The sequence below is a fragment of the Ambystoma mexicanum genome, chromosome 9, assembly GCF_040938575.1.
Source record: "Ambystoma mexicanum isolate Mex_15411 chromosome 9, UKY_AmexF1_1, whole genome shotgun sequence".
Lineage (NCBI taxonomy): Eukaryota > Metazoa > Chordata > Amphibia > Caudata > Ambystomatidae > Ambystoma > Ambystoma mexicanum.
In genome coordinates, this window is record NC_090931.1 from 707,359,675 (window position 1) to 707,431,763 (window position 72,089).

Here is a 72,089-nt window from a genome sequence, read left to right on the forward strand (position 1 = left end):
TTACAATGCACTGCACTGGTGTCCTCACCCAGCCACAGTGCCACACATGAGATGAGCACACCCCAAGGGAGCCCGGAGCAGGTGTCAGTGGAAACACACACTGCCCATGTACCTGTGCGTGTACGTCGTGTCCGCACACCCATGCCGAATGTGGACACACCTTCCTATGGTTCCCCTGAAGGCAGCCCCTTCAACCGTAGCAGCCCCAACATAGATGCAACCATGTCCCTCAACAGCTCCCCTGCCGCCTGCGCAGACCTGTCAGTCCAATCAACAGCACACCTGACAGACCCATCGCCACGGTACCTGCTGTAATGGGGCGGCTGGATGTAATGGAGGCTAAACAGCTAAGAATTGAGGACATGCCTGTTGAGCACAACCGCCACATCAAGGCAATAAGCCGTGCCATACGCAATGCTGCCAAGACCATGGCACGTGATAATGCGCACATCCATAGAGTGGTGGAGGGCTGTACAGCGGTCCTGACAGGATTTGGACAAAGAGTACGCAAGCTGTATGAGTGCCAATCTGCACATGCTGAGCAGATGCGGGAGGTTAACAATCTGCTCCGCCAGCAGCTGCAGTCCTCAGGAGCTATTCCATCTACCTCTACAACACCTACAGAGAGATCCCTGGAGGCTTCACCCAGGCACCGTTCCCTGCCCACTAATCTCACACCGCTCAACAGAGGGGCCAAGACGTGAGAAGCGCCCACAACCGTCCTAGATGGCCATAGCACAGTTGGGCAGCGCCCTGGGCACATGGACCCACTTGCACTGTTTTATGGAGTTCACAGGGGGAGGGGGGATTGTGTGCTGGGAGTTTACAGGGGGCAGGGGGGATTGGGTGCTGGGGAGTTCACAGGGGGAGAGGGATTGTGTGCTGGGGAGTTCACAGGGGGAGAGGGGAATGGGTGAGGGGGAGTTCATAGAAGCGAGTGTGGATTGGGTGCTGGAGAGTTTACAGGGGGCAGGGGGGATTGGGTGCTGGGGAGTTCACAGGGGGAAGGGGGATTATTCAACTAATAATGAATCTTGTTCATCATGCATGCAAAGAATGGACATTCATGATTGTGTTAAAGTGCTCTTTATTTTACGTGTGATATGTGTTACATGTACCCATCCACCTGATCAAAAATAATTGTCAATCAGGGCCTGTATGGCCAACCTCACCCCATCCCTGTGTGCATGTGCCCCGGCTTTGAGCACATTTTCATCATCACTTCCATCCCCAGGTGGCTGGCTGTCAGCAGCGGGGGGGCAGTGGCACATGCCTGTGACAGCAAATGTTGTGCAGCATGGCACAGGTAAGTACGATTTTGGCAACTTTGTTTGGTGCATACATCAATACCCCTCCCGTACGGTCTAGGCACCGGAACCGTGCCTTCAGCAATCCAAATGCCATTTCCACACAAATGCTTGTACGCCCATGGGCAATGTTGTATGCCAGCTCAACTGCAGTGTGTGGATTACGGACAGGGGTCATGAGCCATGTGTATTGGAAGTATCCTGAATCACCTGCAGGGGAGAGAATGCAGACATTAGGCCAAGGTTGGTTCAGTGGGTGTACAAGGCACAGACATCACTGACATCAGCAGCAGAATGAAGTATGTGTTGAAAAGGTCCATGCTACCTCAGTGCAATGTTGTCATACGTCCTTCACCTTCCAGGACATGCATGGGCTGAGGTTTACATACAGCAGTGTATCAATTAACATGTTAACGCTTATGTGTGTAACACTCATCTAGTACATGTACGCTACTTTTCATATACCTACTTTCATTGTGGTGTGTGCTGTGCCAAGGCACAGCATTCAATCAATGGAGTACTTACTGCATGCACCACCACTGTGTATAAATGCCACAGTACTCTGTCCATTATTTCTGGATGACGGTACCCTTATATTTGCATGTTCAGGAGACATTTTGTTAGGCCATGTGTTGTGGCATTCGCTATGGCTGGTGTAGCGTTTGCTACTTGGCACGATCATGTACATTTGGCCAGGCATGTGATTGGCCAATCAGGGATCACTGTCTCAGGGATGGTCATTGTCGTGATTCCAACTACTCGTGTATGGTGGTTTTGTTGCTGTGCCAACATTAGGACTCTTTGGACATGACTGTCTGATGGCCAGGGTGAGATATCTCTTCTGTGTCAGGATGAGGAGCTGCAATGCGACACACACAAGATGCTTTGTGGTAGTTGGGCTTCCATATGTGACTGTGCTTTCACAAGTGTGTTCAGCTGTGTGGAACGTGTGCAAGGGTTCTCGTGTGAGGCACATGCATGGAAATTGTGCTGTGCTACTGCTGCCATGCAGGGATTCCTGTGTGTATGCCCCCCCCAACAGGTGTAATTTGGCATGCATTTCAGTTTACATTTGTACTCACCCAACATACAGGTGTTTTGGCCTCTGTACCTCTCCATGTAGGCTGGCAGGGTACTGTTGCGCAGGACCATGGAGTTTTGGGTGGATCCTAGGTAGCGGGCGCAGCATCGGGTGAAGGTTTGGTCGGGGCTACACATCATCTGCATGTTCATGCAATGGCAATTCTTACGGTTTCTGTAGGCTGCCTCATGTTTCCGGGGTGCTACTAGTGCTACATGTGTGCAGTCTAGGGTTGCTATGACGTTGGGAACTTGGGCAATGGCATGGAACTGTGCCTTGAGCTGGTTGACCTGTGCCTGTGTGGCTGGCAATGCAATGTGCTCATTGACATGGAGCAGCAGTGCATCAGCACCTGTCCCAGCACGGCACTGAAGGTGGACTGGGCTGAACCATGTATCATGGAAATGGTGTGTTGGAAGCTGCCAGTCCTGAGGTACTGTAGAATGGACACAAGCTTCACAGGTGGGGACACAGCAGTGCTGATGGCTATACAGATGTCTATGTCTGCTTGGATTGTGTCCAGCAACTGGGTGATGGTTGCCCTGTCCAGCCTGTACTCACTCACCAGCTGCCCATCAGTCAGGGCCCAGTGTGTTGATCTGACCCTGGGGATGGCTGGTTGCTTTGCTGGTGGTGGTCTCCTCATCCTCCTCATACTTCTCCTCATCCCCACCACCCCCTTTGCTCCCAGTGCCCTGGGCTGGTTGGCAGGCCTCTGTAGCTCCAGGCGCAGCAAGTACATGTCCACATCAAGGCTCCTGGCTCCAAATGGCAAAATGGTGGTGGGAAGGGTGTGTTGAGCATGGGTGGGTCTTTTATAGGTCTCTGGTGTGCATTGTTTTCACATGGGCCCTTATTGCTGTCTCCTCCCTGCTCCTGATGGTGAAATGGTGTTGGGAAGGGTGTGGTATGAATTGGTGGGTCTTCTGTAGGCCTTTGATGTGCATTGTGCTCACATGGGCCCTTATTGCTGTCTCCTCCCTGCTCCTGATGGTGAAATGGTGTTGGGAAGGGTGTGTTGTGAATTGGTGGGTCTTCTGTAGGCCTCTGATGTGCATTGTGATCACTTGGGCCCTAATTGCTGTCTCCTCCTTGCTCTTGATGCTGACATTGTGCTGGGAAGGGTGTGTTGTGCATGGGTGGGTCTTCTGTAGGTCTCTGGTGTGCATTGTTTTCACCTGGGGTGCTTATTGCTGTCTCATGTGTTCTTTTACCTCCAGCATTTGGCCAGGGGTATTTTTGGTGATTTCTCACCAGTTTTCTGGCAATAAGATCGCCAATGCTGGACTTGTGATGGCTCTGTGATTGCCCATTTGGGTGCCGGTGCTACTACAGCTGGCGCTACTACAGCCGGCTGTTCTACCGCTGGCTGTAATAGCGCTGGCGGGATTTACAGTCGTGATCCGGCAGAGCAGTATTGGCGGTGCTAATTCCATTTCCACCAGATTTAATGGTTACCGCCCAACTCGTGATGACCCCTAAAAGTCTGTTCACTTAGTATGTGCTGCACATTTAACTAACGCTATGGCTACTGGGAGTTGTAGTGCCTTAATAAGCCTGTCCAATAAGGATGCGTGTTGCACTGGAGTACCATCTGCTCGGAAGTAACCCCTCCTTTTCCAACGTGCTATCCCTGCATCTATGGTTGAAGTCACAAAGGCGGAGTCACTGTACATGTCACTTTCTGTCCTTTGTTATTCTCGAGTGCGACAATGAACGCTACCAATTCTGCTGCTTGTGCTGAAAAGTGAGACAGTAGTCTTGCACTTGCTACAATTTCAAACTTGTCATTTGCTCTATGTATCACTACAGCTGCATCAGAATGCCTTTCTCCACTTGTCTGAACAATTTTCGAAGACCCACTAATAATAAAATGCCCCCTCCTGGCAAGGCATTCTCTTTTACTCAAGGTATATCATCAGAATTGAACATAGTTTGCACAATCATGCACATTCTCACCTTCTGCTACTGGCTCAGCTAAAAATGTGTCAGGATTCACTATTTTACATCTGACAAATTTGATTGTTGCATTCAAAATCATTACTTCGTAAGCAGAAGCTCTCTGTGATGTCAATGTACCCATGGGTTTCTCTAAAATGGCAAACAAAGCATGTTCCACAAAAAGCGTCATAGAGCAGTCCATTACTCTACTTGTAGACTTCTCAACTGTGAATGTGTCAGCTGCCAATGAGTGTTTGCAAGGAAAGTGCCCTCTCATAACTGGATCTAAAATCCCACTCTAATATGCTAGAGGTTTGTACCCAAATGTAGTCCTCTGTGTAAGCACTGCTGTCATGACTGTCCTCTTTGTGTGCAAAAATAAGAAAACTCCTCAGCATAATTGGTGATTTCGAAAACAGGAGCTGCACTAAATGCCTTTTTCAACTCCTCAAATCCTTCCTCCATTTCCTCAGTCGATTCTATTGTAACACCATTCAGTTGTGCTTTCTTTAAAGCCTGCAAAAGGGGTCTTGTGTACGAACTGGAATCAAACACTGAGACACTAACATAATTGCATAGCCACAAAAATTGTTGCATCTGTTTCACTGTGTAGTTTTGCGGTTTTCATAATCGCCTGAGCCCTTTCAGGTGTCACCTTTTTCCCCTCATGTGAAATCAACTGCCCTATGTATAACACCTCTTCTTAACAATACTATAGCTTTCCTTTGTCTACCTTGTATCCCTTTTCTGCTAGAATAGTCATCAACTGAATCGAGTCCTGTCTGCACTCATCTTCTGTAGTGCTATAAATTAAAATGTCATCTACATACAGTTTCACAACACTTTTCGAATCAATATTGCCTAAGTCCATCTGTAGGACCCTTTTAAAGATTGATGGAGACTCAAAATACCCTAGTGTGTTTCAGACGAGTCTGCCGTAAAGTGAATTAAGTCAAGCCTTGGGAGTCATTGTGAAAAAGGATTGAGAAAAACACATTTTTCAAATCAATCACCGTGAAATATCATGCTTCCAATGAGATACTGCATAGTACTGTCTCTGGGTTAGGAACTAAAGGAAACTCTACCTCTACAATCTGGTTAATCGGTTGCATGTCCTGTATGAATCTCCACAACCCTCCCTTTGATTTTTTCACAGGATACACCATAGTATTGCACAATGATTCGGATGGCACCAGAATACCTTGTTTCATTAGTGCAGAAATAGTCAAGAATATACCCTCATCAGCCTATTGAGACATGGGGTACTGTTTTGCTTTAGGTAAAATCGCCCCGGCTTCAGCTTTATTTTGACTTCCCCTATACCCTTCAATAGTCCTACATCATAAGGGCCTGTAGTTCATAGGAAACCTGGAACCTTCTCCAAGTCTTCATCAAAAAATTCTGGATGCTGCTGCATTATCACCATTTGCATTGGTATTTTCCTCTTCTCTATTCTTATCGCATATGTGATGCTCATAAAGAACACTACTTCATCATCTGTTAGATCGTCTCTAAACATGTCATCATCAGTAATGTCAGTGAACATGCACCCTTCTTCAATATCTATCAATGTCCTCCATGGTCTACCCTCATCATCTGTTCCTTCAAGCATTGCCATTTCCCTTCATACTATGACTGCCTCTAACTCTAGAGGGATGGTCTGTCCTCCCTCTTCATCCATGGGTATCTGTGGTCTAAACAAGAATTCATCAGGTATCCTCATAGTCTTTCCCACTAAGCCAGGTAGCCATGTCAATAGAATGCTCATCCCATTAAGAAAAACCACTGGCCCTACTGGTATACTTTGCAGAGCCACTTGCCCTGTGAATGCTTGTATAAATTCACCCACATTCATGTAGTGTATTCCAGGAGTGGAACACACTATGCCTTTGTGAGACCGTAAAACAATTCCTACCATGGTCTAGCCCCGAATGGGTGACCATGTATCAGTCTTAGACAACCCTAGCCAATCTCCTAGGGGGGGTGGATCACTATGCCCCCCCTGCTTTTGTATCTCAGGGCCTATGTGCACTGTGTTACTCCTAGATTTCTCCTATGCAACATACTCCTGTCTTACTCCTATGGACACAATAACATAAGACACAAAGAAAATACATGAATCGATTCAATTATAACAATAGAATACATTTATTCATACATAACAATGCATGATGCAAACACTACTAAAACTATGCAAATCTCGAATTTGCACCTTTATACTTTTGGTGCAAATCTACCATGCAGTGCAAGCCTGTGATTAGCTAGATCTATAATGTCTAATGCAATATACATATGGCAAGTGCTAGCATTCAGCATTCCTCTCCATTCCACACCATTCCTCACTCTCTCTCTCTAAGACAATCACTGTCTGATCTCCCCTTCTCCAAACCCAAAGTTCTTGGTGTGAGGGTCTGCCCTAATCAATCAATCATCTTAGGCCATAAACCATACTTCCCATTTGAATGTGTCCCATCTCTCCCCTCTCCAGCTAAGCTAAGTCTGGTCACTCAAACTGCCTCAAGCCTCTGCCAAGCTCATTGATCTCTCCTCTCGTCAGAATGCTTCCCCAAGCTTCCGAACTCCCAAAGCCATCGGAGTCTGCTGCACCAAAAACACCTCTCCCTCAATCTCAGAGTCATCCAAACGTCTCTCGATCTATCTCTCAGAGAGCAGCTCCATCCAAAACTCTATCTCCAACAACTAGAAACTTCTAAAGCCTCCCATCTAGTTATACTGTGCAATGACATATACAAATCCCTATGGTTACATTAGTTCTCTAGGATAAAATGCCTCTCTCTGTCAGCAAATTCTACATTTGATGTCAAGGCGAAGTCCGTCCCAACGCGGAAGTAGCAAGAACTCCTACCTCCCCTTGACGGTCTTGGCGCCTGGATAGCTGAAACGCAGGTCACCGCGACCCCCACAGGGAAAGAGGGTTAGGGTCCACGGATTGGATGGGTTTCGGGATGGTAGGGTAACCGGATTGAGGGTTAGGGAGAGGTTATGGATAGGGAGAGGGTTTTGGGGATGAGTTGTTCCCAGACTCTGAATTCTGAGTCTGGACTACCTTCACCTTGGTAGTTGCCTTTTTAACTCCTTGGGCATTCATTCAGTCATGTATTCTAACCACATGCATGCATTACCCTCAGACTGGAACCCAGCACTTTGTTCACCTCATTCACAAGTTTGCTCCGGTCTTGGATTTCTATAAACACAATGTTCTATCTGGCTTCATATGCAGATAACGTTTCCCCCTTTTACATATCACCACAAGGTAAAACATAAATTCAAATACAATGCTTTGGTCACATAATGCACTTAGCTCTAGTGTTCCAAGTGTTCCAGTGCGCTTCTTCCGCCCGCCGGCTCCGCAGACTGTGCGTTGCGAAACAATCAGGTCGTTGTAGGTAGCGATTCACTCCTGACAAAAAGGAAGAGAATTAGCTTTGCCCTTTCACGCCTTTTGGCTTTTCACAAGTGCTCGCAACTGCGAATACGGCATAGAATGGCCCGCAACAGGCGAGCATACTGTTACGTTTGCACCCGCAACTGGCGAATGCATGTCACATGCAAGTTTAGTGGGTTAATAGTTAGTTCGCAAACTTTCGCGTATCTCCCCCGAAGTTTTAAGTCACTGGCAAGCGGAGTCTCTTTCCAGTGTTAAACTTCCCTCTGGTTAACTTTTAAAAGGGAGGCAGGGTACTTATCTTTGACACCGCGGGGCCTGAAGGTGTGTACAGTCGCGAGGGCGGCCCCGCGAGAAGCTTTGCTGGAGCTCCGTCAGGTGCGCCCTCTCGGCAGCAGAGTCGAGCAGGGACAAGCTTTCCGGGATCGCGCATGCGCGGTAGCTTCTTTGCGCATGAGCGTTGCGTCGGGCGTTGTCCAGGGCGTTTCCTGGGCTGCTGGAGCTGTAGCTTCAGGCCCGGGGCTGCTGGGAAGCGTAGTCCTTCTTGGGTTCTGTGTCCTGCACACCTTTTACCCCTACAGCAAGTACATCTGCACTGGGGACAAAGGTGGCAGCGACTCAGAAACGTTCCTCCCACAATCCCTGCAACCACCCTGCCTTTGTTCTTACCTTGAGGGCGTAATGCGGGCCGTGGGTTTATGACATTTGAGCAGTGCCAAAAAGTCTATGTTTGCATGTACTTTCACTCCGTGTTCTGGTCAATCACTGCGTGTTCTGTGTCAATGTGACATTGGTCATCATATCTACTAGCATGGCCTTCTTCTGTCTGCCTGCAATACACCATCTTACCATCTATTTCTCCATTCACAAACCATGAAATCCCTCTCTCCTTCTCGTGCATGCAAAGCTCTGCCTGCATGTGGCGCTGCCTGGCCCCCACCTTTTGCATCTCTGTGAATACCAGCCCAAGGCTGATTAGGCCTCCTTCTCCTTCCCTCTTGGACAAAGGTCGTGTTATCTGTCTGCCTGCCAAGCAACTCTTTAAATTCCTTTCCTTTACAGTGTACCATAACAACTTTGCACAGAACCAAATGGCGCTTCTGTGTGTCTCCATTCAGTGGAATGGCTTTATAATGCCATAGGCCTCATTCTTTCTAGCGTTTACTCTTTCACTTGCAAATCCAAGCGCTATCTATAATGCAGACTTATTGCATATTCTAAGTGCAATGCACACGTGTTTCTCTACTACATGCATACATAATACATAAATATCTCTACATGTGTAACGTGTCTCTACATGGCTCTTTCAAATATAACAGGCCTCATTCTATAAGCAAATGCAAATGCATACAAAGTAGCAGTCTAATAATGTGGCTAGTCTAATGATGCTACTTCAGAATGTATAATGGATAACTAAACAGGATACAATGATGGAATGATTACATAGCAAAGAGTAAGGATGCCATAATGATAACAAATCAGGCCTCTCCATTCTATCAGGTTCTACACCTTTGTCAGTGAAAGAAATCATCATGTAAAGTTTTGCCATCAAATCTCTTCCCAAAATGTTAACCGGTGTCTGCCGTGAATACAATAAAGGAACAGGCATGTCACACTCTCCTATAAAGACTGGTAATTCATCAGTAAAATGAACTTAACTAATAGCTCCAGAGAACTCTTGAGCATTCATGGCAATCCTCGACATTGGATATTTTCCCTCTCGTATACATGAACGAGTAGACCCAGTGTCTACTAAAAAAGAAAGAATTTGCCTCCTATTGTCACATCAACCCTTGCTTCCTCTTGGGGATCTGGTGTCACTGATAGTACTGAACACATCAAGTCGCCCTGTAAGCTGTCCTATTGTGGGTATATGCATACCCCTGTACCAGTGAATGGATTCCCTCCCACTACAGTGGAACCTCCTATTCTAGGTGTCAGTAATTGTCCTATGTTTGCATATTGCAATGTCTGCATGGGGTGTGCTGCGACGGCCCTTGCAGGTGGTTTATTTGCGCTTGCTGTGTTACTGTGCCTGTTGCATTTGTGGCACAGTCTGATCTTTGGAAAAACCTTCCCTAGTTTGTGTGCTATATGGTGTAGGATAAGCTGTCCCCCTCTTGAGAATTGGCCGTTCTGTACATTCCCTTCACTCCCACATATGTGTGCAATGTGCCCTGTCATCCCGTAAATCCAAAAATACAAGGGGAGACCGCCTGACTAATCCCCCTTGTTTGAATACTTTTTGCGTTTTCTGATTCTCATTCTGTGCCTTCTGGAACCCACGTTGATTGTTTTGGAATCCACCCCTTCCTCTATAGCCCATGCCTCTAACACGTGGCATGAACCCCTTCGTCCTTCGGGCGCTGTTTATTTGCCTGTGATGTACCCTCTGCTTGCTGCATTCCCAGCCCTTCTCCGCTTGTCAACACTGCTGCTTCTATGGCATACTTTGACAATTTCTTCTGAACTAATTTAGTGTAGTCAATTTAGCTTGCCTCATCTTTCTTTTTTTTCTCCTGCAATATCCGACAGTGATGCACTATCGTCAACTGAATTTCAGCCCATGGCTTCGCTTCCATCCCCACTTGCTTCTTCATTTGCTCTGTACTTGCTTGGGCAACCCCTGACATAAAATGCGGTAAAATAATGCCACCGTTTTTCCCAATGCTCCCTCCTTTCAAGAGTCCAGCACTCTTGAATGTCCTGAATGTAAGCAATAGGGTCTTCATCTTGTTTCATCTTACGTGTCATAATTGCACCTATGTCTTACGTGTCAGGATACTGTACCCTGCGAGCCCTCCAAACATCTGCTCTACAATTACTAAACAGCGCTCCATCGTGTGCTGTGTTCTGTGCTGTCACACTTGAATAGCATACTCTCCTCCATATGTCATCAGCTCTTTCCCCAAGAATGGCTGCCAAGAGACGCTTAATGTCTCCTATGGCCAGCGTGTTTCCGCCTGTCATTTTTTCAAATTCATAAATCCATTTTCCCACACCCGATGTCAAACCCGGGAGAGTGAATCTTAAAATATCCTTATCCAATTGTGGCCATGGAATATATTGCGGTCTTGCTCCCCCTTTTTCCAATAAGGGAAACCGCAAGAACCCTAACCCAAAATCGGCTCCCATCATCTACCTATCCATGGCAGGGATAATGGTCCCTGTTGTCTTCTTGCTGGTAGCGATCTTAACCTACTCACTTATGGCAGTGATTATCCTTCATCACTATACAATCATTGTATTTGTGTTGTTGTATTGTAAAGCGCTTTGGCGTAAAGCGCTATATAAACCTAATAAATACAAATAAATACAAATACAAATCCTCTAGGATGCTCTGCGTATGCTATGTGATCTGGCATCCTATCCTAAGGCTGCTCTAGATCAGACCATCTAACTTCCTTGTCCCCATGCAGGCTTCCCTCGGGGGCACATGCACCTCCACCTCGTACCCACAGAAGGATTCTGTCTCCTCGTCTGACATGTATAGTCTCCAACTAGTGTGACTCTCGTCCCCTTCACCCTTATCTAAGTTTAGTCTGCTTAAGGATAAGGCCCTGTGTTCGAGGCTGAATGGAATTTCTTCTTCATCTCGTAATTGAAATACTAGGGATTGATCTCCCTTCTCTTGGCTTCCCAATTTGCTAATTTCTTTCAACTCTTGGTAGTCCTTATCTATCCTGCCTCCGATACTTCTTATATCAAAGTTATCTTCATCTAGTGCTACTCTAGTTGCTCCTGACGTTGCTCCCTTTAACAGAAGGAACTCTTTAGTTTTGTCCCATCAAATTGCTGGACTTCGTTCCATTAACTCCTTTTGAATAAGGTTAATGTCAAGCTCCCATTGTCTCCTCTTACTTTCTAACTCTGCCCTTAATTCTCTTTGCTTTCTCACCTCCCTTTTAGTTCTCTCCTCCTCTTGCCTTTGTTCTTTGCTCCTTGCTTCTGCTCTCCTTTCTTCATCTTCTCTTCATCTCTGTATTCTTTTGTCCCTTAATTTCTGCACTTCCTCCTCTTCTCTCTTCCTTTCTCATCTGTCCCTATCTTCTATTTCTCTCTGCCTGTTGTCATACTTCCTTTGCTCTTCTGCCCGTTCTTGTTTTTTCACTTGCTCCTTCTGATACATTTGTTCTCGTCGCTCCTTGCTCTTTCTCTTATGCTCGTCTTCCTTCCATCTTTTTTCTCATTCCCTGTCTTTTCTATCTTGTTTGTCCTGATCCTCTCTTTGCCTCACTTCCTCAATGTTTTTCCCATCTAGCTTGAGTAATATCTATCCTCCCATTCATTCATTCTGCACAAGCGTTACCTTGTCAGCTTTATCCTTCTTCCCTTTCCATCTCTTGATCTGTCGTTCTATTTATGTCGATACATTCAATCACTCACTTTTCTCTTCCTTGTTTTGTATGATCTTATAGATCTCCTCTTTTCTCTTACTCTCCTCTGGACTATCATCACTGCTATAAGCAGCCGGTTTGTATATCAGATTACTATACGCCGTCGGCGCTTTCAGTTCCTTTAAAAGATACAACCTAACTTCTTCCGTACTAGTGTCTTTTACTTCAGACGAGATAAGGGGAGCCGAGGGCTCAACACCTTCCTCCTTACACTTGTTAAGCATCCATTCTTCAGGTGGCAGATCTTCCTTCTCTTCCTGGTACATCTTCCAAAGCCCTAAAATAGCGAACCTTTTCTCCAATTTCTTCCCTGTGTATACAGCGTGCAAGTATGTCGTCATGTGTTGCAATAGTGGTTTTGACAATGATCCACTTTGCGTCCATGGCATGAACATTTTATCTGCTGTGCCTTTCACCCATTCCGCACATACTGTTTGAGCTTGGGCATGTGCTTTAGCAATGTCTTACATAAATGCATCAGAGGAGTGTCTCCCATTGTGATGAGTCTCAATTGACTGTCAATACTTTATAAAAAATACCTGTACCAAAAACAACAAATATGAGAGTGCTCCAACAATCTCTGCTCAAAACCTCTATTTCTCCAATATTCTCTGTCTACATCTGGATTGGTACCAACCACTTCCCTAGATAGATAGTATAACTTCTTAACTTTATCTCAATTCTTTCACAACTGCTTGTATCGTTCTTTAACACCTTAATTCAACACAAATACATAAACAGACAGACTAGTCGACTTTACACATAAAAAACCACAGTCTTCACCCTTATTCTTTTCACCTCTAAATTAATACACTGATCACAGAATTTAGCTCATTTCATTTTCTTATATGATCCTGATCATACATAGCTTCATGATGAATTATTTGGTTGTGGGCAAACTTGGAGAGGTGAACTATCTGGTGGACTTAGGCAGACCTAAGGAGGCTCCCAGAGTCTTTCACACCAACCGTTTGAAGGCATATGTCTCGAGACCAGAAGTGGGAGCTTTGATTCTAGCTTCAGCTCAAGAGGAGGAGGAGAGTGAACCTCTACCTGACCTACTCACAGGGCAACCTTTGGATGAGAACATAGAAGGGGTCAATCTCTCTTCTAATCTGACATCTGAACAACAGGATGAGTGCAAGTATCTGTTAAATCAGTTTGCCTCCCTGTTTTCACTTTCACCAGGCTTGACCCCTTGGGGCCAGCATGAAATTCTAACCGGTGACTGTTTACCTGTGAAAAGCAGAGGTTACAGAATGTCAGAACATGTGAGATCCCACATAAAAGGAGAGGTTAACAAGATGCTTGATCTCGGGGTTATAGAGCCATCTACAAGTCCATGGTCTAGTCCAGTTGTTCTAGTACCAAAGGCAGGATCCAAGGAGTTGAGATTCTGTGTGGACTATAGAGCTCTAAATGCAGTCATTAAGACTGATGCCCATCCTTTGGCAAGGACAGATGAACTGGTGGATAGACTTGGTTCAGCCAAGTATCTCAGTACACTTGACTTGACATCAGGCTATTGGCAAATAGCCCTGACAGACCATGCCAAGGAGAAAACAGCATTCTCAACCCGAGCAGGCCTCTACCAGTTTAAGGTTATGCCTTTTGGATTAAAGAATGCACCTGCTACATTCCAGAGCATGGTCAATCAAGTTCTGAATGGGATGGAGGACTTCTGCATGGCATACTTGGATGACATTGCATTGTTCAGCCCTACATGGAAAGAACATATTGGTCACTTAGGATTTGTTTTGCATGCATTTGAGCAGGCCCATCTGACCATAAAGGCAATCAAATGTCAAATTGGTCAGAGTAGTCTACCTTGGTCATGAGGTAGGAGGAGGTGAAATAAGGTCATTGCCTAGCAAAATACAAGCTGTACAAAACTGGGCCACCCCTACTACTCAAACCAAAGTGAGAGCTTTTCTAGGTCTCACTGGGTACTACAGGAATTTATAGAGAACTATGGGACCATAGCTTCTCCTTTGAATGTGATCTCCTCTCCAAAATTCCCTAAAAAGGTTAGATGGAATGAGGAGTGCACTCAAGCCTTTGAAAACCTGAAGAAAGCCCTTTGTCAAGTTACAGTCCTAAGAGCTCCTGATTATCAGCAACCCTTCATTGTGCAGACAGATGCCTCCAATACAGGTATAGGTGCAGTCCTTAGTCAACTGGATGAGAAAGGTAGGGAGCACCCCATTTGCTTTATCAGTAGGAAACTGAAGGAACCTGAAACAAGGTGGGCAACCATAGAGCGTGAATGTTTTGCCATTGTGTGGTCTCTGAAAAAGTTTAGACCGTACTTGTATGGATCTACTTTTGTGATTCAGACAGACCACCAACCCTTGAGATGGTTAATGCAAATGAAAGGGGAAAACCCAAAACTTCTGAGATGGCAAATTTGCCTGCAAGGGTTTGATTTCACCAATGAGCACAGAGCAGGATGTCACCACCAAAATGCTGATGGTCTCTCTAGGATGTTTTCAACCGAATAGAGGTAGAGATTCATACAGGAGTGGATTAAAGCCTCCTGTCCCTTAGTCTGGGGGGGGGGCAGGGTTAGGGAGAATTCTCCAGAATGGCTAATTTCCCTTACCTACTGTGTCGCTCAGCAGCTTTGCTGGATTTCTAGGATTTATTTTTTCACCTGGTAAGAGTGTGAGACTTTTTTTCCCACTATTACATGTGTTTTGCTGTGTGTGTTTAACATTCTTGTGTTCATAGACTGTGGAGCCTCACTTACTCCACAGGCATCATCTTTTTACTGTGTGTTACATAGCACCTTCAGTGCAGTGACACAGGATTGTCTTTTTGACTTCCCAACTCAGACTCCATTTTCTGGGACTGACTACTGTCTCCCAGAACATGTAAAGTTGCCATTGACTTTATTAGTCTTTTTAAAAGCCACAAACCCAGTACAAACCATCTTACATGGAGTACTGGAGAGGGTTAATACTTATCCATGTTTGTCTGTTTCTCTTGGAGCATTGTTTTGCTCCCTTTTCGTCAAGACTTAGCTGGTGGCAGTGGTAACTATCCTATTTTTCCTACTGCGGTTATCGTAAATAACCTTGGTATTGTTTTCGGCTATCTTGGTAGCCTCAAACTTAATCCCGCTAGACCATATACGTTTTTATACGGTTCCGGCAGGGTTTATTCGCCATTTCTTTTTGAAAATGTCTTTCTCGTGTTTTACTCCATGCGCCAAACCACATTTGGTTCCTTTTTTCACTGTCTTTTTGCGGGCTTCTCCACAGAAGCCCTCCTTAGGCGCCTGAAAGTCTGGGTAGGCAGGATGTGAGGGTGGGGTTTTAGGACCGCTGCTATGGGTTCCCTTGGTAACCCAAGTCGCACTCCTGTTTGATTGGCTAGGTCACTGTCCTGCCAGGACTGCCACCCTGATGTGTGATTGACAGCCAGGCTGTGTGAATGGGGGAAAACTGCATAAAAAGCAGGTCTCTGGGATTGGAAAGGCAGAGTCGCCACTGGAATGAAAGAACTGACGAGGAGCTGACAGAAGAGGACCCCTACCACGACTGAACCACCCGGTGAAGCCCTGCTGCAGGTCTGAATCTTCAAACTCCAACGACAGAGGAGATCCTTCAGGAATCTTCTTCCCCAGAGCTGGTGGGACCAACCAGTTCGCCCAAACTGCAAGCCAGAACTCCCTCCACTGGTCGAATTTGCAGTACAGAGCTACAGTGAACAGGATAGCCAGGATGGTCAGACTCTGCTTGGGCTTTAAGGAGTGCACCTTTTATTCGTATCTTTGCTCTGCTGCTGGTTTCTTCCCTGGGAAGTGCAGGACCCTTCAGTCTTTCTACTTCATTTCAGTCAGACAGTCACTTCAGGAACTGTGAGCCTGCAGGAACTGCCAGGAATGTCCGCCTCAGCTACAGCTTCTTCTCCATTTAAAGGCACTGTGCAAATCTGGTTGTTCGTTTCGTTCAGCCGCGGTGAAAGTGTTTGAAATCTTTCTCCAATCCGAGGGCTTGTCCTTCTCTACTCTTTGAACTAACATTTCTGCTGACCAACTTCGTCTGGAACTCTTGGCAAAGAGTTAACCGCAAACTACCTGAACTGTGTGATCTTGGGCAAAATACTTTTGTCCTTTTGACTTTGGCCCTAAACCTTTTTGATTTGATTCCATCACTGTAGTTCCTCTTTCTAGATTGCCTTGCTTACTTACCTGTTGGTGCTGCTCAATTTCTGCCTAACTTTGTCTTTCCCTTCCTTTTAAATTACTAGAGTGCCATTTTGCTCCCACTTCATTTTGTGAGCTTAACTTGTCTGGAAACTATTGGGAGTGGTGTGGTGTATTAAGAGTGTGATTTTTTAACTGCTTTACTTTAGTGAGATTTTATACAACTGATGTGTAAATAAATGTATATTCTTTTACTCAGAAACCTTGAGTCAGTGTTTGTTTGAATCATAGTAATTGCTGTCCTTTGTGTAACTATTAATACTGCTCACTTACTCGTGAGATAAGTCTGGCTGCTCAGCCATCGCTACCACTTTTACTGTGTAGTACAGGCTTGTACCAAAGGTGAATTTGTACTGTCACTTGTAGTCTTAATTGTGTTTGGTGTTCCCAAAGGGTACTGTATATAATTCTGCTTAACACCCCCGCAGCACCCCCCCACTTGCATTATATACCATTACCCCCCACATATATATGTGGTATAAAGGGGGCAGTATTGGTGTAGTTCCATTTAGTTTAGTATAGACAATAGGGGTGTTTCAACTTCCATTTCTATTTATGATATATGATATGATATATCTTATTTGTATAGCGCTCATAAACACACGTTTCAAATTATTTGTATGCCGTTTTTTATGCTGATGAACTGTAGCTGATGTTGATAGGTTAGTTGAATAATACAATTCTCACTTTTCTGAATCATCTAGCTGCATCTTTTTTATTTAAACGCAGCTGTTGTTTGAACTTAAGGTTGCCCGGGAAACCCTTGACATAGAAGACTAGCCATTATTGCGACTGATACAAACCCAAAAGTGCTTACTATGGGCATACAATCCAAAACGAGAGAACACTTGTAATCAGGGCAAGATTTAACTGCTTCTCCCTCCCTTTAAGATCAACTCGGTTCCGTTGTTCAAATAAAAGGGAGGACAAAACCTCCTCTTTTGCCGAGAGGCAGTGAAGGATCCTGTACAGTTCGGTGCTGCTCTGCTCAGTATAAACAAGCATACAAGCATAATACAAGCATATCCATCTGCCTTCTCCCCCACAATCTTCTCCTCTCCTCTCCATCCTTGATTCCTATCTCCTCTCCCTCCTTCCTTCACCCTCTACTCACTCCTCTGGTTGCACTCTTGACCTCATCTTTTACTCCTCCCACCCCTCCTCCCCTGTCTCCTCGCTCCCTGCTTATCTTTCAGACCATGCCTTACTCTATTTCTCCCTTTCTCCTCTCTCTATACCTACTACTACTAATCCCTCTCCCCCAATCTACTCACGTCGTGACCTCCGGGACTTTGATGCTACCCTCTTCTTCGACAGCTGCTCTTTTTCTCTCCCATTTTACCAAGACTTTGCATTACTCTCTGCTGATGATGCTCTCTCTTCCCTTTCATCCTCTATCTCCACTACCCTTGTCCAACTTTACCCCCTTTCTCTCTTTCACCCTACTCGGAAACCTTCTCAACCTTGGCTTACCCCCCATCTCCGCTCTATGCGACGCCTTCTCAGGCGATTAGAGAGACTCTGGCTCAAAACTCCCTTGCTTTCTAATCGAACCTCTTACTTTTCTTACCACGCTCTTTACAACTCTTGTCTTGCAACCACCAGGTCCTCTTACTACTCTAACCTTCTCCAGTCTCAAGCATCTCATCCTCGTCGAATTTTTCAAACTCTTACCGTCTTCTCTCTCCTACTCCCGATCCCTCACCCAACTCCACGCTTTCTCCCTCTGACTTTGCTAACTTCTTTTCCTCCAAAATCATCTCACTCCGCCAAAAAATTAACTCCCCTTCTAGCTCCCTCTCTTCTCCTCCCCCCTCTCCTCCCTCTTCCACTATGTCTGTCTTCTCATCTGTTTCTCCTTCGGATTGTCTCCTCCCTTCTTACCAAAGCCCACCCCACATCCGCTCCCTCTGACCCTCCCCCTGAAATGGCTATCTTCCTACCTCTCTTCTCGTTCCTTTACCATCTCTTGGGGGGGTCAGACCTCTTCTTCCTTCCCTCTAATATACGGTGTTCCTCAAGGCTCTGTACTTGGTCCTTTCCTCTTCTCTCTTTACACCTCACTCATTGCCTCTGTTATCTCCTCCTTTGATATCTCCCATCACTTTTACGCTGATGATACTCAACTCTTTCTCTCTTTCTCCTCCTTCACACCTGACCTCCATCTCAATCTCTCCTCCTGTCTCACAGCTATCAAGAATTTGATGTCCTCCCGCTTCCTCTCTCTTAATACTGATAAAACCGAAGTCCTTTTCTTCCCTTCTAACTCACTTCCTCCTCCCTATCCTCCCCCATTCATCCAATTTCCTCCCTCCAACCTTCCTATCTCCTCCCATGCTCGTAATCTAGGCATTATATTGGACTCCTCTCTCTCCTTTTCACAACACATTTCACTTAGCTCTCGCTCCTATCGTTACCACCTATACAACATTCGCAAAATCCGTCCCTCCCTCACATTCCACGCAACCAAACTCCTTATCTCCTCTCTCATCTTTTCCTGACTATTCTACTGCTCCCCCTTATTCTTTGGACTTCCTGCATCCCAGCTTGCCCCCCTTAAATCCATTTACCACTCTGCTGTTCGTACTCTTTGTCTCCTTACCTCCCGTGATTCCATCTCCTCCTCACTCTCTCACCTTTGCTGGCTACCTTTCCACTTACTTGCTTTCTCTGCCTTGTTTTCAAATCCCTACATGGTCTTGCTCCTCCCTATCTCTCCTCCCTTCTCACCTTTTACTCACCCTCTCGCTCACTTCGTTCTGCTGACCATTTCCTCCTCACTGTACCTCCTTCCCCCTGTGCTTCCTCCCGGTTCCACTCCTTCCAACTCCTTGCCCCTCATCACTGGAACTCACTCCCCCTCTCAATACGCTCTTCCACGACCCTTCCCTCATTTCGCATTTCCCTTAAATCCCTTCTCCTCCACTCTCCTCCTTGAAGACCTTCCCTGTTCTCTCTTCCTCCCCCCTCTTTCCCTCTTCTAACTCCTCTCTCCCCACTCCCATTTCATTCTCCCACCCTTCTATTCATCACTCGTTCTATCCTTCTCTGTTTCCCCTCACCAATCCTACTCCCTCTCCACTTCCCCACCCCCTCAGTTAATTGCTTTTTGCACTGTTTTGTTGTCGAATTATTCATTTTGTAATTTTGCTCCCAGAGTTTATTGTTGTTCACTGTATGTGTTGTTCCATTGTACAGTGCCTTGGTGTAAGGCGCTCTATAAATAAACAAATCAATCAATCAATCAATACGAGTTAGAATTGCAATGCATGCTCTGAGAGAAGGGCAATTTACACTATGCCGTCCAGCATTGATGTATTTGCTGATGGCAGACACCCCAAGAGCTTTGGTTATGTAGACCGACACATGGCCATTAGCATCTTTCTGGGAGGCGTGCTTTCTATATTGCATCTGCCTTAAGGGCGCTATAATTGAGGCTGGATTGATGTATTTTATTGTCTTTTATTCTTATGAATGTGGTGTTTTTGGGATATAACATATTGGTTGTGTCTTTTTAAACAATGGGCCTCATTACAAGGTTACCAGTATCGTTGTGTCCGGACCGGCAAACTCCGAGTTGTGCCGCGGGTGCCTTTCATTCCATCTGGTCTGCCCTGGTGGGATGAAAGGCACCCGCGAGCACTGCATGCCTGTAGCACTGGTACCGTTATGAACGGTGTCGGTGCTACAGACATCCCCATCCCCATTGAGCCCTATGGGGCTGAAATGGGAATGGGGATCTACCGGCACTGGCACCCGCGAAGGGAAATTATTGGGTCCGGCAGGGCCGCAATACCCCAGTAATTGCCCATTCGCAGGTGCCGGATTTCCATGCCGGTATGGAGGTAGCCTTGCTGATTTTACCGGAAAGGCCACCTCCAACCTCGTAATGAGGCCCAATTCATGTGTTTTTAAATCTCTCCCAGATTGTACTGGTAATGGCCACTTAATGAATTGTCCTGATTGTTGAGTTTTGTATTTAATGGGTTCTTACATCCTTGTAAGCCTTTTTTAGCATCCATATGCTAGTTTAAGCTAGTTATAGAGTGGCTTATTTATATATGAATGATAAGTGGGTGTGGCAATGATGATGATTTTACTGTGCAGAATGCGCTATTTTTGTGTTTTTATAGAAACATTCCCTTTTCATGGAAATATGTATGTGTTCATGATTTTTCTCTGTCTATGAACTTTTATGGATTGTTTCATCCAAATAAAGTAATATGAGAGATAATGCAATTCTCATTAATTACACTGACTTCTGATATCCAAACAAGAAAGCTACCAGTATATATGTTTCAATTTGTATTGTACATTTTGGTGTTCGTCTAATCGGCATAATACATGGTAATATTCGAAAGTGAATTCAAGACTAAATAATGAGAGCAATTTCTCAGGTAAAGTACATCATAAAAAAACTATCATGCAATAACGTCAGCAATCAGTCTGTGTTCGTAAAGAGGGAAAGTATTGAAAAAACACATTCCTCCCAAGCACACTGATTTTAATATAAGTGTTGTAATACATATCCATTAATTATACCTAATTTTTTTTGTATCTATGTGAGTCCATTTCTTTAATTTTTCACTTTTATTGTGCATTGTATGTGTTGACTTAAAGATTTTATGTCGAATAAAAGTATTTTGAGTGACTGACTGTAATACATATCAACCGGTTACACAACTAACATAGTAATAATGAATATAACATTTTACATTCCCCATTCCCGACAGACACATTAGACAAGAGAGTGCATCTTTTTCCTTTATGCTATGTGTCTAAACATTCATGACCTGCCAGAATTTCAACGTGTTAACAATCGGGAAACAACCCCCCTCCATTCAGCAGCTATGCGCTATAACCCCCTGTAAGTGAAACGTAAAGTAAAATCCGACAAAAGGAGGAACGTTCTCAATGTGACTAACAGTTAAAAAAGAAAAGAGTGCTATACATTGTCTACGTAGTGCTGCAGCAGGCCCCCTTTTGTTGAAGGGCAATGAAAGAGCAGCGTGTGTGTATAAAAGGATGGTAGCCTGAGTGCAATCAGACATCACGGCCTCTGTCGGACACCAGCCAACATGGGAAAGGTAAGGTTACATTTGTGGGAGGTCTTTGGCCAGGATTTTGGGAATGAGTCATTACTTCTGTCCAGTGGGTGCCATGCTGCTCTCCTGCTGCATTTCTCTTGCAACTCTGACCCATATGGCCTGGTTGCCCTTGTTGGAGGACTGGAAAACTAAAGGGGGAAAGGAGAGGGATGATGAATAGGGATAACATATTCCTCTCCCACTGATGGTAGAGAGAAGCGGGGCACTGGAGCAGCATCTCTGCTCTCCCCTGAGAAGATGAACTGAGATGTGAATACATTGTATTTTATACCACTAACTTCTATATGTTTGGGGTATTTTCCATCTGTTTAGAATAATGGACATGAGGGGTTAAATTTCCATACATTTGCCTAAAATGCAATTTCTACATGAGTAATTGCATTAGCACCAGTGAAAACGCAGAGTGAAGGAATTTTCACCAGCACTGATGTGATGACGCATACACATACGTCTCTGGGGCAGGGATTGAAATTAAGATTGGATTCACATGAGCTAGAAGCAGATCCCAAGAATCCAGGATAACCAGTGACCAAGAGCTAGCCCTAGTGAACAAGAAGCTCGTAGACAGCGTTCCACAAATCTAACTTCCACATGAGATTCAAACCTATCATTTTGTCCATTGTTTATGATCCCATGTGCTTTATATGTCTTAGATGTGTCCTAATGTTTATTTATTAATTGCCCCAAAAGCACAGAGGTAAAATCGCATGGTCTGGGGAGCCAAATGTAGCTCCTGGTAACTGTTGCTGGTAACTGTTGGTGTCTGTCATGTCACGCGGGAGACTGGGGTCTGCCGCTCCCATTTCCTCCTGGCGAGTCTACCCGCGCGTTCGCGTCTGGGGACTCGCCGGGAGGGGAGCGACGGGTTACGGGGCCGGCGGCCTTCGGCGCATGCGCGGAGGCCTTCTCTCTCGGTTCCGCGCATGCGCCGTGGGGGCTTGCCTCCCAAGCCTCGCTCTGGGTTCGCCGGCGCCCGGAAACGGAACGGTTTGCGTTCCAGGCCTCTCGGGCGCCGGCGGCCCATAAAAGAGGCCGCGAGTCAAAGCGGGCCGCGTCTCAACGCGGTTCGCTTTGCTCACCTCGTTGTTCCTGCCCAGCCTTACCTGTGGCCTGTCCTGGGCCTGCCTGCCTCCAGCCTTACCTGTGGCCTGTCCTAGGCCTGCCTGCCTTCAGCCTTACCTGTGGCCTGTCCTGGGCCTGCCTGCCTTCAGCCTTACCTGTGGCCTGTCCTGGGCCTGCCTGCCTTCAGCCTTACCTGTGGCCTGTCCTGGGCCTGCCTGCCTTCAGCCTTACCTGTGGCCTGTCCTGGGCCTGCCTGCCTCCAGCCTTACCTGTGGCCTGTCCTGGGCCTGCCTAACTCCAGCCTTACCTGTGGCCTGTCCTGGGCCTGCCTACCTCCAGCCTTACCTGTGGCCTGTCCTGGGCCTGCCTACCTCCAGCCTTACCTGTGGCACGTCCTGGGCCTGCCTGCCTCCAGTCCTTACCTGTGGCCTGTCCTGGGCCTGCCTGCCTCCAGTCCTACCTGTGGCCTGCCCTGGGCCAGCCTGACTCCAGTCCTTACCCGGGTCCTGTCCTGGACCTGCCTGCCTCCAATCATCACCTGGGTCCGGCCCTGGGCCAGCCAGCCTCCAGCTACTACCTGGGTTCTGCCCTGGGTCAGTCTTCCCTCAGCCCATTCCGGAGTTCTGTCCACACTCTTTCCTGTCTTGCCTGACTCCGAATCTCATCCTGTGTACCATTGGAACCATCAGCACCAGCCAAGCTCCTTTTGCCTACTGCGAATACCTTTCTGCTACACTGGTCTGTCTATCAACTGTCGCTGCACTGAGGTTCTTGGAAGATTCATGGTCTTGACAACAAGCTCTACCTGGACTATGGTTCCATCCATCTGAGCCTACATCCTCTTGTCACGCTTACCTGGGAGAGTGCCTTCGTGACATTGGGGGTTGGTCCATCCTTCACCCAGTTCCTCTTTTGGGTGGTGGAGAGGCTGATTCCTCGTGCCGCTATCTCATCGGTTCCTGAACTCCAGACTGGCGACCTCTGCGAGACCAACCACCAAGACTACAGGTACGCGGTCCTCTCGGGCCAATCAGCTTGACAGATTGAGACGCCTTCCTCCTGATTCAGAGATGGATGAATCGCAGGACATGAGGAACGAGTTGCTAGCGCTCAGGGCCGAGATGACCGCCCTGCGTCAGGAGAATCAAACATTACGACAAATGATAACGCAAGGAGCACCTAGTACCTCTCAAGTAGAAGGATCATTGGCTCATACAACACCCATCAAATTCGACGGAGACCCTAGACGGGTGGCAGAGTTTTGTAACCACTGCAGGATACACTTTCTCTTCCGGTCTACCTACTTCAACAACGATAGGGCCAAGATTGGTTACATCTTGGGGAACCTAACTGGGAACGCATTAGCTTGGGCAACTCCGTTTGTGGTTACGAACAGTCCTATTTTGAATGACTTTGCTGCCTTTGAAAAGGCCTTTCTTGAGGTATTTCAGACGCCGAACCTGGCCTCCGTTGCACAGAATCAATTGATGGACTACAAACAGGGAAGCAATGACGTCATCACCTACATCAGCCGTTTCCGACTTTTGGCTACCGACTCCCAGTGGCCCGAAATTACACAGAAGACACTGTTTCGTCGAGGCCTGAGAGAGGAGTACAAGGATGAGTTACTTCACATCCCTGAACCAGAGAGCCTTCAACTCTTGATTGATCAAGTACTCCGTATTGACCAAAGGCTAGCCGAACGAAAGGCTGAGAGACGTCGGCTTGACAGAAGCGGTCCCCGGACAACCAACACACCCGCTGGTTCGTTCGGGTCGACCGAGTCCGGACCTGAGCCCATGCAAGTAGGAGCCATGAGGGGACCTTTGACGGAAGAAGAGAAGAAACGAAGGAGGTCTTTGCGTTTGTGTCTTTACTGTGGAGCAGCTGGACATTATTTGGGTACGTGTCCTTTGCGTCCGCAGAAGAAGAAGTCGGGAAACTAGGAGACCTGTCGTATACAGGAAGGGCAACGACAGGTCCCATTCCTTCCTCAGACCCTTCTGTTATTTGTTCTATTCGTCTGCCCATGCAACCAGCGGTGCTACAGACCCTGAAGGTCCGAATTAAACTACCAGACAAGAACCTGGAAGTATCCGGTCTACTGGACTGTGGGGCTTCCGGCAATTACATCGACGAAACGTTCGTCACCAGACATAAGATACCACTCGTTTCCAGACACACGCCCCTGTCGGTGGAGCTTATTGATGGTACTCCCTTGTCTTCTGGACCCGTTAGTCAGTTCACAGTTGGACTGGCCCTTCTGATTGCTGATCATTACGAGGAACTAGCCTTTGATGTTATTAAATCACCAAACTACAAGATGGTCTTGGGATTACCTTGGTTGCAACACCACAATCCATTGATAGACTGGAGAACCCAGACCTTGACCTTTTCATCTGAAAGGTGTGCCCAAGAATGCAAGCTACCGGTTCCCACCAGGACCGTCTCGACTTCTCTAGTAACGGACAGCAATGGGGTTCATCTATGTTCCACGTCTCTGGTCCCACAGGAATATTCCGAATTCAAACAGGTGTTTTCTGAACCCGGCAACATACCCCTTCCTCCACACCGTTCTTTTGATTGCTCCATTGACCTGCTACCGGACCACGTTATTCCCCATGGGAAATTATATGCTTTGACACGTGACGAGAAGCTAGTTCTTCAGGAGTATTTGTCGGAGAGTCTAGAAAAGGGGTACATTGTGCCGTCAAAATCACCTGCAGGATTCCCCCTGTTTTTTGTAAAGAAAAAAGAAGGTACATTGAGACCCTGTGTCGACTACCGGCAGTTGAATGACATAACAGCCAAGGACCGGTATCCTTTACCCTTAATTCGCAGTATCCTTGAAACCCTGCATACTGCGCGAATCTTCTCCAAATTGGACCTCCGCGGAGCTTATCATTTGGTGCGCATCAGGAGTGGGGACGAGTGGAAAACAGCTTTCAAGACATCTTTTGGGCATTTTGAATACAGGGTTATGCCTTTCGGCCTATGTAATGCCCCCGCTGTTTTTCAACGATTCATGGACTACATCTTTGGTGATCTGTTAGGATTATCCGTTTGGGTTTATCTGGACGACATATTGATATTCTCTAAATCCTTAGACAAGCATGTGGAACACGTTCGTGAGGTCCTTCATCGGCTGTCCGTCAATAACCTGTTCGCCAAAGCGGAGAAATGTAGCTTTCACCAACCCAGCATTGAGTTCTTGGGATTTGTTATCAATCAAGAAGGCATTGGGATGGATCCCAAGAAGGTGCGAGCCATACAAGAATGGAGACATCCACACGATATCAAGGCTCTCCAACGCTTTCTGGGATTCGCAAACTTTTACAGGCGCTTTATCCCACAGTTCTCACAGATCTCGGCGCCCCTCACTAGGCTAACCAGCAGCAAGATCACGTTCGAATGGGATCTCGTGGCTTCCCGGGCTTTCGACGTATTGAAGTCGGCCTTTATGGCTGCCCCGATCCTGCGCCATCCCCAGGAAGAGTTGCCTTACATAGTGGAGACCGATGCTTCCAGCTTTGCTGTAGGAGCAGTCCTTCTTCAGAAAGATCCAACCACGTTAGTAGAACATCCAGTGGCCTATTATTCTCGCAAGTTGAGTCCCAGCGAACGAAACTACGCGGTGATTGAAAGGGAACTGTTGGCCATCAAGACCGCATTCGAGGAATGGAGACATTTTCTCCTCGGAGCACGCTTTTCTGTGGAGGTGCGGACAGACCATCGCAATCTGCAATATCTTCGCTCTCTGCAGTGTCGGACTCCTCGTCAAGCCCGGTGGGCCTTCTTCTTCTCTCCGTTTGAGTTCCATGTTACTTATATCCCGGGAACCTCCAATACAAAGGCGGATGCGCTTTCCAGGTCCCTGGAAAACGTAGATGGAACGCCTTGTCCTGAACTGCCACTGATTTCTCCTCGCCATTTTCTGCTGGCCTTGTCCTCTCACCTTAAGTCCATCGCGGAAGCCACTCGGTCGGATCCAGAAAGAACGTCCCTTCTTAGTCGGCAATTGGTTTCAGAACGAGATGGACTGTTGTTTTTTCAGAGAAGACTCTACATACCTAGAGGAGCCATTAGAAGGGGCATTCTACATGGATCCCATGATTCACCCATAGGAGGACATCGCGGGGTCAGAGCCACTCGAGAGTTGATATCCCGACAGTTCTGGTGGCCTGGTTGGGCGACCGAGGTCCAGAAGTACATCGACAGCTGTCCAATTTGTGCCCAGTGCAAGGTTCCCAGAAGACGACCATTGGGTTTGTTAATGCCCACCGAAGTGGCTCCCTATCCATGGCATACCATCGCCACCGATTTCATTGTGGATTTACCTCCATCTGAAGGGTACACCTGTATAATGGTGGTTGTGGACAGCTTCACCAAACTGGCCCATTTCATCCCGTTCCAGAAAATCCCTACAGCTACTCAAATGGCTTCAGCGTTTCTGCACGACATCTACCGGTTGCACGGCCTACCGGAGAAAATCATATCGGATAGAGGTACCCAGTTCCTTTCATCATTTTGGAGACAGGTGTGTGGTCATCTGGGAATACATCGAGCTCTAAGCTCAGGCTACCACCCACAGACAAATGGGCTAACCGAAAGGACCAATCAGACTTTGGAGGGGTACCTCCGCTGTTTTGCCAATGCCACACAGTCTAATTGGAAAGGTGGGTTAGATCTGGCCGAAGTATCCTACAACAACACTGTTCATGCTTCCATTGGAGTCAGCCCATTTTTCTGTTCCACTGGTCTACATCCTCGGTTAATGCCTTTTCAACCAGTTCCATCTAGTACTGTTCCCTCTGCTGATGGTCTGGTCTTACACATCCGGGAACAGCAAGAACTTGCACGCAAGATCTTAAGTGAAGCCAAGGATCGGATGAAGAGACAGGCAGACAGGAAGAGGAGTGCAGAACCTAATTTCCAGGAGGGCGACAAGGTGTGGTTGTCCTCAAAGAACCTGCCTATCCGCAATCTGCCCATCAAACTGGCCCCTCGATATTTGGGTCCCTTTGTTATCATCAAACGGTTGTCCTCTGTAGCCTTCCGTCTTCGCCTACCCTCTTCCTGGCGTGTACATCCCATTTTTCACGTGTCCCTGTTAAAGCCCTATGTGGTCGATGATTACGGCCGCACCTCTCCTCGTCCGGCCTCTGTTTTGGTACAGGGCGTCCCTGAGTTTGAGGTACATGAGATCTGTGATGCCCGGTACCGTAGAGGGGTGCTCCACTATTTGGTTGACTGGAAGGGGTACCCAGCCTGTGATCGTACCTGGGAACCGCGCCAGCACGTGCATGCTCCCCGGCTGATACGTGAGTTCTACGTACGGTTTCCCTGGAAACCTGGGGCCCCGGGTCTTCCTGGGAGGGGGCATAGTGTCATGTCACGCGGGAGACTGGGGTCTGCCGCTCCCATTTCCTCCTGGCGAGTCTACCCGCGCGTTCGCGTCTGGGGACTCGCCGGGAGGGGAGCGACGGGTTACGGGGCCGGCGGCCTTCGGCGCATGCGCGGAGGCCTTCTCTCTCGGTTCCGCGCATGCGCCGTGGGGGCTTGCCTCCCAAGCCTCGCTCTGGGTTCCCCGGCGCCCGGAAACGGAACGGTTTGCGTTCCAGGCCTCTCGGGCGCCGGCGGCCCATAAAAGAGGCCGCGAGTCAAAGCGGGCCGCGTCTCAACGCGGTTCGCTTTGCTCACCTCGTTGTTCCTGCCCAGCCTTACCTGTGGCCTGTCCTGGGCCTGCCTGCCTCCAGCCTTACCTGTGGCCTGTCCTAGGCCTGCCTGCCTTCAGCCTTACCTGTGGCCTGTCCTGGGCCTGCCTGCCTTCAGCCTTACCTGTGGCCTGTCCTGGGCCTGCCTGCCTTCAGCCTTACCTGTGGCCTGTCCTGGGCCTGCCTGCCTTCAGCCTTACCTGTGGCCTGTCCTGGGCCTGCCTGCCTCCAGCCTTACCTGTGGCCTGTCCTGGGCCTGCCTAACTCCAGCCTTACCTGTGGCCTGTCCTGGGCCTGCCTACCTCCAGCCTTACCTGTGGCCTGTCCTGGGCCTGCCTACCTCCAGCCTTACCTGTGGCCTGTCCTGGGCCTGCCTGCCTCCAGTCCTTACCTGTGGCCTGTCCTGGGCCTGCCTGCCTCCAGTCCTACCTGTGGCCTGCCCTGGGCCAGCCTGACTCCAGTCCTTACCCGGGTCCTGTCCTGGACCTGCCTGCCTCCAATCATCACCTGGGTCCGGCCCTGGGCCAGCCAGCCTCCAGCTACTACCTGGGTTCTGCCCTGGGTCAGTCTTCCCTCAGCCCATTCCGGAGTTCTGTCCTCACTCTTTCCTGTCTTGCCTGACTCCGAATCTCATCCTGTGTACCATTGGAACCATCAGCACCAGCCAAGCTCCTTTTGCCTACTGCGAATACCTTTCTGCTACACTGGTCTGTCTATCAACTGTCGCTGCACTGAGGTTCTTGGAAGATTCATGGTCTTGACAACAAGCTCTACCTGGACTATGGTTCCATCCATCTGAGCCTACATCCTCTTGTCACGCTTACCTGGGAGAGTGCCTTCGTGACATTGGGGGTTGGTCCATCCTTCACCCAGTTCCTCTTTTGGGTGGTGGAGAGGCTGATTCCTCGTGCCGCTATCTCATCGGTTCCTGAACTCCAGACTGGCGACCTCTGCGAGACCAACCACCAAGACTACAGGTACGCGGTCCTCTCGGGCCAATCAGCTTGACAGTGTCAAACTAACCTGGCTCGTCAAGGCTACCAGCAGGAACTAAACAGCCCCCAGCTCCCCTGAATGTTGAACCCTGCTTGTGCGTGCATAATGTCCATTTGTGGATGCACCAATATATGGTAATCCATACACATGATGTGAGAACCTGGGCATTTGATGGCAATACCTGACATTGTATCTGCGTGCCTGGACATAAGCAGGCAAAAGTGGCAACCCTAAAATGGTCAGCTTTGCCAATACTTTTTTATGTATTTCTTTGGTGGAAGAGCCACGCAGTAGGTAGATAAGGATCACACACCAACATAAACCATCACTCCTGCACTATGATTATAGACAGGGAGTGGGAAGGGTGTTATGTGGGTGTGGAAGATAAGCAGCAACCACGTTTTGATATATTCTGCTGCCATATCAATGTGATGTCAACATCGCGGTTCAGGGCACTCAGATGGTGCCATGTAGCTATTTTTTAACCGTGACACACTTGGAGCTTCAGCGTGGGAAGCATTGCTGTTACAGACAGAAATCCTTCTGCATTTCAATATATATTTTACAAATGCGTCGCTGAAGATCCAATACAAGACTGATGGGAACAGTTGGTTGACAAATGCATGGACGCTTCTAAATAGTAGAATCTCTGAAAGTCCCATCTGATAAGGAGGATCATTTGACTTCTTCCATTTTGTAAGGATTATAACTAAACCTGCGAGGGATGGACTAATAGTCGACATTTGACCTGCATGACAGGGCCAGAGCTACTAACAGAAAGGAAACAACATGCACTTATCAACACATAATAAAAGCTTTTAGGCAAGACAGGATTGCAGATATATTTTCCATGTGTGTGGGGTGGGCACTCCCTGAGCATGTCATGCACACCACTGAGGTGTCAATAATGCACTGACTGTGTAAACCTCCCTCACCACAGATCATCTTCTACGAGGACAGGAACTTCGGCGGCCGCTCCTATGAGTGCAGCTCTGACTGCACCGACCTGCACTCCTACTTCAGCCGATGCAACTCACTCAGAGTGGAAAGTGGAAACTGGATGCTCTATGAGCACCCCAACTACAGGGGGCACCAGTACTACCTGAGGAGGGGAGAGTACCCCGATTACCAGCGGTGGATGGGCTACAATGACTCCATCCGCTCCTGCCGCATGATCCCAGAGGTAAGTCCTGCATTTTCACATCATTGAGATCGGGGTTTACTTTTAAAAACATTTTCCATCCATGCATATATTTAGTTTTGCCGGGCATTTAATATGATGTCAACAAGGTGCATTACTGCAGGAACAGAGCCATTATTCTCAGTGTGACCTCTCTAGATATTTAACATCGTAAAAGTGGTTTTCAAAGACGTGGGATTTTCTAAAAGAAATATGTGATGGCATCTTATATAAGAGAAACGAATCTAAAAACCATATCACACTGATATGATTTATCAGACATGAGTACACGTGTTTAAAGTCCCCATAGTTACGCGGACCGGATCTGTTATGTTTACACAGGTCCCCGCCGTATCATTTCCAATATTTGCATGTCGGAGTGCAAAAATGTAGTGTAAAATGGTGTTGTTTTAGCCTTTACGCCACCATTTTGCACTCTGCCCCGTAACCTGAGTGAACACTGCCTTACATTTATGCCTGGAAGGCAGCATTCACACTTGATTGCTATGGGAACCGCCTGCATTTTGCTGGTGTAAAAAGCAGGCAAATTCTATAGGAATCAATAGCATATACTCCAGGATGATAATGGGATGCTGGCATAAACGCTGAAGTCTTTGTATCAGAGAGGAAAGGGCAGGGAGAATTGTAAACTAGAGCCTGTGCCACCTCTCAAACATGTACATTCATGAAATTCAGGTATAACATAAATTCTATGCATATAAGTCTTATGCATGACTTTACAGATTAAATGTACGTTACTACCGTGTAAGCCATTACCCTGTTTTGAGTAGTGCAGTTTGGGAAATAACTTGATGTCAGATGGTTTCCTGTCTCATCTCATCGGGGAGGTCCATTAATATCCCATCCTCAGGGCCTGTGTAGGAATATATGCCATCCCACTCCAAGTGCCATTTTGGTGACTCTATCTCTTATAGTGGAGCCAGAAGTCTTGTTGATAGTGAATGAATAATACCCTCTGGTTTCTCCTTGCTGTTGGCATCTTAGTCTGGCATCTATAATTGCTTTAATTTAACATTGGCCCTGCAAATCCTGCAACCTATTGTTTTTAACACTGTTGCTACAAGGACATGTCCATGGATCAAATGACAAGAGAGTGCCATAACATCCTACCCAACCACCCACCTCTATACTATCTATGTTTAGAATATGATACATGGTTTCCAAATGTGTGTGGAGAAGTGATGAATCTGTCTGTACCATATTGATCTCTGCATTTTATGCCTCTTTAATCCTCTTGTTGACCTTATATAGACTGAGATAAAGCACTTCTGTCAACTTTCCTAAAAAAGTGCACTTAATTATTTAGGACTCTGCTGTTTATTGAAATGGTGAAACTAACTTTGAGAACCCTTCTGCATTCCTTTACTCAAACATTTTTTTGTGAGCTTCATGATTACATGTGTTTAGGAAACATTAGAAAAGTCTGAAGTGCCTCTTGTACTCAGTAAAATGTGACAATACAAATAGTATAGCTACTGTACATTTCTAGAAAACATATCTGATATATAATTTTGAAAGTGTGTCTGTCTGTCTACTATAGAAATGAAGGGGGAACTATCTAAAGGGCAACAAAGGGGTTTAACAGGGTTAGCATTTATTTCAGAATTTGATGGGGTGGTTTCCTTTGCACCCATGGTGTATAAAATCAAGAAAAAGGCATATTTTGCTTGATCTCTCTGCGGCTTTCAACCGTGTTGATCACAATATACTCTGCCAACACCTTAGCCAGCACTTCCATTTCTCCCTGGAAGCCACCCTGTGGATCAAATCCTTTCTTAGTGATCGGACCACACATGTGTTCATAGGGGAAGCTGCAGCTGATGCCATCCTTGCTCCGCTCAGCGTGCCACAAGGATCTTGTCTCTCGCCCTCCCCTACAACACCTACACAAAACCACTTTTTGATCTCCTCGATGCAAGAGGGATTATGTATACCAACTTCTCTGATGATACACACATTCTTATCCCTCCCATGGGTGATCATCACGCTGATATAGTCAAAATGAATGCAGTTTATAGTACAATTCAGAATTGGATGGCTACACATAACTTGTGCCTCAATGGTGAAAAAACTAAGCTTCTCCTCATTGGCTATGCACATCGTCTTAGGCACTTGAATACCACCTTCTCCTCCTTTTGTATTGATGGGATGCCCGCTGGGAGTACACTTGAAAGCAAATCTATCATTGTCTAGACACATTAATGCCATAGCATCGGCCAAGTCCTACACAGCCAGACTTATCTCCCTGAGTATACAGGTCCTTTCACTGAGCAACTGTCTCACACTCGCAAGAGCACTGATCCTCTCAAAACGTGATTATTGTAACATGCTACTTATGGGTACCTCGACAGCTAAACTTTCCACACTCCAACTGTTCCAAAATGAAGCACTACGGTCTGCCCTTGGTCTTAAACTCTCTGACAACATCTCAGCCACCAGACGCGACTCAAGTTTGCTCCCTATCAAAGCATAAGGTTGAATTGAAAACCCTTTCCATGGCTCCCAATGCATATACAATGAGGACCCCTTGTACCTCAACAATTGCATCATCGAAACTGCCCACGTGCATGCACTCAGATCTAGCACAAGCATCTTTCTGCGCACACCCTGGTACAAGTCCAAAAGAGCAGGTTGAGTCAGCTTCTGCATCACTGCTCCCGCACTCTGGAAATGACTGCCCAAATCATCAGAAACTAACAATCATTGTCCACCTTCAAAAAACTATTTAAGACCTGGTTGTTTGACAAATATGAGTCAAAGGCCCAGGCTACTACTATGTATACTGCTCTCCTCAGCCATGTACTGTACTAACGACATTATACCCTTGGGTCTGGGCATTTCAAAAATGTAAAAAATAAAAAATAAAAAATGTATAAAATCACAGTATGCACTAAACATTAGTACAAGTAATCCGGGACACCTAATACAAGGACACCTGGGAAATTCGTTTCATCAACACTCAAGAAGTACACATTCCCAGAGAGGCCGCCAGGGCAACAGAGACCATTGAACAACAATATCAAAGTATTAAAACACAAGCACGCAGACAGGTAGCACTGAGACAGCAAGACACACCAGACCTGTAATTCAATCATCATGCCACTGAAGGCAGAATCTACTTTTAGGAAGTTTCCTGATGCTCAACGTAGAGAGGCAGCCAGGGCAGCAGAGCAGAGACAGTTGAACAACCCCATCAAAGACTTCAAACACAGGCATGCAGACAGACAGCACTGAGGCAGCATGACACATCAGAACAGAGGCAAGCAAGACAACATGCTGATGCAGTCGTCTAATGCTCAGCGTAAGGATGCAGCCAGGGTAGCTTTGGAAAACCATATGAAGCGTTTGGTTACGGGTGTATCTGGTAGTCCTTCTATAAAAAATGTAAATGGAGTACAATAATGGCTCACTTTTAAAACATAAATAGAAAAAATATATTGCCTATATAATAATATTGCATTTATATGTTAATGCAGCAATCGCACATATGATATACTCTTCCATATTTCTCTTTCCTTCCATTATCCCAGTATCGCGGCACATTCAGGATCAGGCTGTATGAGAGAAGTGACTTTGGGGGCCAGATGATGGACTTCACAGATGACTGCCCCAATGTTTACGACAGGTTCCACTTCAATGTCATCCACTCCTGCCATGTGTTTGAGGGCCACTGGATCTTCCATGAGGAGCCCAACTACAGAGGACGTCAGTACTACCTGAGACCCGGCGAGTACAAGAAATACAGCGACTGGGGAGCCATGAGCCCCAGGATTGGATCTTTCAGAAGAATGGGATTTTTCTAAAACACTTTAAATGCATGTATTTTGAATGGCATTAGAATGTATCAATACAACTTAGATAAAATATATTGGTTTCCAATTGTCCTTGTCTTTTTTGAGATAGCTCACAATTCATGTGACACATTTTTATGACAAACTAGACATTGTTCCATTTCAGCATGGAGTGTTTGAAGAGTTCAAAACTTTGGTGGTTTGCACTATTTGGATTGTCAATAGACATTTTGGTTCTTATAGTGGAGCAAAGACTGTTGGGTTCACTTGTTAACTTGTTCTCTTGACATCTCTACTTTTCCTCAGTAGTTTTAAGGATGCCAGTTAGCATGATCCTGCTCCTCCACTAGCACAGATATTCTAGCAAAATTACATTTTCATTGGACTCTTCTAAGCTCCAATCTTGGAATATATGGATGAGCAGTAGATATTATACCTTGCAACAGACACGTTTTTACAAACTCAATCAGCATACTATTTGCAATGAGTTAATGCATCAGAGAGTACAGATTTTACACCCTTTGACATATTCTTATCATATACCCTTTCCCACATCACAGATGTAGGCTGTTACATTGTTTATTCACCTTAAACTATTTTAACAAATTATATCGAAAATGTTTTAAGTAAGAAAGAACTAGTCTAGGTGGCTGCCATTGCTGTCTTAATCAGGGCAGAACCAGGAGACTGCAGATTACCAATTAAAGCAGCAAATCTGACCCCATAATGACCCACTTCAGCTCACAGCAGAGTATACATCACTTTCTCAATCATGTTCACTTGATGTTCTTTATTTCTTTATTTATCTATTTATAGGGCATTTATAATGTGCCTATTCACAATGTGTATCGAGGAGCAACAAGACAAGAGAGTGGGATCATACACCTGCAGTAAAGAGAAGTGCAGGGGGGAGGAGAAGGGGAAGTGCCGGTCAGGACAGAACGAACTGTGAGAAAAGCAGTGCCAGGGAGGCCAGGTGGACAGAGCCAGAGGAAGCAGAGAGTGCAGGGAAAGGACAGTCCATGCACTAAGTGTGAGGTAAGGGGCTTGATGGGCTAAAAGGGTGCAGGCCCAGCCAGGCTAGTGTGGGGTGAGGGACCAAGAAGGGCAGGTTAGTTGGGACCAAGTGCAGGGGTAGACTCTAATAGGGGTGGCCTGATGCCCTGTAATACTCTGAAGAAAGCAGGAAACCAGTCAAGAACAGACGGGGACATTAGCAGGGGAGGTGAGATCCAAGGAAGAAGAGAAAAGGTTTTGAGAAGCTTCTGGAACTTAATGAGATCCAGCTCAAGTCTGAGAGGGGCACGGAGGCAATCCAAGAGGCAGGCATCTGCTGTGAAGAGAGCTCTACCCCTCACTCCCTGCTTGGAAAAGCCTCTGATTTGCAGAGAGTTAGAGCTAGATGACCCAAGGGCTCTACCAGGGAGGTATTTAGGGAGAGCGTGTTGGCTGTCACCGGGTCCCAGGCCCGAGAACACTTTGTGGATAATACAGAGGGTCTTGAACTTGATCCTTGCGGCAACCGGGAGCCAGTGGAGCGATTTTAGGGCTCTAGAGATGCAGACCTTGGGCTTTAGGCCAAGGATAAGTCTCACAGTCCTGTTCTGGATTAGTTGAAGGGGGCGAAGGGAGGAGTTAGGAAGACTGGGAAAGAGGCTGTTGCAGTAGTCCAGCCTATAGAGGACCAGAGCTCTGGAGACATTGAGTTTCTGGGGGAAGGTCAGGAAAGGGAGAATGCCTTTGACGAGGTGCAGCTGAAAGTGGGTCTTCTTGGCAACGTCTGTGATGTGAGGATAGGAGGAAGAGGAGTCAAAAATGACACCAAGGTTTTTTGCCTCACAGGAGGCTGAGAGGAGGGGGCCCATGAAGGGTGGCCAGAGTGTGGGAGAGAAAGAGGGAGCAGGGGTCCCACTGAGAAGGATATCTGCCTTGCTGGCATTAAGGCAGAGATTCTTTGCAGTGCACCATGCTTGCATAGCAGACAGGCTGTCATGAATGAGAGACAAAGATGAGGACGTTAGGAGAGAAGGTGGAGTTCAAGTGGGCTAGGGGGGCCAGGTACATAATAAAAAGGCAAGGCAAGAGGATGGGAGCCCTGAGGGACACCGCAAGTGGAGAGTGAGAAGTGGAGAGAAAAGGACCCAGTTGAACCTGGGAAGGTCGATTTGAGAGGAAGGAGGTCAACCAGTCCAGAGCCAGGTCTGTGATGCCAAGGGTATCACAGAGCCGATTTATCAGGGTAGCATGGTTGGTCATATTAAAGGCAGAGGAAAGGTCAAGAAGGATGAGAGCGTAAGAGAGTTGGAATTGAGATTAGAGAGTAAGTCATCACAGTTGTTCAGGAGAGCAGTTTCTGTGCCTCTGGCAGCTCTGAAACCAGACTGGTAGTCGTGGATAAAACCAACAGATTTAGTGTGGTGGACAATCTGGGAGATGGCTAGCTTCTCCAAGAGTTTGCCCAGAAAGGTGGTAATGGAGATAGAGCAGTAGTTTGCTGGACAGGAAGGGTCAGCAGAAGACCTTTTGAGGAGAGGGTGCGAAAGGGGGTGCTTGAGGAGTGAGGGGGAGGATCCAGTGGCAAAGGAGTGATTGCAGAAATTGTCCCAGGCTGGGGCAAGGGAGACAATGTTGTCCTATATAGTTCAGGGGAGCACCTGTATGGATGACACTTGCATAGATTGGACTTGTCTTGAAACCTCCTCAGGTGGTATGGGAGAAAAAGAAGAGAGTAGGAGGGGAGTGGAGAGGGGGGCAAAGGAAGGCCGCAGAGTAGGTGAGGGAGAGGAGTGTTGAGTAGAGGAGAGTGAGGACAAGATGTCCTGAGTTTTCAAAAATGAAGTGAGAGGCCAGAGAAGTGCAGAGGGCCAGTGACGGCAGAGGGGAATTGGAGACTGCAGTAGGGTTGGCGAGCCATGTTGTTAGTGGCCACAGAGATGTGGGCTTGGATATAGGCCCTCTTCTTTGAGCAGGTGGACAGTCTCTAATGCATTTGGAGCAGGCGGCAGGCCAGTTTGTCACAGGATGTGCTTGAAGCCTGCCACTTCCACTGAACTGCTCTGCACTTGCGTTTCAGTGCGGCCAGGTCAGAGTCATACTGGGAGTTGCACTTGGAGGCAGGTTTCATGTGGATCTTCATGACAGGGCAAGGATGTACACAGTGTTGGAGATGGTGAGTTAAAGGTGAGTTAAAGGTTGGTGAGAGGTCAGATTGAGAATCAGTGACAGGAGTAGGAGGCGGAGTGAAGATGGCACCAAAAGCAGCAACTGACACTCGCTTGATACATCAAATGACAGAGAAGTAGGGTTTCAGTGTGGCTGGGGGTTTAGCCGGGGCAACCAGGAGATCCAGGTGAGACGACAGGAGAGCATGATCAGACCAGGAGAGAGGAGTAATGAGAGGGTTGGAGATGGATGGGGATCTGAAGAGAGGAGAGCATCCAAGGTGTGTCCAACTGAATGCTTTGGACCGGAGGGAAAAATGGAGAGGAAATGAGTGTCAGAGAGGTTGCGGAAGAAACTGGTGGCCACAACAGGGCTGTCGAGGTGAAGATTGACATCTCCGAGGAGGAGAAGCTTGGAGGAGTAGGCCAGGAGAGAAGAGGTGAGGTCAGCCCATTCTGAGAGGACATTGGATACCTGTCCAGGGGCCCTGAGATGGTGGCCAAAGTCAGAGAGAGGCCAGGAGATACATGAAGCCTTCAGACAACGCATTAAAAAAAGGAGTAGGCCTGAATACGTATGATAGTAGCAGGGACTCACTAAGGAAAGATTATGGCCACTCCGCCCACGGGTCGGTTACCCCTGGACATAGAGAGGATTGTGTTACCCACAGAGAGGAGAGTGTCAAAACTCATGACAGAGCTGACAGTCAGCCACTTCTCGGTGAGAGCAAGGACATCAAGGTCCAGGTCTTCAAGGAGGTTGCAGATGTCTGAGGAGTGTTTGACGGCAGAGCGAGAGTTGGGGGTAGCTAAGTGGAGCAGCTTGCCCCTTTTGAAGGTCTTCCGAAGAGGGGTAGAGGAGTGTGGTACAGCCATCAGAGGTGGCAGAGGGGCCAAAAGGGGTGGCAGAAAGAGAAGTGGCTTGAGAGGGGAGGAAGTTGATGAGAGATGGAATATGCCTATAAAGGAGGAGGAGGTTGGGCTGAGAGCCCTGGACTTTGACAGTGCCATTTAGGTAGACATTAATGCTGACCCTAAAGGACAGGAAGGATGCCAAGAGTACCTCCCAATGGGTGCCACCATTAATGGAAGAGGAATAGGAAGCAGAGAACAGAGAGACCATAAGGGGAATCTAAACGACAAAGAGTATGTCAGTGAAAGTCTGCCTGGAAGAAGCAATGACATAGGCTGGCCTGAATTGGAAACCAGGAGATCCTTCTTGAATGATTTCCTTCCAGACTTCGACGGAGGGATAGGATAGGCAATAGAAGAGCAATTAGAGAAGATTGGGGAGATAGAAGGCACCCTTGAAGCAGAGTGTGGAAGAGAGGGAAGGGTAGAAAGACAGAGAGAGAGAGAAAGAGAGAGAGAGAGAGAGAGAGAGAGAGAGAGAGAGAGCAAGAGAGAGAGAGAGAGAGAGGGGGGACTGCAGAGCACGACACCTACTACAACGACCCTGCAATGCAACAATCTAGAGTTAAGTGTCCAGGAAGGGAAAGAGGTCAAGGTTACAGCATTCAGCAGAAAGTACGACACCTAGAAGTGAGTTATCTGGACAGAGGCAAAACCTAGATAGGGGATAGAAGGGAAAAGCCTTATAACTAAACACTGCAGCAAATGCAAGAACACACAGATTCGACTTTCCGAGAAAAGAGTAAAAATCCTCATTTTTTTAAACACAGCAGCCATTCAAACACACGCTCATTCGACTTTCGTAGAAGAGAGGGAAAACCCCACAATTTTAAACACAGCAGCAATGCAAGAACACTGAATCGACTTTCCAAGAAAAGAGGGAGAAGCCTAACTTTTAAACACAGCACCAATGCAAAAACACAGATTCTATTTTCCTAGAAAAGAGGGAAAAGCCTAATTTTTTAAACACAGCAGCAATGCAAGCACATATAGATTCAACTTTCCTAGATAAGATAGCCCCATCGCTTTTGCATGATAAGAAAGGATTTCTTACTAACATTGAGAACTAAGAATATCCTGAATCTAATTTTGGAATGGTGAAGCTCGGGGAACTTTTTGCGCAGTCACTCTTGGACTTCCGTGACTTAATGCAGCATAAAAATGTTACAGTATCGCACCGGTGGGAGCAGAGAACAGAGACATAGAGTTGCCCCACTCAGTTTGCAAAAAGTGAAAAAGGGTTTCTGCGCCCATCTATTACTGCGCCACAGTGAAGTTCAGGTATCAACCAAAACCAGTTTTTCTTAATTCATCTTATATTTATTGATAGCCCATAAAGATGACACGTGTTTCGGCACCCTAAGTGTGCCTTTTTCAAATCTGGGCATTAAGGCTTGATATACTATCGTCGGAATGCGTGCACTGATCTCAATCTGGTTTCCTGCTTCACGCGTCGGGTTCTCTACTAATCTTAGTAGAACCCGACGCGTGTAGCAGGAAACCAGATTGTTAAGTGCTCGCAACGCTTATGAGTCTGTTGGGACTCTCTCTGACAACACGAGATCAGTGCACGCATTCCGACGATAGTTTATCAAGCCTTAATGCCTTGAAGCTGCAGCCTCCCTTATATCCAGATGGTGAGAGGAACTCTGGAACCTCTGTGGACCTGCTGAATACAAACAGTGACTAATAAAGAATGTCAGATGATGTGCTAGCTCCAAAGAGGTGGTTGTATCATGTGCAGAAGCAATGACATCAGCAATCTTCAAGTCAACGGAAGGCTTAGAGATCTATAACCTGCAACTCTCCAGATATTTTTGGAATATGACTCTCATGATCACTCTCCATTGGCTATGCTTGCTGGGGCTGAGGGGAGTTGTGGTCTAAAACATCTGAAGAGCCAAAGCTTGCAGTCCCCTGCAATAGCAAAACATAAACATGTTTGTGAGGTGGCACAAGTGTCAATCCAAACGTCCTTACATTATCTTTTCTTCAATGGAAAAATAACTCATCATTGTAAATGTGCAAATTAGTTCACACAACAGATTTGCTCTCATAGTTTATGACTTGATTCACCAAGCATATGTTTCGTTTAAGCCTGACCCAAGGCACAATAAATAGTTTAAGGGATGGGTGTGGAAGTTGCTCTGAATGATCAACATGTGCAACCCCTATTCACTGAGATGCTTAAGTGTATCTGTCAAGCTTATAATTACCTTACACACTGAGAGTAGATCATTCCCCAAATTCCCTCCCGAAAATCATCCAAACTCCCAAAAAGAGAGAAATAAAATGTTAGAGTGGCACTATAGTTCGGTATTTATGATAGACCACAGAACCCACTAACACAGTCTGCGTTCAGCATGTTTGCACAATTGCTCGTGCACACAAGTCTTGTCAACTAGCAAATGCAAATCTGACTTTGTATGCATTCTGCATGCAAAGCGACTCAGTGCTAAATTGTTTACCTGCGGATGAATACATTGATCTGTTAGTAGGTGTTACTGCTTAGAGAGTGCACGACACAAGCAGTGCACTGATGTTAAGTCTATAGTCTGCTCCAGATAAATGTGTGAATCATGGGCGTCGGTGGGTCAAGTGAAAAACCCAGTGAGCCAAAAAACATTGCTCACCTGAGTTCTGCTTGTTGTCCAACAGAGAAAGGCCTGCAACATCAACTCCACATTATTCCTGTGGAATTTACGGATGCAAGCATATCGACTTTCTCCAAACTTCATATATCACCTTTTAGACTTGCCTCATGACTATGACACATCACACGGTGCTTATAGGAGCATGATGCTTTATCAACTATTTTTTGAAGTGGTGCACCAACCACCAGACCGGCCTTCTTCTGGCAGTACTTTGACTGCTAATTCTTCTCTTCTCTGGTGCAAAAACGTAAATGATTTGTGTTCCTTCAACTCACTGTTTCAGGACATGCGTCAGGATACTCATTTTACACAATCTAAATGTAGAAAAGCTACAATTGCCAATCGTCAATGACTGCCCTATTGATGCAGTCCAATGGGAAATTTCAGAGATCAGCACTACTGGTAAAATGCAAACTCTGGACAAGAGGTATTGCCTGGATTCTCGACCATCCAAAATTCCACTGACTGATTGATGAGTGGGGGATATCAAAAATGTAATCCTGTTCATGAGGTGAACACAATGGGAGCAATTCGGTTTCTTCAGTGCTGCCTGTAAGTTGGTGTGGTAAAGAATGGAACCTTCAAAACAGACACTCTAGCACTGGCTTGAGAGGATTTAATGTAAAACAGAAAGTTGGTGCCCGGAAGGTTTTGAATGAATCACCCCTGGCATTATTGTATTACTGGTGTTCACATTCTTAATAGAAGCCAAATGGGCAATATCCCTGTGCCCTGCCCACAGGTCCACATAGACATTGCCACATGAATGGTGTGCTTAGTGGTCTCTATCATTTCTTTTCCAATTGTTGCTGGAAGTTTTCTCTGAAGAGCAGGTGCTGCCATTGTGGAAAAATATGAGCACTGGGCACCTGATATTTTGGACACACAGCTATGACAAACTTCCAGAATAGGGCAGAGGTGCAATTACCCACATTTTGGTCAAATTCCAATTGTAAAAATGAACCTTGGGGTGTTTATGTGGTTGTGGTACATTGTAGACTTGGTGAAAGAGGTCTTGATGTTGGATTATTTGCGACTAGGTTGTGAAAGTCTGCTTCCATACTTGCCAGCACAGGTGCCTGGCTCACTAAATGATGTACACACATGAAGAGGGGCTATATTTGAGTGTCACCTGGATGAGGGGACAGGGTTTTTGTGACTTGATGACCTGCTCAGATAGTGAGTATGTGTTCCGAGAGATCGTTCGCCATCATCATCTTCGTGAAACAGAAGCAAAATTGATTCAATGGCCGGCCCACTTTTGTTATTTTTCTGAAGAGCATGCAATTTGACTCAATAATTAGTGCCATAATGTGTGCTTTGAGGATGTGTTTTTTTCAGGCTGGCTTTGTAAGTGTTAGAGCTTACTATTTTGGTGGTGGTTGTGGCAAATTCTGTAGTGTACATAGAAGTCTGGCCCATTAGGTTTGTTAAGCCACGCTGTGTTACTACCACTTGATTCCAGTCCTACTTGGACTACTTGTCCTACTGTGGCTTGGTGTATTTTTCTTGGGCATAAATGAAACTGACGGCCACCAAAACAGCACCATTATTGTCATCATTAGGGTTGTCATTGATCTCCTATCTTTGTTTACCAGGGGCAGCAGGGGTCCATAGCAGGTAACTTGACCCACCATCATCACCTGAAACTGGAGATGATTAGGAAAGCCTGTCCTTTTACGTATTTGCACCACCCTTTCTTCTAAAAAAAAGTTGGCTTTCAAGAAATCACAGCTGTTCATTCTTGTTTTTTTCCCTAGTGCTTACTCCTCCTGTTACTGTACCTCCCAATTCAATATTGTTCTCCATGACTACAGAAACATTATTGGTTTCCCTTACTTTTCAAATTGGATGAAGTTGTGGGCTCAAAGCCAGAATTATTTCCATGTTCACTACTTGGTTTGGGTGCTAATGGATGCATGAGTTGCACCAGGCAGTGAATACTGTGATAGACTTCTTCCAAAGAACTGGGTTGGTTTGATCCATTATTGAGCTTGTGTTCTAGAAATTGGGCAATTTCTTGCTTGTTCCAGCTTGCTTTTTTGGAGGCATGTTATGGTTTGGCCTCTTAGTAAACGTAACCTCTTGATTGATTAGATTGGTCTACCTGCAAGGAGGATACGAAATATTCGTGTGCATGCACTGTGCATGCAATACATTAACTTTTATTTATTTATTTATTTATTTATATGTATGCTTATAAAGTGCCGCCGAAAGCCTGCAGGCATCAGGGTGCTAACATAAATCATACATATGACAATAGAGAACACCAACAATAAGGAAAAACACGAACGTAAGCGATACCATAACTTAACAATCATAACAATAATTAAATTAAGAGCGCATACAATGCACCGCATAAGAACAAAAAAACAGGAGAGACAACAGTGAGAGTCTTCAACATTAGCTTGTCAGTTCAGTACAATTCCCAGATTGGTGGAAGAGGACGTATGCTGTGAGAATGAACTTCTATTAAGGTACTGAGGTAGACTACTAGAACTGCATCCCACAATAATTCAATCTGTATTGTCATTGTGGCACCATTTGTCAATCTGGGTTCTACGCAGAACCTTAAGATCTTGAGTTCGCACACAATTAGGGCCTAATTTATCACTAACCCAAAACAGGATTTTATTCTTCAAGGCCTCCCTTGATTCAAAATGGCTTGGCTTCTCAGCATTAATGATGATAACATTTCTGGGAACCGAAGCAAATCTCCTTTGTCTGGGGTCCCCAATGTGGGCCTTTTCAACCTTTCTTTGTCGAATATCCTTGCGAGGTGAAAGAGCCGCCAAGGAGGATAACTTAAAAGGCAGCCTATGGGTCTCTCTCAGAGTCTTTTCCTCCCTACCAGGCACCGGGACGGGAGTAACGACCGTCACCAGGGAGGACAGGCCTACTTGAGGGAACTTGTTTATTTTAGCAGTCATCTGGGTTGTTAGGAAACATGCAACTGTCTAGGAACATAAACTATTTATATTGTACATTTGTTTCTAAATTTATTACATTCACCTGTGAATTTGATTGAGCTGCTGGACCTGGCTGAATACAAGGTTGTGTAAAAGCTTGAATGGGAACTTTATTGATGTGACAATTTAACCAAAGAGTGCACAACCTTACATCTTACAGAAATGGGCTGTAACCAGACGTTTTCTTTTTTCACACTTTAAATGCAGCAATATTAGCAGAAACCTTTGAAATTTTGAAGCAATTTAACTTCTTTTCTGACTAAATACCATAAAGGTTCATTCAAGATTAAATGATTGCAAGGTATACGAATACAAAACCTTGCAGCAAAATATGCTGTTGGTTTATGGCTCTTAAATAGGTAGCATATCGTGTAGTAGATGGGATGCAGAGTAACTCTTACCCCAAATAATCAGAATGACTCAGGAAGTTGGCAAAAAGTCTAATCCGACTGTTTTAATATCAAAAGTCTAAAAGAGGGAGTTTCAACAGACATCAACGGACGTCACACACTATTCTCTCACTCGAAGCATTTCATAAAAAATAACATTTATATAGTAAGAATTCATCATACGTGGCATCATATTACGTGGCAAACAAGAACAGCCTATGGGTGTGTGGTTGGCTTAAAGGGATCATCGAAGTATACTTTCTATAAGGGATCAGGTTGTGACTGTTCTACAGGCAGGTGGACAACGTATGCCCACCCCTAGTGTAAGTCATCTTCAACAATTATTTAACACATGGTACACCATTGGCTATCAAACTATAAGGCTCTTTGTTTTGTGCCCTTCTATAATTGGTTGGCACGCGTGTGCCCTTCTGGAACATTCAGCACACTAGCAGCATGTAAGCTGGTACCCCAGGTGTCAGTGGTTGGACTTGACCGTGTCTCCCCACCCAATTAGCACAAAATCTCTCATTGTCCATGCCTTCTGCCATGGAGATTGCCTTAGAACTTGTCCTTTCAAAGTACCCTCACTGCTGGGAATATAAGGTAGTGTGAGCATATGCTATCTCAAGTCTAGAGCTGCATGCCCACCTTATATTTCTATCAATAGCCCACGTGACAGCAGACCACAATTCAACTCCTCTTCTTAGCATTTAATTTTATTAAATGAAAAAACACGGCACTCTTAGTGTTCTTTCTCTACACCTTAACAAAGGATAATTCAACCTCTCATGGTTTCTGTTCTTCATGGATAGATAACCAGTTCTTGGCTGCACCAGTCTTTGACACCAGGACAGACAGTCCTTATCGGTCTTTCCTTGATTTCAGCTTCTTTCTGCTGAGACACAGCTTTCGATCTCCGTCGGTCTGAGCTTACTAAATATGTGACACTGATGTCCAGATTCTATATAATGACAGCACCACCTGCAGTCTATTCACTACGTATAGCTAACCTCTATGATTACTTAGTCTACTTGCAGTGCTGCATCTGTACTGTTATTAAATGGCTTGCATTTTCTGTAGTGCTTTTCACTCGTGCACTCTTCACTTCACATATGAAAGTTTACTTGATTCTTTACTTCATCACCAGATTCCATAAGATCTACACATCCTCTTCTTTAGCCACTCTTCTCAGTGCGTCACACTCATCTCCAGTTATGTCATCAGCTACTCTTTCTTTCATCTTCATAGTTCTTCAGGGATATTTTCCAAGAGATGGTCATCTCTACGAGGATACATCATATGGGGTTTTCTTAGTCGATACCTTTTCTCGAAGGCTCTCCGCGGAATAGGCATACTCACTGGTGTCACGCATGGTGCGATTTCTGGCTTTCAGCGTATATGAAGGAAGGGGGTGGGGCTTCCTGCAGAGGCATTCTGCTGCTCCTCTACACTCCCCCCTCTGGTTAATTCCTCAACCACACATTCCTTAACCTCCACATTTTGGTTTCTTCTCTTGAAGAAATGCTTCTTCGGTGTCCAAATCTTCACTACTCCCTTCAGGGATCCTGCTGATTTGACATGGTCATCTACACTCCAGGTCATGTAGCTGCATTGTCCATTCAGATTACAATAGACCCATTGTCCCACTTACTTCTTGTGATTCCTTGGATGCAGGAACTTTGTTCCCTCAGGTGCTTAGATGCTGGCCTCTATATATTTTCTGATATCTTCACATATCAACTCCTTGTCCCTGTTTCGACATCAATCATGATCTTCATTCCTACTGCCTTCTTTTCTGTCTTCTTGCACTGTGTAATTAACTCAAACATCATTACCACTAATACTGCTCCAAGAAAATTGAAGATGTTCGCCGTCCATCGTGGAACCCATGAGAAGATAGACGCAAAACAAATGTCATCTGCAATGTCTTCTGTATCATCTTCCATCTGATTGTGCAGTTTCGTCAGCAACGTTATGGCCTCTGCCAAGGTCCCATTCTCGTCTTAATGAGAAGGTATAAAAGTGCAACATGATGGCCCGATTTTGGAGCAAACTCGTCCATCCATCACTGTGATCATATAAAGGACATATCTGTTTTGGAGGGTCATCAGTCTTATGGCCCTGAATTCCTCCCTGATAGCATTGTATCCCTTTATGGCAGTGTTGATCGTTTGCAGGAACTCCCAGCGAGTGATTTGCAACCACTTTGCATTGGCCATCATCTGGATTCCAGGCATAAAGATAGTTGTGAAGATTGCAGAAGTCTGGCCAAACAATCTGTGCTCATATGGACTAGCATCACATGCTTCTATCGATTTAGCTGAGAAATAGTTCTCCCTCCTTGTTCGGGTTGAGAAATTCAAGTGCTGTTCTCTTTCTGAAATGGGCATCTGGATCTGCTTTTGGAAATTCACTAATGTTCAGGTCACTCTGTGGAATTACTAATGCTGTAAGATGGATAAGCACTAAGGAACGTTTTCACTGCTGAGGGAGTGACATTTTCAAGGCAAAAGGGGCCAGTAAATCTTGGCTCATGCCACTTCCTAGTGAAGTTTCTGATTAGCAGAGTATCAGCAACAAATAGTCTACGTGCTGATAGTAATTCAGGAGATTCGGTCGCTGAATGGTTTTCATCTGTGTTCTGAGACCGACCACCCTGACGCTTGAGTTGATCTGAACTGAGAAAGATGCTACAGGTCATACATGTCAAATATTTATACAGCTTAACACTTAGCAATTTCACAGTATACTCTGGGAATTACTTCTATTCCTCAATGGAGGTGTAAGAGGCATTCGCATTCGCCTCCCTGCGTTAGGGAGAGTTCTCACACAAGTGCTTAATTCCCTCTACATTAGAGCCCTCCAGCTCTTTTGCAATATTTTGGGGCTTTAAACTTTTCATTTTCAATGTGTTTTACTTTTGTGTTCTTTGGTTAGGGAGTTTTTAAAACAAACTCCATGGCATCATCTTTTTTTGTGTGTCACACAGCACCTTTAGTGCAGTGACACAGGGTTGTCTTTTCAGACTTACCACTTTAAACTCCATTTTCTGGGACTGACTACTGTCTCCCAGAACATTTAAAGTTACCATTGGCTTTACTAGTCTTTTTAAATTTACAGACCCAGTACACCCTATATTCCAATAGAGTACTGGAGGGTTTAATAGTTACCCTTTTGTCTGATTCTCATGGAACATTAGTTTGTTCCCCTTTCTCTAAGATTTGGCTGGTGGCAGTGGTATCTAACCTTTTTTTCTACCACAGACTATGAAAATAGCCTTGGTACTGTTTTAGGCTAAGTTAGTAGCCTCGAACTTTAATCCGCTGGACCCTATTTATTTAATTTGGTTCCGGCTGGTTTTATTTACCATTACTTTTTATAAAGGTCTTTCTTGTGTTTTGGTTTGGTTCCTTTGTTCGCGGTCCTTTGGCGGGCTTCTGGCCAGAAGCCCTCCTTAGGTGCTTGAGACTCTAGATAGACAGGATGTGAGGGAGGGGTTTTAGGATCCCTGCACAGGGTCTCCTTGAAGACCCAAGTCACACTCTTGCTTGATTGGCTAGGTAACTGTCCTGCCAGGACAGCCACCCTGCTGTGTGATTGACAGCAAGGCTGTGTGAATGGGGGAAACCTGCATAAAAAGCAGATCTCTGGAACTTGAATTACAGAGTCACCACTGGATCGAGAGAACCGAAGAGAAGCTTAAGGAAGAGGAATGCTGCAACTACTGAAACTCCCGGTGAAGCGCTGCTGCGGGTCCGAATCTCCTAAACTTCGACGACAGAGAAGATATGCAAGGAATCTTCTTCCCTTGAGCTGGTGGGACCAACCAGCTCACCAACCACCAAGCAAGGCCTCCCTCCCCTGGTCAAATTTGCTATGCATTTCTGCAGTGAACCGGTTACCCAGGAGGACGGACCCTATTTGGGTTTTAAGGAGCGCACCTTTTATTTGTTGCTTTGCTTTGCTGCTGGTTTCTTCCCTGGGCAGTAGCACGCTCCAGTCTTCCTCCTTCGTGTCAGTCGGACAGTCGCTTCAGGAACCGTGAGCCTGCAGAATCTGCCAGGAACTTCTGCCTCAGCTACAGCATTCTTCTTCTTCTAAAGGTACTGTTCAAACCCGGTAGTTCATTTCGTCCGACCGCGGTGAAAGTGTTAAATCTTTTGCCAATCCAAGGGCTTGTCCTTCTCTACTCTTTTAAGTAACTTTTCTTCCTACCAACTTCATTTCGAACTCTTGGCAAAGACTTAACTGCGAACTACTCTGAAATGGGTGATCCTCTGCAAAGAGTCTGAACAATTAACATTGGCCCAGGCCTATTGATTTGAAACCTCATGGTAGTAAGCCTTTTTCTAGATTGTCCTGCCTACTTACTTGTTGGTGCTGCTTGATTTTGAATAACCTTGTCTTTCCCTCGCTTTTTAAATTGCTGTAGTGGCATTTTGCTCACACCTCACTTTGAGCTTACCTTGCCAGAATTCATTGGATGGTGTGTAGTGTATTAAGATTGTGATTTTCTGCTTTTTTACTTAGTGAAATGTTTTACAAATGATTGTGTAAATAAATGTATATTCTTTTACTCAGAAACCATGAGTCAGTGTTTGTTTGAACCATAGCAATTGCTGTCCTTTGTATAACTTCTGATGCTGCTCACTTTACTCTTGAGATAGGTCTGGCTGCTCAGCCATCGCTACCACTTTACTGTGTAGTACAGGCTTGTACCAAAGGTGAATTTGTACTGTCACTTGTAGTCTTAATTGTGCGTGGTGTTCCCAAAGGGTACTGCATATGATTCTGCCTAACACCCTGTTACTATTTTGTGAAGTGTGAGATGGTGGTCCGAACCAGGCTGGTTCCTTAGGGCATATAAAGCTAAAGGTGAGTGCTGTGATTCCAATCAAGTTTATTTGGGCTTACAGCTGCTGCTGTGCACACCTTTCCCATTGGAATCCATTGCCAGCAACGTGGTCAATGGCTGCACCTCGCTCCACCCATTCATAGAAGGCGCTCCAGCTACGGATTGGCTGGCATACACTATTTCCGCCAACCATCATCAGTGGTAGGCGGAAGCCGGCTGTGTTTACAAGGGCCGTGGATAAGGGCCTGTCTGTGCCCTGGGATCACACAGCCACCGGCACGCGGAAGGAGAGGGCAGAAGCCTGCTCTCCCTAACCTGCTTCCGGCAACCCAGAGACATGCACTGCTGCTATTTCTACACCCGACGGTTAGATACCAAGCTCCGACGGAGAGCACCGAAATATTCTTTTTGTAGTGCCTTAATTCCTGATTGTGGCACCGAAGTGCACTGTGTTCCCAATCTAGCGATTTCACTGTTTATTTTTGGGCCTACAGCTGCTGCTGTGCACACCTTGCCCATTGGAATCCATTGCCAGCAACGTGGTCAAAAGCTGCACCTCGCTCCGCCCATTCATAGGAGGTGCTCCGACAACATTCAGCTCCATAAATCATAGAAAAGGGAGTATTGCTGTGCCATGGGTTTTAAAGCAAATGGGTTAGTTTATTCTGTAACCTCTCCTTGCCAACCCACCATTGTTGCAATAAATGCATTGATGTACATCACATCTAGTCCTTTTGACAAAACAGAGGGGACACGAAAGCAGAAAAACAGACAGATTCTATGTAAAATCAAACATTTCTGTATTGGTTTGCACAAGCAGAAGTTGAAAATGACTGTAACTGAATGTGAAAAAAAAAAAAAAAAAAAAAAAAAGAAAATGACTGTAACTGGTGGTATCCACCCCAGACATACAGTATATGCAACCAGCACCAATAGTATGAATCAAAACAGAAAGCAGAATATTATATTGTTATCATTGGTAACATAAAAAGGAAAGAACACACACCTATACATTCATGTTCATTAATCACAAAAAATGTAAGTTTAAATCCAGGTGGTGGTGTAGGAAACAAGGGGAAGAATGCAGAGAAAGAAGGGGAATAATTAGCAAAAGTAAAGAGAATCATAAAGTAATGATAGCAAAAAAGGGACAGAGAGGTTCCTGTCCTAACATAGTACTAAGAACAAATCATTGGGCTGAACACTATTTGTGCAGCTCAAGTTTTAGGAATGTCACTTTGTCAATCCCAGTTTAAGTCTAAATAAAAAATTGCAAAGAAAATAATGGTATTTCATCTCGGGTGTAGCTTCGTTTACCGAGGTCAGGTTTGCCAACGCAGTGGGGGAACTTAATTCAAAGTAGAGTTCGTTGTGTGGGGGTATGTAATAACACCTACACGCCCCTCACAATTAATGCGTTTCGGCGGTTAGACACCATGGGCCTCATTACGAGTCCGGCGGTAACAGAGGTGGTAAAACTGCCTGGTTACTGCTGGACTCATATTACCATTTCGCCTCCGTGATTCCCGGAATTACCGGGGCATTACAATCCCGGTAACCCAGGAATTCCGGAGGCAGAATGGTGTAAATCGTCATTCCCATTGAGTCCCATAGGACTCAATGGGAATGGGGATCATGGAAACACCGGCACCATCTCGTGATTGTGCCGGTGTTTCCTCATCCGCCTGCAGGCGGGCGGTGTTAAACCCGCCAGGTCAGACCTGGCGGGATTGACGCCTCCACCTGCAGGAGTCGTGATCACCCGGTATGGAAACAACGGTGGCGGCGGGTTTACCGCCAACGTTGTTTCCATACCGGGTGAGTTGTAATGAGGCCTCCATGTAAGTGTCAAGAAGTAAAGTATTCCGCCTTTATCAGGGCAGTGATGACCAAGTTCTGCAAAACAGAGAAAAAACAAAAAAGGAGGAAAGTGAAAAACCATTAAAAGAGGCAGTAATTGCCGATTTTGTTGATGTCTGATAAGTTTGTCAAGGGTTAGTTGTGAAATTATTTGTATAGAGAAAAGAGAGGAAAAAGAGATCTCCACTAAAAGTATCTAGTTGTTGTATTAGTTGTCCAGTGCTTTCTACTGTGGCTGCCTATTCAACAGTGAAAGGGATAGAAAAGAAGTGCAGACTTTCTATCCTGTTATTCCCATGTCCCGGTGTTGCATGACCTACACCATCTCACCGGCCGTGCATCACATTATCAAAGTTGGTGTGCAGGTTTGGCTACATGGTTTAAGATCTAGGTACCTTTGTAACCAGAGTTGGGGTGGGGCATCCGGGGCCGAATTGTGACGGGTAGCCCCCATCCACAGGGTGTGTTTATGTTGGAGGAAATATGCGAGCGAAGATTTGTGCAGCTTAGACAGACGTCCACTCGAGTTGGAGGTTGTGCATTCAACCTGGCAGAACAAAGAGTAGTTGTGTTTTACCGGAGGTCAGATCTCGCAGGCCTAGTGGCATAATGTCCAGAAATGCTGACAAAGTCTTGCGTGTGTAGTACATACCTAAACACGTTGGTTGCCTGTCGCGGATGTAGCCGGAGATGCGTCTTGGGTCAGAGCAACCAAGGCCCGTTGACGTGCGTGCAGGGATGTCCTGCCATGGGTTGCCTGTCCCAGAAGTGGCTGGAGAGGCGTCTTGGGTCAAATCAAACCAGAGCTCATTGGCGTGCGTGCAGGGATGTCCTGCCTTAAGGCCAGATGGTGTGATGGGGAGGAATAAATCCTAGCCAGAAAATGGAAGAAAGGAAAAAGAAAAGAACAAAACCACTGCATTAATTGTAGTTGCGCAGTGCGAGATGGGTCTGCTGAGTCATAGGCATGGCGGGAGGGCTGTCTGGTAACTCAATAACACTTGGTCCATGTCCTGAGTAGGTGGGCGTGGACATTCAGCTCCAGCCACGGATTGGCTGGCATACACTATTTCCACCCACCATCATCACCGGTAGGTGGAAGCCGGCTGTGTTTACAAGGTCCGTGCATAAGGGCCTACTGTGCCCTGGGGATCACACAGCCACTGACATGCCGGGAGGAGAGGACAAGAGCCTTCTCTCCCTAACCTGCTTCCCGCGACCTAGAGACATGCACTGCTGCTATTTCTACACCCGGCAGTGAGATACCAAGCTCCTACAAGGAGTACCAAAATATTCTTTTAGGGGTGCCTTAATTCCTGATCACGGCACCAAAGTGCACTGTGGTTCCAATCCAGCGATTTCACTGTTTACTTGGGCCTACAGCTGTTGCTGTGCACACCTTGCCCACTGGAATCCATTGCCAGCAACGTGGTCAATGGCTGCACTTCACTTCGTCCATTCATAGGAGGCGCTCCGGCAACATTCAGCTCCAACCACGGATTGGCTGGCGTACACTATTTCCGCCCACCAACATCACCGGTAGGCGGAAGCCGGCCATCTTTACAAGTGCCGTGGATAAGGGCCTGTCCGTGGCGGTACATGGCGTTGGGCGGAAATGCTGACCTCCTAACCCTGCTCTGCTACTGTGAGTACACTCCTCTCTGATCTGACCACTTCTCCCCTTCTTGGTCTTGCTCGGGCCCCCTGCCACCCAGGAGCCATACATTTCATATATCCGTCTTGTGTTTACTTCCCTTTACGAAGGTATTGCACTCCTGATTCTACTTTCTAGCCCTTGTTAGGATCCACAATAACTGGCTCTATGCACCAAATCTGCACCGCGCAATCTACCTCTGTTGACTCTGTGCCGGCCATCACCAATATGACGCTGTTTACTTGAAATGGCCACCCCACCCAATGGTACCCCAATACAAATGTGCCCACCATTGATACACTGACTTTGTTTTGTCTGTACCGCCTAATGTTACTGTACTTTGTTTGCACATGCTTACCATTGGCACACTGACTCTGTTGTGTTCGCATTGCCCAATGTTACCCTAATTGCATACGTGCCTGTCACTATACATTGCAAACTTGTGCTTAGGTCCAACCGTATGCCCATATGCCGCCCTCCAACTACCTGCTAGTTGCCCACTGTTGTTAGCAAGTAAGACTAATGGGCCTCATTACAACCCTGGCGTAGGACCATGGTGCTATTAGCACCATGATCCATGCCGGATTCCGCCATGGTGGATGCCGGATTTACCGCCCCATTCCAAGGCTGGCGGGTGGTAAATCCCCATTCACCATTGCCCCTTCCCCATTCCAATTTTTGCCCCATAGGGCTCAATGGGGATGGGAAAGGCGCTAATTAGGGCACCGTATATTACGGTGCCGTAATTAGCACCAAGGTCGCTTAGCGCCTTGGACTTTAACGCCTGCAAAAAGCAGGCATTAAAGTGTGAATCTGGCATTAAGGGTTTAACGGCGCCGCAGCCTTTTACGGCGCCATTAACCCCTTAACGCCAGGCTTGTAATGAGGCCCAATGTCTTTTAATTCTAACTAGCCTCCTGCCTCTATTATCAATTGTGTACTCCATTGCCACTTGCCTCATTTATCAATCGTGTACTCCATTGCCACTTGCCTCATTTATCAATCGTGTACTCCATTGCCTCTTGCCTCATTTATCAATTGTATACTCCACTGTTATGACCTCTGCCTATTGCCTGCTGTGAAATTACGTTCTGCTTGCTGCATGACACTTCCCTAACTAGACCAATTTACAGTGTCTCCCTTGTCACCAATGTATTCCAGGTCCATTCCACAGGCATCCGACACACACACGCTGCAGAACTCAAATTTCTCCACACTTACCCGTCACTTGGTGCTAGCATTAGTGCTTGCCATTATCACCCACTTCAACCCCGCTCCATTAACAATGTTGAACTCCAACATTATCCTCCATTCCATATTCACCCACGTGAATGGGGTAACACCGCCCTCTCTGACCTGCACCACGCTCTCCCTTGCTCACCGAGCCTCCTCTAGATGCCTCTCTGCCATAACTGATGCCTCAGCCTCGGCCAACACAGCTTCCAGATTTTCCAGGCTCGGGTCCCACACTAAACCTCTACAACACCACAGACTCCCCATGCCGACTGCTATGAGGAATCTTAGGCTGGGCATTCGTTTGCACTGTACCTATGCCACCAAGTACATTATAGCAAAAGACTCTGACGTCTTTGCAGAAATATCACCCCAGACTTTTTTGCCATGGACACCCACCACCCCCAATATTTTGGCACACACGCAAAACTTACTCCACTAAGCCAGCTAACTCACCCCCTCTCCTGAGACTGCCATCCCTCAATCTACAGCTTCTCAATCCATTCACCCACGCAAGAAGAGTCTCCAGCTATCTCACTAGCCCTCCCAAAGGGGTACTCCATCCTCTGACAAGACAGACAGCTGCTGAAAGGAGGAGGTGTAGCTCTTATAACGAAAATTCCCTCTGCATTAGACAGTGCATCCTCCCATGGGAAGGCAATGCCGACATAATCTCCACCAAACTATCTATATCCCCTAACTGCACCATGAATATGCATACCATCTACCGACCTCCGGGCCCAGCCCTGATTTCCAAGGACATCTCCTCCATTTAATAGGCGAGAACCTTAAAAAATCGACTAAAACAATCCTACTGGCGACCTTAACCTCGATCTCTATGACCCCAAAGATAAAGCAGCCTCAGCCCTAGAAAAATAACTCAATGATATGCGATTCCTACAAAAAGTCACCAGCCTGACTCACTGCAAAGGTTGCATCCTCAAATGGGTGGCTGACTACAACTGCCCTACTACTATCAGCTCCATCTCTGCCTACCCGTGGACGGATCATAGCTGTATTCAATTAACCATTCCTACAGCCCCAACCTAAAAAACTCTCACCTCTGCTCCACCAGCTCAGGTAAGAAGCTCAAAATAATTAACTAAGGACAACCTTTGTCCTTTTCTGGAAGTCCCTGAACTCAAACCTCCATTCTCTAGTGACCACGCCACACTTGCAGATATTTACGCTGACATGCTCACCAAAGCAATTGACGCTATAGCTCTGATTTAAAGTAAAAAAGAGAAAAAGATCTATGCACTTTAATGCTTGGTTCTCAGATTAATTACAAGCCCTATGTACATTGAACGTAACACTCTCACTAACTGGCAATCTAAGCTGAGTGATTCCATCAAGGAAGACTTCAAACGACTATCCTCACTATATAAAGAAGCGATTATTGAAGCTAAGTCTCTCTCCTTCAACTCACGGATTTCTAAGGCCAAGTCGCAACCCAAGGAAATGTTCACCATTTTTAGAGACCTTATCACCCTTTCCACCAGCCCCAACGAGATTGTTAAAGATGAAGATTGGGGCACTAGAATTCAAGCAGCCCTGCTCAGCAAAAAAGAATTACTACAAGAAAAAATGTAAGCGCAATTCAAAACCTTACCCAACCACAACCAGCATACCCCACCCTGCCACCCATCCCACAACTCCACTAACCTGCTCTTCTCCTTCCATGACGTTACTGAACCGGAAGTCCTCGACCCCCTCCGACATCTTAAACCATCCATGTGCAAAGGAGACATCTGCCCCATTGTTAAGGAATGCGCTGACTCCCTGACACCTCTCCTAACAGCGTTCATCAATGCCTCATTTACTACAGGTTCCATCACCTCCAGCATTAAAGAAGCTTGGATATGCCCTCTACAAAAAAAACACCTTAGAGCCCACCTCTCCGAACAACTACCATCACCACTGTCCCATTCCTCCCTAAAATCCTGGACAAAGCGGATCACAACCAAAGTCAACATTTCATCGAATGGAACTCCATCCTCGGTAAGAGACAATCAGGGTTCTGCAAAGGCCATGGCACAGAAACCGCCCTCCTAGACCTTAAAAACCAAATAACCAAAATGATGGACAAAGGTAAGCAAGTTCTCCTTCTACGTTTGGACCTCTCGGCTGCTTTTGATCTTGTGGATCACAAGACTCTCACCGCACATCTCACTCATGTAGCACAATTCTCCAATGAGGCTTCCTCGTGGATCACTTCCTTCCTAAAGGGAAGAGCTATGAATGGGTTCTCTAACCAGGCAAATGCGGCTCCCACCGCCATACACTGTGGAGTCCCTAAGGGCTCATGCACAGCTCCCACGCTCTATAACTTGTTCACAAAGCCTCTGTTCTAGAAGTTGAACACCTTCAGCATAGCATAGCATAGCATATACAAATTATGCTGATGATACGCAGGTACTAGTGCCTCTCACATGGTCCTATGACCAAGATGCTTCAGCCCGCCATCTGATCTATAGCACCATCCAAATGGGCTATGTCTCAATGGAGAAAAAACTGAGATCATCATCATTGGCCACAAAGAAACACTTGCCAAAATGGATCTCCCTCATCCCTGTCTCCTCCTCAGTAAACACACTAGGTGTCTACTTAGATTCCACTCAATCCATCAGGCGTCAGGTTAGCACCATTGCTTCTGCTTCTGCCTACACCACTAAGCCCATAAATGCAGGAAAATCCTTCCTATCCAAACAGAACTGACTCTCTATAGCTAGAACCCCCGTTGGTGCGAAATTAGATTATTGCAATGTCTTCCTAGCAGGCACCTCTACAAAAAATGTAAACATCTCCCACCCTCTCTGGTCCCCTCGTGTTGTTCCCTTGTATACCCCCTCCCCTTCCTGCACACAGGAGTCTGTCCTGATACATTCTGGTTTCACCATCACCGTCTTGTGGCCAATGCTGGATTTTACTTTTATGGACTTCATTGATTCACGGTGCGTCACCCTTCTCAACTCTCATGCTGGACTTCCTTTGCATCTTGTACTCATGGTGGCCTTGAATCATGCTGTTACATCATCATCTTGTATCCTGGCTTGCAACATTGTGTGTTACTACTGACTTCTTCAATTGTATTCGCTCTCCTCTCTTGCTTCTCCACTCTTTTTGACTGCTTACTCTCTGTTCTCTCCTCCCCTCCCCTCTCCCTTTTCCTATATCCTCCCCTCCTCCCCTTACTTTCTTCTATGCACTTTCTCTATCAGAATTGTCCCTGGACCTACTATGATAGCAACCTTGTCTGTCGCTCCCCTATCCCCTTACTGTTCCCCCCCCCTCCAGCACTATCTGAAACGTTGTCAGTCCTAGTACGATAGTCACTTGTTTTGTTCCTCCCCTCCCTTTCTGCACCCCTCTCCCTCACCTTTTGTTTTCCTCCGGCTCTACCAGAAATGACATCAGGCCTAGTACGGTAGTCGCCTGTCTGTTTCCATTTCCTTCCCACTCTCCCCCTCCCTTATCTATGTCTTAGCACTTGCACTATCTGAAATGTCGTCAGGCCGAGTACGGTATTTAATTTCACATCCTTCCTGTACATGGCCTGTAAGAATGTTGTATTTTCCCTTGTTCCCTTCCTTGCCTTGAAGCACTTTGAAACACCTTGTGTATAGGCGCTATATAAATAAACTATCATATCATATCATATCATAAGTCATACACAATAATACCCTTAGAAGAGCACTAAATATGCCTAAAAGGGACCACATTGTACAAGTTGGGCGAGGCGCCGATTGGCTCCCCGTGAAGGAACTGATCACCTTCAAGACCCTTACCTTAACACATAAGTGCTTGACACTCTCAGCCCGCCCTACCTATCGAAGACTATTGTTAGAGACATCGCCTCACGTCCCAAAAGAACTTGCCATGCCAAACAACTGCGCATCCCTCCTATCAAAATGGCCAAAGCCAGTGGGTTTGGTTTCCCATATATTGCACCTAAACTTTGGAACGCCTTACCCAACACACTCAGAGCCGAGACTTCCTTCCCAGCATTCAGGAAAGTTATAAAAACCACTATGTTGAACTAACACTGCCCCCCTCTCTCTCCTCCTCTCTCTCCACTTGTCCCCCTCCTCTTCTTTCCTTACTCTGCATGTAATTAAGAGTGTATTTTGTGACTAAGTATGTTGTCTTGTAACATTGCTACAAAGCCTTTGGGCTGCTGTGCGTTTTATAAATGTTAATAAATAATAATAACAATAATATAGCTATCTCCTTTTCAATGTTAGCTTGAGCTTGGCAATCGTTTCTTTACGGAGGCTGTTGAGTCTCTCACATATCACGTTCGCTTGCAGGTGATAAGCAGAAGAAAACTTGTGTTTTATGCTCAACAATAGTCTTATCTGTTCGAATTCTTCATTAACAAAATTTGGCCCATTATCGGATCTCAGCACTTCACACACACCCCATCTTGGAAAGACTTCACATACTAAAAACTTTGCTGTGAAAGTGACATCAGGGTGTGTACACGGACCAGCTTCGATCCACCTGGAGAAGGGACACACCACCACTATCAGATACCTGTACCCATTACACACCTGTAGCATATCAGCATAATCAATATGTAAATGCTGAAAAGGACCATTCGTCAAGGAATAACGTCTCTAATTATTCTCAGTGTATGCCAAGCTGTAAACTTCTGACATATGATGCAATTCTCTAGATAGAAAGCAATGTGCTCTAATAGATCTGGAACAAACCACTCTTCCGCAATCGTAGCAGCAAGACTCACCCTAGTCACATGCGCGGGATAATGTAGCTGGTCTACCGTGATCTTAAATAATGCTACTGGCATAACTGGCTTCCCAGTGCTATCCTGTCACCATAATGCTTCTGTGGGCCATAAAGGACACCCCCTTCATTTCCATAATTCCTGCTCTTCCTGTGGTGCACTGCCCTGAATTTCCATTAATTGCATTTTTTGGCAAATGATTAAATGCTTCTTGCATTACCATAATCAAGACTACCTCCTCTTTGACATTTGGAGTATTAAAACTTGAGATATCTGGTGAATACGCAAACCCTTTGGCTTCTGCGGCTTTGTTCCCACAAGAGATAAAGTCTGTTTGCTTAGTATGTGCTGCGCATATAACTATTGCTACTGAGAGTTGTAGTGCCTTAATAAGCCTATCCAATAAGGATGCATGTTGCACTAGAGTACCATCTGCTCGGAAGTAGCCCCTCCTTTTCCAACATGCTAGCCCTGCATGTACGGTTGACATCACAAGGCGGAGTCACTGTACACATCACTTTCTGTCCTTTGTGAATCTCGAGCGGGACAATGAGCACTACCAATTCTGCTAATTGTGCTGAAAGAGAGACAGTAGTCTTGCACTGGCTATGATATGATATCATGGGTTATTTATAACATGCTTAATACCCAGAGGTTTCTAAGCACGGACCCGGGGATCGAACCATTCACCATTTGCCTCACTACAGCTGCGCCAGAATGCCTTTCTCCACTTTTTCGAAGACCCATCAATAAAAAGAATGTCCCCTGCTGGCAACACATTCTCTTTTATTCAAGATATATCATCATAGAATCCAACATAGTTTGGGCAATCATGCACATACTCGCTCTCTGCCACTGGCTCAGCTAAATAATTTGTCAGGATTCACTATTTTACATCTGACAAATATGAAGGTTTCATTCCAAATCATTACTTCGCAAGCAGAAGCTCTCTGAGATGTCAATGTACCCTTGGGTTTCTCTAAAATGGCAAACAAAGCATGTAACACAAAAATACGTCAAATAGCAGCCCATTATTATATTTGTAGACTTCTCAATTATGAACGTGGTTGCTGCCAATGTTTGTTCGCAAGGAAAATGCCCTCTCATAACTGGATCTAAAATCCCACTGTAATATGCTAGAGGTTTGTACCATAATGTAGTCCGCTGTGTAAGCACTACTGTCATGACTGTCCCTTAAGTGCAAAAGAGCTGTGCAAATTGCCTGTTTCAACTACTCAAATCCTTCCTCCATTTCCTCAGTCCATTCTATTGTAACATCATTCACTTGTGCTTTCTTTAAAGCCTGTAAAAGGGGCTTGTGTACAAACTGTAATCAAACACCATGGAATATAATGCGGTTCTGCTCCCCCTTTTTCCAATAAGGGAAACTCATGAACTCTAACCCAAAATCGGCTCCCGCCATCTGCCTTTCCATGGAAGGGATAATGGTCCCTGATCGTCTTCTTGCTGGTAGCGATCTTAACCTACTCACATATGGTGGTGATTCTCCTTTCTCATTCTACACTTGTTCTCTGTGACGTTCCAGGTATGCTATGGGATATGACATCCTATCCTAAGGCTGCTCTAGATCATACAATCTTACTTCCTTGACCACCTGCAGGCTGCCCTCGGGGGCACATGCACCTCCTCCTTCTTCCCCTCAGAAGGATTCTCTCTCCTCATCTGACATGTCTAGCCCCCAACTAGTGTGACTCTCGTCCCCTTCACCCTTATCTAAGTTTAGTCTGCTTAAGGATAAGGCTCTGTGTTTGATACTGAATGGAATTCCTCCTTTGTCTCGTAATTGAAATACTAGGGATTGATCTCCCTTCCCTCAGCTTCCCAATTTGCTACTTGCCTACAATTCTTGATAGGCCTTATCGATCCTGTCTCCGATACTTCCTTTATCAAAGTTCTCTTCCTCTAGTGCTACTCTAGATGCCCCTGATGTTGCTCCCTTTAACACAAGGATCTCTTCCGTTCTGTCCCATCGTATTGCTGGACTTGGGTCCATTAACTCGTTTTGAATAAGGTTAATGTCAAGTTCCCATTGTCTCCTCTTACTTTCTAACTCTTCCTGTAATTATCTTTGCTTTCTCGCCTCCCTTTTAGTTCTCTCCTCCTCTTGTCTTTGCTCTTTGCTCCTTGCTTCTGCTCTCCTTTCTTCCTCTTCTCTTCATCTCTGAATTCTTTTGTCCCTTAATTTCTGTGCTTCCTCCTCTTCTCTCTTCCTTTCTCGTCTGTGCTTATCTTCTTTTGCTATCTGCCTGTTGTCATACTTTCTTTGCTCTTCTGCTCGTTCTTGTTTTTTCTCTTGCTCCTCCTGATACATCTGTTCTTGTTGCTCCTTGCTCTTTCTCTTATGCTCATCTTCCTTCAATCTTTTTTTCTCGTTCCCGTTTCCATCTTGTTCGTCCTGATCTTCTCTTTGCCTCACTTCAACAATGATTTTCCCATATAGCTTGAGTAATATCTGTCCTCCCATCCATTCATTCTTGACAAGTGTTACGTCATCAGCGTTATCCTTCTCCCCTTTCCATCTCTTAATCTCTCATTCTATTTCTGTTAATACATTGGATTGCTCACTTTTCTCTTCCATGGTTTGTATGATCTTAAAGATCTCCTCTTTTCTCTAACTCTCCTCTGGACCATAATCACTGCTATAAGCAGTCAGTACGTATATCAGATTAATATACCCCACCCCCACCTTCAGTTCCTTTAAAAGATACAATCCTACTTCTTCCATATTAGCGTCTTTTACTTCAGGCGAGGTAAGGGGAGCCGAGATGTCAACACCATCCTCCTTACTCTGGTTAAGCATCCACTCTTCAGGTGGCAGATCTTCCCTCTCTTCCTGGTACATCTTCCAAAGCTCTAAACTAGTGAACCGTTTTCTTCAATTGCTTCTCTGTGTACGCAGCATGCAAGTATGTGGTCATGTGTTGCAATACTGCTTTTGACAATGATCCCCCTTGCGGTCATGGCCTGAACATCTTATCTGCTGTGCCTTTCACTCATTCCGCACTATACTGTTTGAGCTTGGGCATGTGCTTTGGCAATGTCTTACATAAATCCATCAAAGGAGTTTCTCCCATTGTAACAAATCTCAACTGACTGTCAATACTTAGCAGACTTTATAAAAATACCTTTACCAAAAACAACAAATATGAGCGCGCTCCTACAACCACCACTCAAAACCTCTATTTCTCCAATATTCTCTGTCTACCTCTTTATTGGTACCAACCACTTCCCTAGATAGATAGTATAATTTCTTAACTTTATCTCAATTCTTTCACAACTGCTCGTATCGTTCTTTAACACCTTAATTCAACACAAATACATAAACAGACAGACTAGTCGACTTTGCACATAAAAAAACGTATTCTTATATGAACCTGTTCATACGTAGTTTAGGGACCCCCACTGGAGTGTAAGATGACCTCTTCTAAACCCTCTTGGGTTAGGATACCAGGTGCTATGTCTCTCTCACTTTACACAATATTTCCTGTTACTCCTGTTACTCTCATTACTTTAGTTACTTTTAAAATGACCACACAACTCTGTTCCCTTAGTTTGCCATTCCCCTTACTGTACTCACCATTCGCTTGGTTGGTTTAAGGCCTTCGGTATCGTCTCCTCCTCCAACCGACCATTTCACCTTCCGTCAACAGAGTGCCTATGGAAACCAGGTAAGGATTTTGTGAAAGAGGGACCCTGCCCACTGTCTCAATTCTTCTTGCAAGATTTCTATTCAGCCGCTCTCCACAGGAAACCCAGCAAAATTTTGGCTAGATGGCAGAGGATGTCAGATCGTTTGAAATACTGGAGTTACTTAGTCGATGGGTCTAACCATCCTCTGCTACCAAGAGTTGGCTTATGGCCCTTAAAAAGGTAGCATATTGTGCAGTAGATGGGATGCAGAGTAACTCTTAGACCAACTAATCAGACCGACTCAGGAAGTTGGCAAAAAGTCTCATCCGAGTGTTTTAATATCAATTGTCTAAAACAGGGAGTTACAACGTACGTCAACGGACGTCGCACAATACTCTCTCACTCAAAGCATTTCTTAAATAATAACATGTATATAGTAAAAATGTGTCATACGTGATGTCATACTACGTGGCAAAGAAGAAAAACCTAAGGGGTGTTGTGGTTGGCTTAGAGGCATCATCTAGGTATACTTTCTATAGGGGATTGTGTGGTGATTAAGTCTCTACAGTCAGGTGGAAAACGTATGCCCACCCCTGGTGCACGTCATCTTCAACAATGATTTGACACACAGTACACGATTGACTAGCAAACTATAAGGCTCTTCGTTATTTGGCCTTGTACAATTGGTTAGCATGCTTGTGCCCTTCTGGAACATTCGGCACACCAGCAGAATGTAAGCTGGTACCCCAGGTGTCAGTGGGTGAACTTGACCGTGTCCCCCCACCCAATTAGCCCAACATCTCTCATCGTCTATGCCTTCTGCCATGTAGATTTTCTTTGAAATTGGCCTTGCAAAGTATCCTCACTCCTGGGAATATAAGAGAGTGTGAGCATACGCTATTTCAAACCTAGAGCTGCATGCACACCTTCTATTTCTATCCATAGCCCACGTGACAGGAGACAGCAATTCGGCTCCTTTTCTTAGCATTTGATTGTATTAAATGAATACTCTTGGCACTCTTTCTCTGTACCTTAACAAGGGATAATTCAACCTCTCACGGTTTCTGTACTTCATGGATAGATAACCAGTTCTTAGCTACTCCAGCCTTTGACACCAGGCCAGACAGCTATTGTCGGTCTCTCCTTGATTCCAGCTGCTTACTTGCTGCGACACAGTTTTCGATCCTTCTTTCTCTGTGGGTCTGAGCTTACTAAATATGTAACACTGATGTCTAGATTCTATATAATGGCAGCACTGCCTGCAGTTTTTTCACTACATATAGCTAGTCTCGATGATTACTTAGTCTACTTGCGATTCTGCATCTGTACAGCCATTAAACGGCTTGCATTTTCTGCAGTGCTTTTCACACGTGCACTCTCCACTTGGCATATGAAAGTTTACTTGATTCTTTACTTCGTCATCAGATTCCATAAGATCTATAAATCCTCTTCTTTAGCCACTCTTCTCAGTGCATCACACTCATCTCCTTTGACATCACCAGCATCACTTTCTTTCATCTTCATATTCCTTTGGGGATCTTTTCCACGAGATTTTCATCTCTACGAGGATACATCAGATAGTGTTTCATTAGTGGATATCTTTTCTTGAAGGCTCTTCATGGAATTGGGATACTCACTGATGTCATGCATGATGCGATTTCTGGCTTCAAGAATATAGGAAGGATGGGGGCGGGGCTTCCTGCAGAGGCATTCAGCTGTTCCTCTACAATCCATTCCACAATTTCACATGCATTCTATAATTTAATAAGTAAAATAATTGATCCTAAAATATTGCACTACATAAATTCATCTATACATTCACAAACAATCAAAATTAATGCAAATATACCATACAAACATACTAATTATACATATTTTAATTACGGGTTTAAGCTACAGTATTCAGTGACAGCACAGGATGAATGCAAATCTCATCAGTGTTTCTCATCTGCTTGGCACATCCAGTGAGCCACTGGACCTGAGATGAGAGGATTGGTGGCAGAAGCCACTGGGGCACACCCCTCTCATCACAGGTCCAGTGGCTCACTGGATGTGCAAAGGTGACGAGAAACACTGATGAGATTTGCCTGCATACTGTGATGTGACTCAATATTGCAGGCCAAACCCACTCCCCACATATATTTTTGGCAACATCTATTGGAAAAAACTTGATTAAATCTACTTCAATGAAAAATGCTGTGGCAAAATCTCCCATTCCCGTCCCAAAATACTTTAATTTCTTTAATAGTAATTGGCTCCTCCAATTCAATGCAGCTGGCAATTTTGTACTACCTACTTCTTCTGCTGTTAGGGATGTATACTTGGGCACTGTGGGACCTGACCCGGATCTGCCAGACCTGCATCACAGACACACTGTAGATAGACGCAAGATGAGATCATTGATTTTTGCACAATACCTCGGCTCTGTTAGGCAGAATCCTGTGCAGTTCCTTTAGGGAGCACTACACAAGATAAGGACTACAGGTGAGAGCAATAAATCCCCTTTGGTATCAGTCTGTACCACAAAGATTTAGTTGGTAGCAGTGGCTGAGCAGTCAGACTTATCTCAAGAGGGAGATGAGCAGTACTCAGGGTTTACACAATAGGCCCACTAGACTATGGAACAAGGAAACAATGACCAAAGCTTTGTATTTAAAAAGTAGATATGTATTTAGTGTATAAACTTCTAATAAAACACATGTATCACAGTCATCAAGCAAGTTAAATTAAGTCAAAGGAAAAATATACACACTCCCAAGTTAAATTATAGACCAATTGAACCAGAGTGAAAACTGAGCAAAATGGCACAGTGACAACTACACACAAGGGATCATCTAGCAATTCCTCACAAGGGAGGGAAAACACAAGTTATATAGAAATAGGTTCTTACACACCCTAGCAACTCTTCCCATCAGTTTGTGAACCAGTTTAAGCAAGGCAGTGCATCAGTATAAGCACAACTCAAATGAAAACTGAGCAAAATGACATTTCACAAGGTTTAAAAATAGGAAGGAAAGGGTAGCTAAAAGAAATAGGTGCAACACACAGTTCTAGCTGAGAATCAATCTAGAGAAGCATATCTAACAAATGTGACCAGAGTCAGTAGGCCTGTGCCAAAGTCAGTTGGTACAGGGCAAGGGCCCAGGAGCAAAAATGTTCTTGTAGCTGCAGTCAAGTTTTTGGTTAACGAAGTGGAAAAGGTGGATGCAGACGTTGAAAAGACAATGTTAAGAGAGAGGGGCGGCCAACCCAACAGGTAGGTAAAGGATTTAAAATACCTTTAGTGCTACCGCAAAGAAAGGGCGGCCTGGCGCCTGCGGTGGCGGTTGTTCCTGGTAGTTCCTGCAGTTTGGGTGATCCAGCAGAGGAAGAGAGGCTCTCATCGTGGAGGAAGGTTCGAGTTACTGCACTACCCATGGATGAATCCAGCCGCGGTGTTCCCCGATGAATAAAAGGTATGCTCCTTTAAATCGGGGTCCACGTGGACTGGTGCCTGGCTATCTGGCCTCTGAGTACAGGGTACGGGAGATTCGACCAAAGCAGGTCCGGGAAGGCGATTTGCACACTGGTTGGCCGCACAGGTTCAAGGGAAGAAGGTTCTTGTAGGTGAAGATCTTCTCTCGTCGTGGGGAGAAAAGTGGTGAGACGCTGCAGCAGGGCTTCACCGGTGGTTCATTCATTGAAGATGTCTTTGGCTTCTCTCCTCTTCAGCTTCTTAATTCCAGTGGCAACGTCTTGCTCTTCCAGTCCTCAGGACCCTGCTTTTATATAAAAAGATCCCCATTCACACCGCCTATCTGTCACTCACACAATGGAGTGGTCATCTTGGCGGGAGACCCTCCAGCCTATCAAGATAGAGTATGACATGGGTTGCTGAGGCAACCCTGTCCAGGGGTCCTACTCCCCCTCCCGCACAATGGACCCACCTCAGACTCAGTGGCGCCGAAAGGAGGGCTTCTCGGCAGAAGCCCGGCAAAAGGATGAACAAAGGATCCCTGACCTGGGTTAGGAGTTTAGAGGAAGACAAGAGAAAGAAGTTATATTAAAGTTCTGGCAATAAAAACCTACTGGAGTAAAGTTAATATTAAAATACACCGACGGTATGTTAGAGGCTGTCAGAAAAAGTGGGAAAATCCCATAGGGAAATATTTGTGGTCGAATATTTATGGTAGTAACCACTGCCACCAGCAAGAAACTTTTGAGAGAGGACTGTACGGTACTCTCTCGAAAATGAACATTGGGGGAAAACTATTAACCCCTTCCAGTACCTCCATAGTAAGATGGGTTGTAATGGTTTACTTCATAGGATTTGACTAGTAAAGTCAATTGGGACTTTACATGCCCTGGGAGACAGTTGTCAGTCCCAGGGTATGGAGTCTATGTTTGGGGGTCACTATGACACCCCTGTGTCACTGCACTGAGGGTGCTGTGTAACACATGTGAATAAAGATGGTTCCTAAGGGGTTGAGAAAGATCCCATAGGCATTAAACACAAAAATAGCCTAGAACACACATAGCAAAAATGCCTAAGAGTGGGAAAAAGAGTCTCACTCTTAGCAGGTAAAAAAGAAACAAACCCCTCAAATCCAGCAAAGCTGCTGGGGGACTCTATAGAGAAGGGGAATCAGCCATAGAATGAGAATTCTCCATAGCACTCGCCCCCCAGACTAAGGGAAAGGAGGATCTAATCCACTCCTGGATGACTCTTACCTCTAGTCGGTTATAAACATCCTAGAGAGGCCATCAGCAATTTGGTGGTGACATCCTGACCTGTGCTCAATGGTAAAATCATGCCCTTGGAGGCAGATTGACCATCTTCTCATTTTTGGGTTTTCCCCTTTCACTTGCATCAACCATCTCAAGGGTTGGTGGTCTGTTTGAATGATGAAAGTAGATCCATACAAGTATGGTCTGAACTTTTTCAAATCCCACACAATGGCAAAACATTCTCTCTCAATAGTTTCCCACCTTGTTTCAGGTTCCTTCAGTTTCCTGCCTTCTCATCCAGTTGACTGAGTACTGCACCTATACCTATATTGGAAGCATCTGTTTGTACAATGAAGGGTTGGTGGTAGTCAGGAGCTCCGAGAACTGGAGCTTGACAAAGGGCTTTCTTTAGGCTTTCAAAGGCCTGATTGCACTCCTCATTCCATTTGATCTTTTTAGGAAACTTAGGAGACGGGATTACATTCAGTGGAGAAGCTATGGATCCATAGTTCTCAATGAAATTCCTGTAATACCCAGTGAGGCCTAGGAAGGCTCTCACCTGGGTTTGAGTAGAAGGGGTTGTCCAATTGTGCACAGCTTCAATCTTGCTGAGCAAAGGCCTTATTTAACCACCTCCTACCTCATGCCCAAGGTAGACCACTTTACTCTGATCAATTTGGCATTTACGGTCAGATGGGCGTGTTCAAGAGCCTGCAAAACATATCCTAGGTGGTCAACATGTTCTTTCCAAGTAGGGCTGAACAATGCAATGGCCCATGCAGAAGTCCTCCATCCAATTCAGAACCTGACTAACCATCCTTTGCAATGTGGCAGGTGCATTCTTTAATCCAAAAGGCATAACCTTAAACTGGTATAAGCCAACTGGGGTGGAGAATGCAGTTTTCTCCTTGGCATGGTCAGTCAGGGCTATTTGCCAATAGCCTGATGTGAGATCAAATGTGCTGAGGAACTTGGCTGAACCAAGTCTATCCACCAGATCATCTGTCCTTGGCAAAGGATGGGTATCAGTCTTGGTGACTGCATTTAGAGCTTTAAAGTCCACACATAATCTCAACTCCTTGAATCCTGCCTTTGGTACTAACACAACTGGGTTAGACCACAGACTAGTAAAGGGCTCTATTACCCTGAGATCAAGCATCTTGTTGACCTCTCCTTTGATGTGGGTTCTTACATTTTCTGACATCATGTAGACCCTGCTTTTGACAGGTAAACAGTCACCAGTTTGTATATCATGCTGGCCCCAAGGGGTCAAGCCAGGTGTTAAAGAGAACAGGGATGCAAATTGATTTAAAACAACTTTGCACTCCTCCTGTTGCTCTGGTGTCATATTAGAAGAGAGATTAACTCCTTCTATTTTCTCATCTAAAGGTTTGCCTCTGAGGCGATCAGGTAGAGGTCCACTCTCCTCCTCCTCTTGAGCTGAAGCTAGAAGCAGAGCTCCCAGTTCTGGTCTTGAGACATAAGCTTTTAGACGGTTGATGTGATAGACTCTAGGAGCCTCCTTAGGATTGCCTAAATCCACCAGATAGTTCACCTCTCCAAGTTTTCCCACAACCTTGAAGGGTCCCATCCATTTGTCCTGAAAGGCCCTCTTCCTTGTTGGGACCATAACAAGAACTAGCTGGTCTTGAGCGAACTCAACCATGTTGGCCTTCTGGCCATGCCATATCATGACCCTCGCCCAAAACCCCCTCTGGCAAACCCATTGGCCAGGTGGAGTCAGAACTCGGGCCTCTAGAGCCTGACATCCTCTTCAAAAGCTATCATGGGGCCAGTCCTGGCGTAATGCTCATACACCATGAAAAACAATGTGCTTGGGAACTACTTTATTGTATTGTCAACCAACATGGAGGCATCCACATAGCTTGGTTCCTAAGAACCAAGCTATGCGGTCTAGTGTTTTGTGTGTGGTAGCCTAGGGACTACTTTCGTGGACTATTTTGTTGGGGCCATTTAAACCACACCCGAGCAAGACAACACGCTTCGCGTTACTATGCAGCGTGCAACGTGAGGCTCACCGTGTCCAGCTATTCCCTTGAACCTCGGAGAAGCAGACCCTGCAAGGAGACAAAAGGAACATCATTAGCAGCAGCATCTTACCTGCCGTATTCAACTTTAAACACTCGCAGCTACTGAGAACAGCTTCCTCGAATCTGCACACCTCCCGACAGAACGACCTGAAAGAGGAAGATAGAGGCAACATTAAAGAAAGCAGTAGAGACATTTACAAATTACGAACTGCTCAAAAGGCTTACCTGGCTGGTCGCCTCTCGGCTGGCACCACTCCGGACATTCCACTCGCACTGAAGAACACTGCGACCTACAAGGAAGGAAAACACAGGTTAGCGAAGGCAAGACTTCGTAGCGCTGCGCATAGCGCTTACTTACCGCATCATAGTGCTCTTAATGTGCCATCATTCACCAGCAGGGCTCAACCAAGCCAGTTCGCCGTGCTGATGCTCTGCATACCTAAGGGAGAAAAAAGAGACATTTTAAACAAAGAAAGGCATGCAGGATAGCAACAAAACTAAAGAACAGCAATAAGACCTACCTGAACAATATCAAATGGCCCAGCGTCAGTGAAGTAACTGGACCGCACTCGCCCATGAAAGACAATGCGCCCCTGCAAAGAAGGCAGGACGGAGAGCACGCCTAATTCTACCACAAGGTGAGGAGAGGGCGCCAGAGGGACTGAAATCATACAGGGTGGAGGGAGGATACTTACCCCAGTAGGTCAGTCTTGAACACAGTCGTCCTCTATTTTCAGGCAGAACCTTCCCCGCAGACCACATCAGGGCAAAGCTGAGAAGCATACCAGCGAGTAACCCGGCTGTGTGGCGTCCTGTGGATACCAGGTGAGCGTAACAGAACGTGAAGCCTACCATAACAAATCCACCTGGGTGCCATGGAGACATCAGAAATGGACCAATTGGCCAAATTACTAGCAGAGCTTCGGGCTGAGGTTCATTCTGCCCGACAAGAGACTAATGCCCTCCGGAGAGAACTAACAGTGACCAAAGAACGCACTGAAGAGATTAGCAGGCAATACTTGCAATCACAGGCAGGACAGATGCCTCTACCTGGAAGCAATCCAATGATGCAAAACCCTGCCATACCACCCACTCCGGTATAGATCACGTTACCTGGAACAGTGCCCCTGGCACCACCAAAAAGGTTCTCAGGCGATCCACGAAAGTATGCGGCATTCATCAATCAGTGCCGCCTTCATTTTCTTTGTAGGCCTGGAGCATTCCCAAATGACCAACCTCAGTTAGCTTTTGTCTTATCATATATGAGTGGTAGTGCAGCAGATTGGTTGGTGCCGTTGGTAACCCATGATAATCCTCTATTACATGACTTTGGGGGGTTCCAGAGAGAAATGGAAATGTTTTTTGCTCGCCATACCGAGGAACAAGCAGTAGACAATGAACTCTTGTACCTCCAACAGGGGAATCAGGACTTGTTAACGTACATTGCTACCTTCAACACACTGGTTGCCGAAGCTAGGTGGCCAGAAAACAAAAGAACCACGTTATTCCATCGAGGCTTACGAGGTGAATTAAAGGACGTCTTAGCCCAGGTGGTTGATCCACCCAGAGACTGCAGAATTCATAAATCTGGTCGTGCAGCTAGACCACCGGTTGCAGGACCGAAAGGCAGACCGGTCTAAGACGGACCCTCGGACCGTGTATGTTTGACCAAGGGAAAACACACCCCGTGTACCTGAAAATGCTGTAGAACCCATGCAGATTGGAGGGATACGGCCTCCATTAACAAAACAAGAGCAGGACAAAAGAAGACAACAACAGCTTTGTTTGTATTGTGGGAAACCAGGACATTTCCTGAAGGACTGTCCAGTAAAACCCTCAAGAAGAACAGTCAGGGCCACAGAGAAGGATGAAGCTAAGGAATCGGAAAACTACCAAGCTCGACAAACATAGAGGTCAGTTTGTCGAGTGAGAAGAAAGAGTTGCTGACCTCGCACTTTGCAATACCACTGATCTTAATTAACCACCAACAGTCGTCAAGTATGCATGCCGTTGAAGCATACATCGATAGCGGAGCAGTTGGAAATTATATTGATCAAGAACTGGCAGCAGAGATGGGGCTTCCTTTGTGTTCTAAGCTAACTATGGACAAGGTAACCACCGTGGATGGGACAGAAATTGCTTCCGGACCAGTAACCCAGTGCACAGGCAGGGTAACCTTGCTGTGCCAGGACGGACATCGGGAGTCTATTTCATTCAATCTCATCAAGGCACCTCAGTTCAGGATAATACTACGGATGCCATGGTTGGTTGCTCACAACCCTTTGATAGACTGGCGGGCACAGAAATTAACCTTCCCCGGTGACTGCTCCCCTGCCTGCTATTACCAAGAGGAGAAACCCGACATCTGTATCCCCATGACTGCCGGAGCGATAGTATCAACCCTGGAAGCAACTAATACCTTGCCAAGTGAATACCATGATTTCCAGGATGTTTTCCGAAAGGACCAAGCCAATACATTGCCGCCGCACAGGCCCTATGACTGTCAGATCGACCTTGTTCCTGACCAGAACCAGAAAACCTTCATTTGAAATTCTATTTAGACCAGTACCTTGCAAACGGATTCATCCGTCCTTCGAAGTCCCCCGCAGCCAGTCCTTTGTTCTTCGTACCAAAAAAGGAAGGAGACTTGAGAACCTGTATTGACTACTGCACATTGAACCAGATCACCTTGAAGAACCACTACCCCTTGACACTTATTCCTGAGATGCTAGACCAAGTTAAAGATGCCCAAATTTATACCAAATTGGACCTTCGAGGAGCGTACCACCTGGTCTGAGTCAGAAAAGGAGATGAATGGAAAACTGCCTTCCGTACTAAGTGCGGCTTGTTTGAATATCAAGTCATGCCCTTTGGGTTATGCAACGCTCCTGGGGCATTCCAGTATTTCATGAATGACGTCTTAAGGGAGTTAATTGATGTGTGTGCCTTAGTGTACATAGACAACATCTTAGTATACTCAGCCTTGGAACAAGATCATGTCAGGCACGTTCGTTCAGTCCTCACCAAGC

At 45.9% G+C, this 72,089-nt stretch overlaps 1 protein-coding gene across 1 annotated transcript; it reads left to right on the forward strand.

Moving 5' to 3' along the window:
- The first annotated feature begins 21,420 nt into the window (after positions 1-21,420).
- On the forward strand, positions 21,421-34,226 carry LOC138489707 (gamma-crystallin-1-like). Its single transcript, XM_069617352.1, has 3 exons — positions 21,421-21,429; positions 30,163-30,405; positions 33,954-34,226. Exons 1-3 carry the CDS (start codon positions 21,421-21,423, stop codon positions 34,224-34,226), a joined length of 525 nt encoding a protein of 174 aa, XP_069473453.1.
- Positions 34,227-72,089: the final 37,863 nt, after the last annotated feature.

Bases quoted from the DNA above. Each gene is read 5' to 3' on its own strand.
- LOC138489707 (XM_069617352.1), top strand. The intron at 30,406-33,953 runs GTAAGTCCTGCA...CCATTATCCCAG, and splicing joins CCTGCCGCATGATCCCAGAG to TATCGCGGCACATTCAGGAT.